This window comes from Pistacia vera, unplaced genomic scaffold, assembly GCF_008641045.1.
Source record: "Pistacia vera cultivar Batoury unplaced genomic scaffold, PisVer_v2 Contig56, whole genome shotgun sequence".
Lineage (NCBI taxonomy): Eukaryota > Viridiplantae > Streptophyta > Magnoliopsida > Sapindales > Anacardiaceae > Pistacia > Pistacia vera.
This window is the reverse complement of record NW_022196401.1, coordinates 267,645-339,733: the sequence shown is the minus strand read 5'-3', so window position 1 is coordinate 339,733 and position 72,089 is coordinate 267,645. Positions and strand designations below refer to the sequence as shown.

The window sequence follows — 72,089 nt, the reverse complement described above, 5'->3', positions numbered from 1 at the left end:
AATTTTAAGCATGAGCCATCCATATGCATATATTTGTACATGTGCAGAATTTTGTTTAAGAATAAAGAATAAAGAATAAAGAATATAGAAGAAAGAATAAAACCCACTCTAAGAATAAAGAAAAGGAAAATAAGCATTAAAGAATTAAAGAGTGTTAAATAAGAAAAAGAATAAGTATTTGTGATGGAACCGTGAGTGTTAAGAAGAAATTCTCACATACACACCACCTTAATTGGTGGCATAAGAAGAAGAAGAATTGTACGACCCGTAAGAGTATGTGTGAGGGTTGTACCAAGAAGAATTCCTACATGCATGCCCCCTTAATGAGTGGCCTAAGAAGAAAGAAGTTTGTACGGTCTACAAGAGTGCATGTAGATGAGGACTGACTCACTCACACGGCCAAGGTTCCAATCCATGTATCAACCGAGTCCGATCGGCAAAGAAAGAAAAGAAAGAATAAGAATGAAAAAAAGAATGAGAAAGGTAAGAATAAGAAGAATGAGAAGGCTTGAACAAGCAAGAAGAAAGAAAAAAAAAGAAACAAACAGAAAGAAAAAGAAAATAGAAAAAGAAATAGAAAAAAAAGAATAGAAAGAAATAGAAAGATGAAAGAAAATCTTTTTGCAATATAACATATGCACTTTATTCATGCATATTACCATAATTCCATCATGGTTAGAAGAGGGGAAAAGAACAGAAAGAAAGAAAGAACAGAGAGAATTAGAAAGAAGAAAAGAACTGTGAGAATTAAAATAGAGAAAGAAAGAGAAGAAGGAAAAGAAGGAAGAGAATTAAGGAAGAACCAAAGAAGAGAAGAGTTAAGGGATTACTTACGAGTATTTTTATGCTCACCCCGTTGTTTTCCCATGTTTTTACAGGAATAGGTGAGCAGCGGTCGGAAGGACGTCGACAAGCGAACAGAATTGCATTACTGCATTACTGTCCACCGTGCTAAGTTTTTGTATTTGTATTTTGATATATGTAAAGAATTATATTTTGTAAGTAAAGAAAAATGTGGGTCCAACTATTTTCATATACAATAAGTATGTTTTTATTGTATATGTTATAAAGTATACTAGTAAAAGAAGTCATCACACCTTTTATATAATACTTACCTTTTTGTATTACTTCCCAATATTGGTGACCTCTCATGTATTTACGTGCAAACACACGACACTTTTTGACGACAAAAAAAAAAAAAAAGAAAATTATATGCTTATAGCACAAGGATAAATAACAACATCAAACTTACCCTACAAAACAAATCCACAAAAAATAAGGTCATAGATTTCTCAAGATGTGAATTGGTGCCTTGGAGTAGGTAACAAGATGATAAAAAAAAATAATATAACAGTTTAAATATAAAAGATTTCAAGAATATCTAAACCTTTTATCTTCACCACTTCAAACCTACACAAAGACATATTTTGTCATAGATTATTCAAGCGTAAACTCGCTATCTCTCCCTTCCAAGTTAGAAAAATAATAACTCAAATAAACAACAAAAGGGGTTATGTCTTCCAAAGTAATAATATCAACATAAGGTTTTCTTATGAGATTACTCATACAAAACTAGTCAAGTATGAATGATATTAATGTAATGATGGCACTGAATTTTGACAGCTGGTATAACAACAACACTAAAGAACAACACCTATTGAAACATGACGAACAACAACTCTAATAATCAAACAAACAACAACATCAATAGAACAATAGGATAAAAACAACGATCAAGAAACAATAACACGAAGAAGAAGAAGAACAACAACAACACAGTACAGAATGAAGAAAGGAACAACACTAACAATCAAAAAATAATAACAACACACCAATAAACAATAGCTAAAACAGAAGAGCAACAACCCAACAATCAAATAAACAACAACAGAAGCAAAAAATAGAAACGAGAAGAACATACAAACAAAAGAGACACAAGACAATACCAACCAAATTAACAACAACAATGCGAGAACAAACATAATAATTAAAGAATAACACTTGACATTTTTGTCTTGACTTCTAGTTGATGACCTCTTCACAAACAAAAACACCACACCGCTAAATACAACAGCTATTGAAACAAGAAGAACAACAACCTAACAATCAAATAAAAAATAACATCTATGAACAATAGGATATAAAACAACGATAAAAAACAATAAACAAGAAAGAGAAGAAGAACAACAACACAGTAGCGAATGAAGAAGAGCCAACCACTAATAATCAACACAATAATACAACAAAACCAAATAAACAACAATAGAAAAGAAGAGCAACAACACCACAATCAATAACAACCAACAACAAGAAGCAAACAATGAAACGAAAGAACATAACAAACAAAAGGAGAAACAAACAATACCAACCCAATTAACAACAATAATGCTAGAAAACAACAATAATAATTACAAGATATAACACTTGACATTTTTGTCTTGACTTCCCAGTTGGTGACCTCTTCTAAACAAGAAAAACACCCACCACTAAATAAACACACTATTGAAACAAGAAGAACAACAACTCTAACAATCAAATAAACAACATCCACAACCAACAGGATAAAAAACAACGATCGAAGAAACAATAATTGCCTTTGTTATATTGTGAATTGTGATAGCTATTTATTTAGAATTTGCTATATATGTATGGTAGTTATTTATTTAAAATTTATAAGTATAAATTAAGGAACAAAATACAAAAAAAAAAACCCCAACGGGGAATTCGGGGAACGGGCTTTTTTCAGGGATTCTCCGAGCGGCTTCGAACCGGGATCGGTTAAATAAATATAATTAATATATATTTAACCTTTTTGTCTTGTCTTGCCAAAAGTGGTGACCTCTTCATGCATTTACTATTGCAAAAAAGAATCCATTTTTTATGACAAAAAAAAAAATTAAATGCTTATAACACTAAGATAAAATATCAACATTAGAATAATATACAGATGTCATGAATATTTTATACTTCAAACATACCCCAAAAAAACAAATAAAAAAATGTATATACTACTCATGTGAATTTGGTGCCTCAGAGCAAGTAATCAAGATAATACCAAAACAAATAATAAAATTTTAAGAATATAATAAACCTTACCATCACCTTTTATATAGAATATAACCTTTTAGTCTTGACTTCCAAAATTAGTGACCTCGCCATGCATGTACGATTGCAAATATGAATCCCTTTGTGATGACCAAAAAAAAAGAAAAAAAAATCCTTATAACACAAGTAAATATCACATTTAAATAATAGATGTAATGACATAACAGACTTTTGACCTCTCTTCAAATGTTACCCTATCCCAAAAAAAAAAAAAAAAAAAAAAAAAAAACACAATGCCATACATTACCCAAGACATGATTTGACATCTTATAGGTCTTTTGTACATTCCTTTTCTCCTCTCTAATGAAAGCTACTTATCAAAAATTTGGTGCCTTAGAGCAAGTAATGAAGATATAAAGAAAACAAATATAAAATAACAATTTAAATAATAAAATATTTAAAAATATAATAACCTTACCTTCACCTTTTACATATTACCTAATGTTTTTGTCTGGATTTCGCAAATTGGCGACCTCTTCATGCATTTACTATTGCAAAAAATGAATCACTTTATGTACAATATATATATATATAACAACAAGATAAAATATAAACTTATAAAAAATACAAATATTTCATGAATATTTGTATCACTAACCTCTTTTTAAATGTTACCCTACAAAAAAATAAAAATAAAAAAAATAAAAAAAATCCAATGTTATAGATTAGTCAAGGTGTGAATTTGTTGCCTTAGAGCAAGTTCTTGATCATACCAAAAACAAATAATAAAATAACAGTTTACAAAATAAAATTTCAGGAATTGCTAAACTTTACGTTCACTATTTACATAGCACTTAATCTTTTTGTCTCGACTTCTCAAATTGTGACTTTTCATGCTTTACTATTGCAAAAAATGAATCCCTTTGTGATTAAAAAAAAATAATTGTTTTATACACCAAGATAAAATATGAACATTATAAAGAGCATAAATGTATATTTAGACCTCTGACCTCTCTTCAAACGTTATCCTACAAAAAGAAAAAAAACAATGTCATAGATTACTTCAGCGTGAATTGTGTGTCTTACAGCAAGTAATCAAAATGATAACAAAAACAAATAATAAAATAACAGTTTAAATAATAAAAATATTTCAAGAATATGCTAAACCTTACCTTCACCTTCACCTTTTTTTATTGTATTAACCTTTTTTCTTGTCTTGCCAAAGTATGACCTCTTCATGCATTTACTATTATAAACAAATCCATTTATGATGACCAAAAAAAAAAAAAAAAACAATTAAATCTTATAATCTAGATAAAAATATCAAGATTAAAAATAATATAGTGTCATTAATTTTATACTTCTAACCTCTCTTCAAACTTCCCTACAAAAACAAATAAAAAAAACAATGAAATAGATTACTCAACGTGCGAATTTGGTGCCTCAGGGCAAGTATCAAGACAATAACAAAAACAATAATAAAATTATTAAAAATTTTAATAATATAATAAACCTTACCTTCACCTTTTTATAGAATATAACCTTTCAGTCTTGACTTCCCAAAATAGTAGACCTCTTCATGCATTACCATTGCAAAATATGAATCCCTTTGTAATGACAAAAAAAAAAAAAAAAATAGATGCTTGTAACACCAAGACAGAAATATCAACATTATAAATAATAGACATAAGGTGGTTCTTATGAATTACTACAAAACTGGTCAGTATATGATGATATTAATGTAATGTAGGCACATGAATTTTGACAGCTGGATAAACAACAACACTAAAGAAACAACAACTATTGAAACAAGAAGAACAACAACTCTAATAATCAAACAACAACAACATCATATAACAATAGGATAAAATACACGATCAAAGAAACAATAAACAACAACAACAACAACGTAGCAGAATGAAGAAGCAACAACCTAATATCAAACAAATAGTAACAACAACAACCGATAAACAACAGCTGAAACAAGAAGAGCAACAACACCAACAATCAAATAAACACAACAGAAGCAAAAAATAGAAACGAGAAGAACATAACAAACAAAAGGAGACAAGACAATACAACCAAATTAACACAACAATAGCGAGAACAACAATAATAATTATAAGATATAACACTTGACTTTTTGTCTTGACTTCCTAGTTGATGACCTCTTCACAAACAAAAACACAACCACCGCTAAATAAACAACAGCTCACTACAACAAAAATGGCTTACAATACATGCAAAAAGTGTTACCATAGGTGATTCGTAGCATTTATAGGATGTTTGACAGCCCATGTTACTAAAAAGCAGACATTGGTAACACTTTTTGTATGTTACTAATCATTTCAGTAACTGCATAAATGTTGTTGTTAAGTATATTGTAGCAGTTATTCGTAGTTACAAATGTTTTTTGGTAACACTGCATAAATGCTATAAATAAGTTTTCTATAACATTCTTAACGTGTTACAATTTAGTTTTCTGTAACATCTCAAATGCTATAAATAAGTTTTCTGTAACATTCTTAACGTGTTACAGTTAAGTTTCCTGTAACATTCTCAAAATGCTATAAATAAGTTTTTGTAACATTCTAACCTGTTACAGTTTAGTTTTCTATAACATCTAAAAATGCTATAAATAAGTTTTTTGTAACTTTCTTAACATGTTACAATTAATTTTCTGTAACATTCTCAAATGCTATAAATAAGTTTTATGTAACTTTCTTAACATGTTACAGTTTAGTTTTCTGTGACATCTCAAATTGCTATAAATAAGTTTTTTGTAACATCTTAACCGGTTACAGTTTAGTTTTTCTGTAACATTGTTAAAATGCTACAGAAGAGTTTTTAATAACATGTTAAAAGTGCTACGAAAGTATCATTCATTGCATTTAGTAAATGTTACAAAATTATTTTCCATAATATTTTGAAAGTGTTATCAATGTGTATGTTATAACATATATAAAATTGTTATAGTTGTAATTTAAATAATACAAATTATAAACATGATACCTAATTTTCCAAAGAACATTTCATTGATAGTGACCCTTCATATACAAAAAAATTGCATATATGCCTATAAATAGGCACCCAACATCCTACATCCATAAAATCTATATGCTTCATATATCATATCACATTTTGTAACTACCTTCATATACAAAAGTTTATATATGCCTAACAAATATGCACCATTCATTTTTACATTATATTCCTAGATGATGGAAATTAACTATGAGCATAGTTAATACCTTCCAATCATTCAAATTCTAACAAGAAAAACCATCATGCAAACCATCTTCCATTCCAAATGTGTCTTTACCAAAAAAGTACTCTGCATTTTCACACCCTACAAAACCATTAATACAAAAAAAATCTTCAAATCCCATGTATATTCTCAAAGATAACAACACTATCTATTGTAAATCAAGAAAAGATCAAGACAAAAAGCACCCAAAATATTTAATGCAAAACAAGAGGAAAAAACATGCTTAAATCTCCAACTTCACAAGCATACTTGATAACAAAACATACTATGTAACAGTTCCAACAGAAAAACCTAAAGCCTTTTAATGAAATATTGTCAACATAGGCACAAAAAGGTCATGAGAATACATACTTTACTGTATTAAACAAGAAACAAACCTAAAGCCTCATTTAGATATAATACATCATTGGCACAAACAATGGTACAATTACAAAGTTAATCACGTTTCTCCACCAGCAAAGTCTCATTTATCAACCCCGATTCAGAGGCTCATCAAATTTAGTTCTAGTGAATAAGTTATTACAAATCATTCCTAGCCAATGAAAGAGTATAAAGCAAAAAACTTTTCCATCTTTAGAAACTTGGGTTACTTCACTACATACTACAAGATGACCAAAGTTAGAACCATACAAGGAAACATAAGGATATTTGTGCAAGAGAATTGCATACTGCAGTTTGTAAACTGCAGAATGCAGTTTTGCAAACTGCAGTTCTGCATACTGCAATATGCAAAATTGCAGACTGCAGTTTGCAAACTATAGTATAAAATTGTATTCCACCTCTAATCTCATTGCAACAATTAAACATGATTATTTGCTCATCCGTTACTTCATATGAAACAGAGTTTTATGAATCATCTTTATGATTAGTTATTGAAATGACAGTCACCTAATCAATATTATTCCACCTCTAATCTTGCTTTTCAATTTTTTAATCAACAACTAAACTGGTATTGAACCCTATATGATTATGTTAATAGAGAAAATGCCAACCCACAGAAAAGAAATGCATAATGTACATCTGTTTCACCATAACTGGTCTTGCCTTAACGAGAGAACTGATGATTTCTTTGCCAAAGTAACCAAACACCAAACGTAGATTCTTAAGTTAGGATAACACACCTTAACTGGAAAACCCCAAAAAGCAGAAAGGGGGTCCCGAATGCTAAAAAGAATACAATTTTGCATACTGCAGTATACAAACTGCAAGACTGCAATTTTGCATCTGCAGTCTGCAAATTGTAGACTCAGTATGCAATTGCAGATTGCAATTTTGCAGACTGCAGTTGCAAACTGCAGTATGCAAAATGTATTCCCTCTAATTTCTTACAACAATTATACATGATTATTGCTCATATGTTCTAATCATATGAAACGAGTTTTATGAATCTCTTTATGACTAGTTATTGAAATGACAGTCACCTAATCAATATTATTCCACCTCTAATCTTGCTTTTCAATTTTTTAATCAACAACTAAACTGGTATCGAACCCTATATGATTATGTTGAATGAGAGAAATGCCAAACCCACAAGAAGAAATGCATAATGTTTTTGGGACTTGGATTTGTGTTTTTGAGACTATGTCGGAAAGGAATGTTGTTAATTACAATACAGTAATTAGGGGCCTTCAAATGTTTGAGGAGATAATAGTTGAAGGATTAAAACCTGATGATCTACTTTTCTACTCTCCTTGTGCTTGCTGTCATTGTGGCCTTGTTAATAATGCTTGCAAAGTTTTGAATCAGGCACAAGACAATAAGCAGATCACAAAGTTCAGCATATTTGGTGACAGTTGAAAGATATCTATTTAGATTTGCTATAGATGGCATGAATATCAGTTGTGTCTAAGATAGCAAGAGAAAGAGAGAGCTTATACCTCTTTTTTGAATTCTACAAGTGATTCACCAGAAATATCTTGGTCTAGGAACCTCTTCACTGCAACTTCCTATGAAATCAAAGAGCCAACAAATTCAAAAAAAATGTACCTTCCAAGAACAAGGATTATCATACATCATTTGAGGAAAAACTCAGCATAGGTTTAAACATGTAATTTCTACCCACACCACCATCTCACGAGTCACGACATGTACCAAAAAAACATTGATCCAAAACTATGCATTGTCTTTTAAGACATTGCTATCATTTCTTGAGCCGCAAAACTTATAACCTATTCCAAGGACAAGAACATTGTCAGTATATTTCTAGGGATGAATTTTCCAAAACCATAGTTTAAAAAAAACTAACACGAAAAAAGTAGGCCCAATTTTAGAACTTGGTGAACTTTAAGAAAAATAGGGTGATTTTTGGTAATGAAATATATAATAATGATAATATACTATAAAAACTGGAAAATCAGGTACTTAAGGTTTATTTGTCAGTTAGACAATCCTTCATACTTAGAATAATTTATATAAATTTTGATCAATTTTTGTATATTTTTATCTTGAGATATTCAATTCATCATCAACCTTATATCCAATTTTTTGCTCCGCATTTTTGAGTAAGAGCAAACTGCATTTTGGAAAGTTAAGTGCTTTGGGAAAGCAAGCTTTTTGCTCTGTGCTTTGGGAATCCTACATGTTCAACACAAAATCTTGATTTCTAAGCTTGTAACTGCAGTGCAAAGTAATGATTATATCCTGGTGGGTCATTATCACTTTGCAAATTACTTTTAATGTAATCTGGTCATTTATCTTTGTTTTGTTGTTTCATATGCTGTAACTGCTCACTTTCTTTTCTTTTGTGGTATTGTGTTACATTTAGAGATACTTAGATCACTTCCCAAAGGACATGGAGCGCCTCTTAAAATGTGGATGATTCCTAGCCTTGTGCTTATGCCTATACCTCGAATTAATGTGGAAAAAAGAAAGAACAAATAACTAATATTGTATAGTGTTATAGATTATTAGACTTCAAGCGACTTGGGCTTTTTACAATTTATTCACTATCTCAATGAACTAAATTCCTATGGCAATAGTATTTGTATGATGTTGCTGACTTTTCTGTAAGGAAGGCTATTAGATTGACAATTATGAACTTGCAAATGATCGGCAGTTTGGCAAGCTTAGAAATCTAAGATTTTGTGTTAAACATGTTGGATTCCCAAAAGCATAGAGCAAAAAGCTTGCTTTCCCAAAGCACTTAACTTTCCAAAACAAAAAGTAGAAAAGAGCACCACAATGGTTCAAGCATTAAGTTTAGTTCAATGTAAGTAAAACACCTTTCAGCACCCAAAAGAATAAATCAATCTTATTAGCACCATAATGATTCATTCAAACAATTCAATCATTATAGAAATCAAATCATTGAATTGCCTGAACCGTAGCTTAGCAAAATTCAGAGCAAAAACGCAGAGAAAAAATGCAAAAATGATTCACACTTGAACCGTAGCTTCACTGATTTGCCCTTAAGGATGAGAGCTTCCATTTAGGATTCAATAGGTTATGGGTATTGGAGATTTTAAGCTAAAATTTTGATGAAACCAATGATTTTCACTAGATTTTTACTGAATGAAGATGATTAAGTGTAGGGTATTTTGTTTGAATGAGTAGGTTGGATGAGTTGAAAATGCTTTAAGTGTAGGGTGGCTTCATGGACATAACGAAAATTGTGTTAGAATGAAGCTTGGAGAGTTGGAGCTGAAATTTTAGTAAAGAAGCAAACTTGAAAAAGTGGCGTGAATTGGAGAAGATGAGTGAATAAAGTCTTTGTATGTTTTTTTTTTTTTTAGGGGGGAAACTTTGTTTGGCGGGTAGAGAAATTTTTTCCCGGTTAAAGTTTGGGAAAATAAAATTTGTTATTATATTTTGATTTAGTAACACTTTTAAGTGTTACAATATTTTAATTTAATGAAATCAATGGGTGCATTTGGTTCAATATTTCTACCCATATTCTTAATCCTATTCCCCAAATATTGTTTGGCACATTATTCCAGAAATATTAGTGTATTTTTTTAATTACTTTTAGACCTCTTTATTAATTTCACTAAATACACCCAGAAAAAAAAGTTTAAAAATTAGCAAAAACACCCCACCCACCCATACTTGCCAAATTCCAACAACCACCATCGGTGGTAGCCGAAATCTATCATGACGGCTTACACCAAGCCCGAAACTTGCCGTTATTCACCGATCTGGCCTTTTCCGGCCAAATCCACAGTGGATCTGGTCAGAAAAGGCCAGATCTAGCCGTCAGCAACGGCCACATAAATGGTCGTTGTTGATGGTCAACGACGGCCATATCTTTGGCCATCGCTAACAGCCAAAGATAGACCTTTGTGGCCGTCGACAGCCACATTTGGCCGTAGATCTGGCCTTTTCCAACCAGATCGACGTGTTACGACACAAATCTGACCAGTCTATGTCGTAACGCAATTTTCCTGCCAGATTTCGGCGGTGGTGGCCGGAATCTGGCACTGCAGGTGGTGGGGGTATTTTTGTCATTTTACATATTGGGGTGTTTAATTAAATTAGAATACCTTGGGGTTTTTTTATAAATTTTTAAATTTTACCTCGTAATACTCCCCTATCCAACAACCCAAAACTATTCCTAAAATCTTATCCAAAATAATGCACCCAATATTATTTCAATACACGCAAATTGCCTATGGGCTGGGTGCAGGCACCATTGACCGGGCAACGAGACTCCCGAATGCGTATGTGTGACCCCTTATTGTTGAAGTGATGGACAACTCCAACACTTNTAGAACTTGGTGAACATTTAAGAAAAATAGGGTGATTTTTGGTAATGAAATATATAATAATGATAATATACTATAAAAATTTGGAAAATCAGGTACCTAAGGTTTATTTGTCAGTTAGACAATCCTTCATATCTTAGAATAATTTATATAAATTTTGATCCAATTTATTGTATATTGTTTATCTTGAGATATTCCACTCATCATCAACCTTTATATCCAATAAATGCAGTCTGTGGTTTGTAAGCTGCAGTTTGCAAACTACAACTTCCAAAACTGCAGACTGCATTTTTGCTCTGCATTTTTTAGTAAGAGCAAATTGCATTTTGGAAAGTTAAGTGCTTTTGGGAAAGCAAGCTTTTTGCTCTGTGCTTTTGGGAAATCCTACATGTTTAACACAAAATCTTAGATTTCTAAGCTTGTAAAACTGCAGACTGCAAAGTTAATGATTATATCCTGGTGGGTCATTCATCACTTTGCAAATTACTTTTAATGTAATCTGGTCAATTTATCTTTGTTATTGTTGTTTCATATGCTGTAACTGCTCACTTTCTTTTCTTTTGATGGTATGTGTTACATTTATAAGGATACATAGATCAACTTCCAAAGGACATGGAGCGCCTCTTAAAATCTGGATGATTCCTTAGCCTTATGCTTTATACCTATACCTCAAATTAATGTGGAAAAAGAGAAAGAACAGATAACTAATATTGTATAGTGTTCTTATATTATTAGACTTCAAGCGACTTGGGCTTTTTACAATTTATTCACTGGCTCAATGAACTAAATTCCTATGGTGATAGTATTTGTATGATGTTGCTGATCTTTTCTCATAAGGAAGGCTGTTAGATTGACAATTATGAACTTGCAAATGAGTCTGCAGTTTTGCAAGCTTAGAAATCTAAGATTTTGTATTAAACATGTTGGATTTCCCAAAAGCACAAAGCAAAAAGCTTGCTTTCCTAAAAGCACTTAACTTTCCAAAACAGAAAGTAGAAAAGAGCCCCACAATGATTCATAGCACTAAGTTTAGTTCAATGTTAAGTAAAACAACTTTCAGCACCCAAAAAGAATAAATCAATCTTATTAAGCACCACAATGATTCATTCAAACAGTTCAATCATTATAGAAATCAAATCATTGNTAGTTGCTGAGAAAATGAAATCTGGAGCAGCCTGGAATTCATATGTGGTTTGCAGTTGAATTCAGTGTTGTTGCTGTGGGAATAATGTGTAGTTGCTGAGAAAATGAAATTTGGAGCAATCTGGAATTCATGTGTGGTTTATAGTTGAATTCAGTGGGCTGTTGTGAGTGTTGCAGCTGCTGAAGGTTCTGCTAAATGTAATGAATGTTCTGATGAAATTTCTGGGAATGCAATCTGGCTGTTGTGAGTGTTGCAGCTGCTGAAGGTTCTACTAAATGTAGAAATTTCTGGGAATATAATCTGGCTGTTTTTTTTTTTTTTTTTGAAGACTGTTTTTGAGGAAAAATATTGATGAGCTGAATGCAGAACTGATGAGGTTACTAATGAAGATAAGCAGCAAATACAAGTTTATTATTTGTTTTACTCCAGATCAGTTTAAAGAGGAGAGTTAGAATGAAAAGTCAGAGAAATGTAAGCTGATAAGAATCAGCAGAAGATTGAAAGCAGGATACCCAGAACATTACTCCAGATCAGTTTAAGAGGGAATGATAGAATGTAGTACAAACTGGGTGTTGTTTGATAATTGTCAAACGTGTGAGGGCCTGTGTGAAATTGTACAGAAACGGTGTAGTTTTATCTACACCTGCTTCAGTTTAAACGTAATTGTAACCTCAACTCACTCTTTCTCTTTCACTTATAAAAGAGTAAAGTGAGCTGAGAAACAGTAGCTTTTACACTATTATTGAATCAACAAATCTTCTCTTCAATTTACCTAAATTTTCTTCGATTTTTATCAAAACTCACAGGGGGTCCCGAATGCTAAAAAGAATACAATTTTGCATACTGCAGTATGCAAACTGCAGTATGCAAAATTGTATTCCACCTCTAATCTCATTGCAACAATTACAACATGATTATTTGCTCATCCGTTACTAATCATATGAAACAGAGTTTTATGAATCATCTTTATGATTAAGTTATTGAAATGATAGTCACCTAATCAATATTATTCCACCTCTAATCTTGCTTTTCAATTTTTTAATCAACAACTAAACTGGTATCGAACCCTATATGATTATGTTGAATAGGAGAAAATGCCAAACCCACAAGAAAAGAAATGCATAATGTTTTTGTGGACTTGGGGATTTGTGTTTTTGAGACTATGCCAGAAAGGAATGTTGTTAATTACAATACAGTAATTAGGGGCCTTCAAAATGTTTGAGGAGATAATAGATGAAGGATTAAAACCTGATGAATCTACTTTTCTGCTCTCCTTTGTGCTTGCTACCATTGTGGCCTTGTTAATAATGGCTTGCAAAGTTTTGAATCAGGCATAAGACAATAAGCTGATCACAAAGTTCAGGCATATTTTGTGACATGTGTGAAAGAAGTATCTATTCAGATTTTGCTATAGATGGCATGAGATCAGTTGATGTCTAAGATAGCAAGAGAAAGAGAGAGCTTATACCTCTTTTTTGAATTCTACAAGTGATTCACCAGAAATATCTTGGTCTAGGAACCTCTTCACCGCAACTTCCTATGAAATCAAAGAGCAGCAACAAGTTCAAAAAAATGTACCTTCCAAGAACAAGGATTATCATACGTCAATTTGGAGGAAAAAACTCAGCATAGGTTTAAACATTTAATTTATACGCACCAAACCTCTTACGAGTCACGACATGTACCAAAAAACCATTGATCCAAAACTATGCATTGTCTTATTAAGACTTGCTGATCTTCTTGAGCCACAAAATACTTATACCTATTCCAAGGGACAAGAACATTGTGCAGTGTATTTCCAGGGATGAATTTCCAGAACCATAGTTTAAAAAACAACACGAAAAAAGTAGAGGCCCTAATTTTAGAACTTGGTGAACATTTAAGAAAAATAGGGGGATTTTGGTAATGAAATATATATAATGTAATATACTATAAAATTGGAAAATCAGGTACCTAAGGTTTATTTGCAGTTAGACAATCCTCATACTTAGAATAATTTATATAAATTTTGATCCAATTTATTGTATTGTTTATCTTGAATATTCCACTCACATCTCAACTTTATATCCAATAAATGCAGTTCTGGGTTTTAAGCTGCAGTTGCAAACTACAACTTCCAAAACTGCAGACTGATTTTTGCTCTGCAATTTTTTAGTAGGCAAATTGCATTTTGGAAAGTTAAGTGCTTTTTGGGAAAGCAAGCTTTTGCTCTGTGCTTTGGGAATACTACATGTTTAACACAAAATTCTAGATTTCTAAGCTGGCAAAACAGCAGACTGCAAAGTTAATGATATATCCTGGTGGGTCATTCATCACTTTGCAATTATTTTAAGTAATCTGGCAATTTATCTTTGTTATTGTTGTTCATATGCTTGTAACTGCTCACTTTCTTTTCTTTTGATGGTATGTGACATTTATAAGGACATAGATCAACTTCCAAAGGAATGGAGCGCCTCTTATAATCTGGATGATTCCTTAGCCTTAGCTTTAACCTATACCTCAATTATGTGGAAAAAGAGAAAGAAAGCATAATACTAATATTGTATAGTGTTCTTATATTATTAGACTTCAGCGACTTGGGCTTACAATTTATTCACTGGCTCAATGAACTAAATTCCATGGGTATAGTATTGTTGATGTTGCTGATCTTTTCTCATAAGAAGTGCTGTTGATTGACAATTATGAATTGCAATGATAGTCTGCAGTTTTGCAAGCTTAGAAATCTAAGATTTTGTATTAAACATGTTGGATTTCCAACAAAAGCACAAAGCAAAAGCGCTGCTTTCCTAAAGCACTTAACTTTCCAAAACAGAAAAGTGAGAAAAGAGCCCACCAAAGATTATAGCACTAAGTTTAGTTCAATGTTAAGTTAAACAAACTTTCAGCACCCAAAAGAATAAATCAACTATATTAAGCACCACATGATTCATTCAAAAGTTCAATCATTATAAAAATAATCATTGGATTGCCTGACCGTAGCTTAGAAAAAAACACGAGCAAAAACACAGAGAAAAAATGCAAGAAAATGATTCACCGAACGTAGCTTCACTGATTTGCCTCTTAAAGGTATGAGCTTCCATTAGGGTTCAATAGGGTATGGGTATGGAGATTTTAAGCTAAAATTTTGATGAAACCAATGATTTCACTAGATTTTTACTAAATGAAGATGATAAGTTAGGGATTTGTTTTAATGAGTAGTTTGGTGAGTTGAAAATGCTTTAAGTGTTAGGGTGGCTTCATGGACATAACGAAAATTGTGTTAGAATGAAGAACTTGGAGCTGAATTTTAGTAAAGAAGCAAACTTGAAAAAGTGGTGTGAGTTGAGAGAAGATGGTGAATAAGGTCTTGGTGTGTTTTTTTTTGGAGGGGGGAAAATTTTGGTTGGGCAGTAGAGAAAATTTTTTCCGGTTAAAGTTTGGAAAATAAAATTTGTTATTACATTTTAATTTAGTAACACTTTAAGTGTTACATATTTTAATTAATGAAATCCAATGGGTGCGTTTGGTTCAATATTTCTACCCCTATTATCCAATCCTATTCCCCAAATAGTTGTTTGACACATTATTCCAAAATATTAGTGTATTTTTAAATACTTTTAGAACCCCTTAAGTTTATTAATTTCACTAATACACCCCAAAAAAAGTTTAAAAAATAGTTTAAAAACACTCACACCCACCCAACTTTCCAGATTCCAGCAACCACCCATCGGAATTTGTCAAACAGCTCACCAAGCCCGAAACTTGCGTTATTCACCGATTTGGACTTTTTACGGCCAAATCCACAGTGGTACTGTCGGAAAAGGCCAGATCTGGCCGTTAGCGACGGCCAAAGATAGAACTTTGCGGCCGTCGATGCCACATTAGCCGTAGATCTACCTTTTTCTGACTAATCGTGGTGGATTTGGCCGGATCGAGCGTTATGACACAGATCGATCAGTCTGTGTGTAAAGTAATTTTCGGCCAGATTCCGATGGTGGTGGCCGGAAGGCATTGTGGGTGGTGGGGGTGTTTTTGTCATTTTACATAGGGGTGTTTAATAAATTAGCAAAGCGTGGTTTTTTTATAAATTCTAAATTTTACCTTGTAATACTCCCTATCCAACAACCCAACATATATCCCAAAATCTTACCTAAAATAAGAACCAAATGCACCCAATTTATTTCAATACACGCAAATTGCCTATGGGCCGGGATGCACTGCCCCTGCAACCCCTACCCATTGACCGAGCAACAAGGACTCCCGAATGCGTCATGTGTGACCCTTATTGTTGAAGTGATGGACAACTCAACATGGGAGATGAAACGCCACCAAAAGTGATGAAATCACATGAGAATTAAGGTGAAGAGTCAGAGCAGTGAAATGGCTTTTCAAGTGAGATTCGAGTCAACCAAGCTACGAAGGTGGATCGACTTTAGGACCAGAGTATGGACCAGCCCCTAGGATGTCTAGAAGTTGCCAAAAAACGAAGAAATAAAGTCATTGAGAGATGAATGGTCACAGATGGAGAGGAAACTTAATGGTTTTGGAATCCAGGAAGGTCTTACGTGATGATGGCCAGCCACTGGAGAAGGAAAAGTGCTCATCAAAGTGTGAAGTTGGATGGTCTCTAAAAATGGATGAGATGGGAGACGTTTTTGGCTTTGCATTTAACCTTCATCTTCCTTTTAATTATTTGTAAAAACATTTGTTTGGTCCTACATGAATGAGATGTAACAAAGTAAAGCCCAAATAGTAAATTTACCCCTAAACAATAAAAAGAGACAAAATCAACCTCATTTCATATTAGCGGGTAATATTTTTTTCTGATAAAAAATATTGGGTTTATGGAACACTGTAAAATGTTACTGATTTTTGAATTATATTGTAACTTATAAAAAAGTTACTATATTATTAGGTTTATTGTAACACTTTAAAAATGCCACGTAGGATAGATTGTTTTAATAACATTTAAGAAGAAAAGTTACCATTGATATAAAATGTGTTACAAAAGTTAAAGTGTTACATATAAAAATTGTTATCGTAACATTTTAACATCAAGTGTTACTATAGATAGTCTACGGTAACACTTTAAGGAATAGTGCTACTGTCCAGTGTTACCGTAGGCCATTTTTGTTGTAGTGAGCTTATTGGACATTTCCAACTATTTTCGAAATAACGTCCAAGCTCAGAGTCAAATGGTAGAGAGATGAGAAAGGTTCAATACACAATGGTAGTAGGGTCAATTATGTGTGCTATGATTTGTACGAGACCTAACCTTTCTTTTGCAATAAGCGTGCTAAGCAAGTTTATGTCTAACCCGAGGAAAGAGCATTAGACAATTGTGAAATGGCTCAAGGTACATTGGTGGCACAACTGATCTTGGTTTTATTTATAAGGGGAGACCAAGATAGTGAAGCTAGAATAGATTTTGATTATCCAAGTGATAAAGATAAGAGAAAGTCAACCTTAGCATATTGCTTCATCAATTGTGGGAGCTAGAAATCATAGTTGCAACCTCTAGTAGCCTTATAAAGCATGGAGGCAGAGTTCATGACAACAAGAAACCTATGAAGGAGGCCATATGGATCCAAGGTCTCTTGAAGGAAATAAGTTAGATAGAAGGAAAAAAGAAGTGCTAAATAGTTAGAGCTAGAGTGCATTGCAACTTTACAAGGATTTGGTGTTTCATGAGAGGACAAAACACATTGACATGAAGTACCATTTAATTAGGGAGAAGGTTTCCCAAGGCGTGATCAGCATGGAAAATGTGGATAATGAGGATATATAATCCATTAGACATGGATACTAAGGTTGTCACAACAAAGAAACGCAGTTGTTGCTTGGAACTTCTTCACATTGGCAGGAGCTAATATAAGGAGTGGACCTACGAAGCTCAGGTTTCTCACAACAGACATGAGTTCAGAAGTACTGTCCAGCTGAAGTCAAAAGAGTAGTGCTTAGGTGGAAAACTTACCAAGGTAGAGAATTATGAGGAATTTAACTCGTTTTCCTCTTGTATAGAGCTTTTCAATATCTCTTTAGGATTGTATTTCCTATTAATTCTAGACTCGATAGGAACATCTTAAAAGGGTATTGGATAAGATATGTATTCCAATCGGAAATTATATCTCCATAACCCTATATAAAGTGCTAGTAATCAAGGGAATAGTGGAATGGTGGTGAAGAATATTACAAAGACTTAGGTTTAGAGAGAGGTTGTGTAATAACTGCTTCATACTAGGTTACTCATAGAAATACATAAAGTAAAATGCATTTATATTAGCAAAAGTAAATGGGCGCAAAATTTTCTTTTAATACATATAATCATTCTTTATACAAAGTAAGGTATCATTTAGAAAAGTTATCAAAAACAGTGTACAGTGTAGCTATTGCTCCTCGCTTGCCGATGCCCATTCAACCACGTCCTCACCTAGATCCTGCAAACACAAAGATAAACAACGGGGTGAGCACAAAATAATGCTCAGTAAGTAAATCCTCTACTTGTCTATCCCCGTAACTCTTTCTCTTAATTCTTTCCTTACACTCTTCTCATCTCATTTATTTTCTTTTTCTGTTTCTCTTTCACACAACTCTCTTTGCTATTAACTTTCTGTTGTATGTCACGGCCTCATCTTACTGGAGGCACGGCTGAGTGGAGATCACAAAGCACCCACCTACTCTTCGTGACTTCTACTCATTCTGTTCCTCTCTTCTTTCTCATATTTTCTCATTCTTTCTCACTTGAATGTCACGGCCTCATCTTACTGGAGGCACGGCCGGGTGGAGTTCACAAAGCACTAACCCACTCTTCGTGACTTCCGGGTGGAGTTCACAAAGCACCAACCCATTCTTCATNTTAATTTAGTAACACTTTTAAGTGTTACAATATTTTAATTTAATGAAATCAATGGGTGCGTTTGGTTCAATATTTCTACCCATATTCCCAATCCTATTCCCCAAATATTGTTTGACACATTATTCCAGAAATATTAGTGTATTTTTAAATTACTTTTAGACCCCTTAAGTTTATTAATTTCACTAAATACACCCAAAAAAAAGTTTAAAAATTAGTAAAAACACTCCCACCCACCCATACTTTCCAGATTCCAGCAACCACCATCGGAATTTGTCACAACAGCTTCCACCAAGCCCGAAACTTGCCGTTATTCACCGATTTGGACTTTTCCGGCCAAATCCACAGTGGATCTGGTCGGAAAAGGCCAGATCTGGCCGTTAGCGACGGCCAAAGATAGACCTTTGCGGCCGTCGATGGCCACATTTAGCCGTAGATCTAGCCTTTTCTGACTAGATCCGTGGTGGATTTGGCCGGATCGACGCGTTATGACACAGATCCGATCAGTCTGTGTCGTAACGTAATTTTTCGGCCAGATTCCGATGGTGGTGGCCGGAATCTGGCATTGTGGGTGGTGGGGGTGTTTTTGTCATTTTACATATTGGGGTGTTTAATTAAATTAGCAAAGCTTGGGGTTTTTTTATAAATTCTTAAATTTTACCTTGTAATACTCCCCTATCCAACAACCCAAAACTATTCCCAAAATCTTACCTAAAATAATGAACCAAATGCACCCAATATTATTTCAATACACGCAAATTGCCTATGGGCCGGGATGCACTGCCCCCTGCACCCCTACCCATTGACCGAGCAACAAGACTCCCGAATGCGTATGTGTGACCCCTTATTGTTGAAGTGATGGACAACTCCAACACTTGGGAGATGAAACGACACCAAAAAGTGATGAAATCACACTGAGAATTAAGGTGAAGAGTCAAGACAGTGAAATGGCTTTTTCAAGTGAGATTTCGAGTCAACCAAGCTTACGGAAGGTGGATCTGACTTTAGGACCAGAGTATGGACCAGCCCCTAGGATGTCTAGAAGTTGCCAAAAAACGAAGAAATTAAAGTCATTGAGAAGATGAATGGTCACAGATGGAGGAAGCTTAATGGTTGTTGGAATCCAGGAAGGTCTTACGTGATGATGGCCAGCCACTGGAGAAGGAAAATGCTCATCAAAGGTGGAAGTTGGATGGTCTCTAAAAAATGGATGAAGATGGGAGCACGTTTTTGGCTTTGCATTTAACCTTCCATCTTCCTTTTATATTATTTGTAAAAACATTTGTTTGGTCCCTACATGAATGAGATGTAACAAAGTAAAGCCCAAATAGTAAATTTGACCCCTAAACAATAAAAATGAGACAAAATCAACCTCATTTCATATTAGGCGGATAATATTTTTTTTTGATAAAATTAATGGGTTTATGGAACACTTGTAATGTTACTGTATTTTGATTAATATGGTAACATTATAAAAAAGTTACTATATTATTAGGTTTATGTAACACTTTAAAAATGCCACGTAGATATATTTTTTTACATACATTTAGAAGAAAAGTTACCATTGATATAAAATGTGTTACAAAAGTTAAGTGTTACATATAAAATTGGTTATCGTAACATTTAACATCAAGTGTTAATATAGATAGTTACGGTAACACTTTAAGAATAGTTGCTACTGTCCAGTGTTACGTAGGCCATTTTTGTTGTAGGAGCTTATTGGACATTTCCAACTATTTTTCGAAATAACGTCCAAGCTCCGAGTCAAATGGGTAGAGAGATGAGAAAGGTTCAAAACAATGGTAGTAGGGTCAATTATGTGTGCTATGATTTGTCGAGACCTAACCTTTCTTTGCAATAAGCGTGCTAAGCAAGTTTATGTTAACCCGAGGAAAGAGCATTAGACAATTGTGAAATGGCTCAAGGTACATTGGTGGCACAACTGATCTTGGTTTTATTATAAGGGAGACCAAGATAGTGAAGCATAGAATAGATTTTGATTATCCAAGTGATAATAAAGATAAGAGAAAGTCAACCTTAGATATTGCGTCATCAATTGTGGGAGCTAGAAATCATAGTTGCAAACCTCTAGTCCTTATAAAGCAGGAGGCAGAGTTCATGACAACAAGAAACCTATGAGGAGGCCTATTGGATCCAAGGTCTCTTGAAGGAAATAAGTTAGATAGAAGGAAAAAAGAAGTGCTAAATAGTTAGAGCTAGAGTGCATTGCAACTTTACAAGGATTTGGTGTTTCATGAGAGGACAAAACATTGACATGAAGTACCATTTAATTAGGGAGAAGGTTTCCCAGCGTGATCAGCATGGAAAATGTGGATAATGAGGATATAATCCATTAGACATGGATATAAGGTTGTTCACAACAAAGAAAAGCAGTTGTTGCTTGGAACTTCTTCACTTGGCAGGAGCTAAATAAGGAGTGGACCTACGAAGCTCAGGTCTCACAACAGACATGAGTTCAGAAGTATGTCCAGCTGAAGTCAAAAGAGTAGTGCTAGTGGAAAACTACCAAGGTAGAGAATTATGAGGAATTTAACTCGTTTCCTTTGTATAGAGCTTTTCAATATCTCTTAGGATTGTATTTCCTATTAATTCTAGACCGATAGGAACATCTTAAAAGGGTATTGGAATAAGATATGTATTCCAATCGGAAATTATATCTCATAACCCTATATAAAGTGCTAGTAATCAAGGGAATAGTGGAATGGTGGGTGAAGAATATTACAAAGACTTAGGTTTAGAGAGAGGTTGTGTAATAACTGCTTCATACTAGGTTACTCATAGAAATACAAAAGTAAAGTAAAAGCATTTATATTAGCAAAAGTAAATGGGGCGCAAAATTTTCTTTTAATACATATAATCATTCTTTATACAAAGTAAGGTATCATTTAGAAAAGTTATCAAAAAACAGTGTACAGTGTAGCTATTGCTCCTCGCTTGCCGATGCCCATTCAACCACGTCCTCACCTAGATCCTGCAAACACAAAGATAAACAACGGGGTGAGCACAAAATAATGCTCAGTAGTAAATCCTCTACTTGTCTATGTAACTCTTCCCTTAATTCTTCTTACACTCTCTATCTCATTATTTTCTTTTTCTGTTTCTCTTTCACACAACTTCTTTGCTATTAAATTCTGTTGTATGTCACGGCTCATCTTACTGGAGGCACGGTGAGTGGAGATCCAAAGCCCCACCTACTCTTCGTGATTTACTCATTCTGCCTTCTTCTTTCTCATATTTCTCATTCTTTCTCACTTGAATGTCACGGCCTCATCTTACTGGGGCACGGCCGGGTGGAGTCACAAAGCACTAACCCACTCTCGTGACTTCCGGGTGGAGGTCACAAAGCACCAACCCATTCTTCATAACTTCTGGTGGAGTTCACAAAGCACAAACCCATCTTAGATTTTTCCATTCTCTTTACTTTTAGAGTAGCTCATTCATAAAGTTCTCTACTCTTTCTAAAACTACTCTTAATGCACACATTAATGCATAAGGATGGTTCATGCTTAAAGTTTCTTATAGCACTTATGAAATGCACAAATGCAATATTGCATCAAGATAGTCATTCTACACAGGTCACACTCAAGAAGACAATAACTTGAGTATAACACATTATATTGATACGGTTTGGTTTAATTTTAAGCTTAGGACAGGGCTACAAATCCTTAGTTTTGGTCTAAACCCAGTTCAATGCGTAAGATGCCCAAAAATCACTAGAAAGTCACGGCTATGATAGGGCAGTTTGGTAACATGTTTCACTTAGGCATTTCACAAACATTAGTTGTGCATAAATAAACCCTAAATCAATTATCATTCTATTTATTTCTCAAACCATCCAAATGAGAGAAAAACTCTCTTGTAGCATCACATACCTACATGGCAAACACCTCCCAAAATTTTCTCCAATTCTTCCAATTTCGACCCATCATCAAATCATCACATATACTTCTCAATATCAATATATCTACAATAAGCATAATAATCATACATCCATCTCAATTTCTCAATAACACAAACATATGCATATTTAAAAGAAATCTCTACTCACTTGAATCTTAAATTTATAGCTTGAGTTGGATTTGAAGTGGAATTTAATTACCTTGTGCTTGAGTAGTCTCTCCTAAACTCTCTACTTTATTGGATTCCAATCTTCTCTTACCCTAAGCATAAACTTCATAAGAACTCAACCTTTACACAAATAAATCATGATAAAGAGCATGAATCCTTACCTTTTAATGCCTAGAATCAAAACCCATGAAAAACCACTAAAAGCCCCAAAATCCTGGATGATTGAATGATAATTTGAAAGAAAAAGGGGAGGGTGTGTGGCGGTGGAATGAAGAAAATAAGGGTTTCAAACCCTTAACACTTTAGTTTATAACCACACTTTCCCATTATGCCCTTATTCTTTCTTAGAAATTCCATCTATGTCTCTTAGTCAATGACCATAATGCCTTCATTTTTAATGCATTCTCTATGAAATTCTATCTCTTTTCACTCCCCACAATTTCAACTACTTTTGAGTGAAAAGACCATTTCACTCCTAATGAAAGTTTAAGGGATTTTCTTCACATCTCTCTCAAAATAACTTTAACAAAAATTCAACTAAGGGCCAACCAACCAATATTAACAATATATCAACCCAAATAAAAGCAAAACAATAAACATTCAAACAATACACCATAACTTAGCTACGTACCTCAAGTGGGGCGTTACAGGTTAACCATGCATGCAAGCCTCAAAAGACTCAAGCAAGAAACAACAACTCCCTGTGTTGTTTTACTTCTTTTCAACGCAGCCTAAATTGGTGCCAATCCATAGTCCATGTGATCTTCTTCTTCAACCCAGGAAGTGTTGGTTGTAATAGAAAAACATTCCTGCTGAATCAAACGGTTGAAATAAAAAGTTTTGTGTTTGTTTGTTATTCTGATAAATGGTAGAGATCCAAGTTGACAAGGATCGTAACAAACTTTCCTATAAATTGTAAAGAACTGTTCCACTTGTAATTTTTGAGAAAAAATAAAATAAAAGTTACTCATATTTTTCTAGAAAAATCTTCAGCTATCACTCTCTATTTTTTTCTTGAGTTTTTCTTTACTCCTTTCTTTGAGTACTTTATATGGTATCAAAGCACATTTTGACAAACGTCAATGGTGGATCCAAAAACTCCTCAATTTTAAGCCTTCAACATAGAAGGAAAAGTGATGAATTCACTCTCATCCTCAGCGCTTACCAATACATTACCTACTGTCATGGTGAAACTAAACGAGAAAAACTATGGCTATTGGAAGTCACAAGTGTTTCCAGCCTTGAAAGCATACGAATTAGAAGGTTTTGTGTCTTCTCCTTTTATTCTTTCTGAAACTGATGAACCAAAGAAGATAGTAAATCCAAAATATACCTTATGGAAAAAGATTGATCAATTTGTGTTCAGTTGGTTAATGTCCTCAATTTCGGAAACAATGTTTTAGGCATGTAGCTAACTTTGAAACTACACATGAAATCTGGAACACTTTAGAGATGTATTTTCTAACTGATTCTAAGGCTAGATTTTGCATCTAAGGAATCAATTACAAACCACAAGAAAAGAAAATTCCAATATTAACGATTATGTGCTAAAAATGAAAGAGATTGCTAGATCCTTAACCATAAGCGGTGTGACCGTAACTGACGAAAAATTGTTGGTACATTTGCTTGATGGACTTAGACCATAGTATGATGCCATGGTAGCAACCTTAACCGCTAGAAGTAATGAAGTAACACTACAAGAAGCATAATTTCTATTGCATAAGCATGAAATGAGGTTGGAGAAACAACACTCGGCCTATATAGGGTTCCATGAAGTTGATGCGTTCATTGCAAACAAACAATCTGTTAACTCATAACCTCAACCAGTCATGCTAGTTGCAAACACCTTAGAGCAGCAAAAAAATCAATTTACATAGACCTTCTCACAGAATCAAAATGAGCCGAAAAATTCCTATCAATTTGCCCCAAATTTTCAAACCTATACTCCAAATTTTGGTCAAAGTAGAGGAAGAGGAATGAACTTTTACAAACCACGATTATTTTGCCAATTGTGTGGGAAAAGTGGCCATATGGCTCTCTGATGCTACCATCATTTTGATACCTCCTTCAAGGTAATCAAAATCACAGGCCCTCCTTTGGTTTTGAGTATAATTCATCACCACAATCTACTCAGGCTTTAGGTTCTGCCCAAGCTTACTTTGCTAATACCCAACCTGGTTACTTCAACTATTACTCCAACCAACCTTTCACTAACTCACCACTAGTTATGTATCCTCAAATGACTCCTCAGAATGTTGTACCAAACAACCACTCACCATCTCAAATCAACATGCCACAACAACACCCTGGTAGTTTAGGGGAGAATCAACTGAAGCAATTTTCTAGAGCAAAACAGTAAAACCCAATAGCAACACCTCTCACAATAGCAAATCCTAACTGGTTTGATCTCTGAAATCTTTCTCTCAAAAATCAGTACACTGGATCAGAATCCTTGCAAGTCGGCAGTGGCCAATGCTTGGATATCTCTCATACAGGTTCAACTGCTCTCCCTTCTTTTTGTGTTGGCAAACCCTTAATTACACCTCAAAAATATTCTTTGTGTTCCACATGTGACAAAAAATCTGGTTAGTATACCTAAAATAACAAGGGACAACAACGTTTTGGTTGAATTCTCTACCGATGAAAGTGTTATTAAGGACAAGGCTTCACAAGTGGTTCTTCTTAAGGGCTTTGAATATAATGGCTTATACCAACTTGATGTTCCCACTGGAAATGGTGTAAGTGAAAGATCATCATGCATGCATGAAGAGTGGTGGAAATGGAGAAGAAAGCATAAAAAAAATTGGATTCAAAAAACCGGTTTTCAAACAAAGCTTGGAAAAGAGATTATACCTAGTCCTTTGCTTTGGATTGATGAAGATCAGCCTCAAAGTAATGAGACCTTCACACTTTAACACCACCTTGAGAGGTTTAGAGAGTGGTCGTGGCTTTTAGAGAGAGTTTTGGTTTTGCTTTGAGTGAACAATGTGTGTTATGAACAAAAATGCAACCTTTTGCATTTATATATACTTGGGCAATTTTGCAATTATTTATTTTTCACTTCCAAGCCCAATAAAATCTTATTTTATAAAGGGACCCCACGAATTTAATATGCTACCCTTTGAATAATCAATATTATTCAAGGGCCCATGTAAACTAAACTAGTTTACATTAACAACCCATAAATTTACCCTTTTTACCCTTTAACTATTAAAAGGTTATTTTTGTTCATCTCATTAATCTTAACACTTTAAGATATAATAATTAAATATAATTAATTATTGCTTGACCATTTTAACCCTTAAAATGTCACAAATTGTTTTCTATGTAACTATTACTATAGAAATCCCGTTATTACCCTCGGAAGGTGCTAGCCCTCTTCGGATAATCATTTCTCTCTCTCATCATTCTCTAACTTCTCAAGGCTATTGGTGTGACCATGTAGGTCCACCGTGGATTAGCCGTGAGCCGGTTCTGGATGAATCCGGAAACCCGTCCGGAGGCCCAACGACTATGGTAAACATCTAGCAATGTGCCATAGTCCCTAAACCACGATGAAGAAATACTTCATCGAACCCATTTCAGATCATACGTACCATGCAGGTAAAGTCCCTCCATTGAGATATCCTAATCGAGTATGGATTCATGGAACGTCAAAATCCTAAACTCGATCTTCTACCGAATTGTCGATCAATATGTCCGGAACTTGTCATCACAAACTTACTTTTGTATGACTAATAATAGACTCTGGCCAGAGATTCAGTTTTCCGACATTTATCGATGTTCGTCTAGGAACTCGAATCCGGATGGAGTCAGCGGTACTCCCGATCCTATATTTCCGAGTCAATGGATCCCCTCTTGACCATCGTTCGTTTCCGCATATGAACAACGCATGACCAAATAGGCTTTATTGTACGAAACATGATTAGTCTCGTACTTATACACCGTATGAACCATACGCATCCATATCGGATCCGACTACAATGTCTCAGGTCAAAGGACTACATCGTGCACTGATATAACCAAACGATAAATCATTGACTACATGCTTTTCCAAGTGATTTGTCGTTATTCGGTCACGTTCGAAAAACAGTTCACCAACCGTTAATCCATACCAATGCCCCAGTGACATGACTATCATCGTCATCCGTACTTATATCAACTCATGATATCTTTCGGAAGCATCCGGTATGCCTACTGTACAATATAGTTGCCCAAATTTATATTGCTTCCGTAGGGAACCCTTTTCGATAATTCATTTACCTATTAAATGAATCATCTGGACAATTCATATACATACTTTATTTTAAATGCATGACTGAATAGAGGAAGCAATTTACATATATGAATTGAAGAACTCTTTCTTCTATTATTTATGATATATATAGATACAAGACAAAATGCTCTGAAACCGACAACACGAATGGTTTCTAGGGCATACACTAATATACACTAACAATAAGTTGGCAAGATGTGTCTTTGTCACCCAATCACTCTCAATGCTATCTGTCATAAGTCTCAACCACTTCTCCGGCATCTTCCTACAATCTGGCGACTACTTCTGGTTATTTGACATAGTCAGCAAGTGATTTAGTTTCTCTCAATAAATCTAATGTAGTTAAAAATAAAAGTCAGTCTTTATCACTTGATAGTGACATTGATCTCTAGTATAGGAGGCAAGGTCATCCTTATTTTTCTGTTTTAAAATGTCTTGTACCAACATTGAATGCATAGAATAATGCAATAAATAAAGCAGGGTTTTGTGAAGCTTGTCAATATGGCAAACTTCACCAAAATTCCTTTCCACCTTCTGTTACTTGGTCATCTAATATGTTTGAGCTGATTTTTACTGATGTTTGGGGACTTACGCCTATAGTTTCTGCTACATGTTTCTGATATTATCTTTTATTTGTTGATGATCATACAAGATACTCATGGATATATCCTCTTAAAGTGAAATTTGAAGTTACCACTGTTGTTCAACAATTCACTCAACTTGTGTCTCAAAAATTTAATAGTAAAATAAAATTGTTTCAATCTGATTGGGGAGGCGAGTTTAGACCCTTGGCTCATTTTTTTGTTCAACAAGGTATTCATTTTAGCCATCCTTGCCCTCAGACGCACCAGCAAAACGATAAGATTGAATGTAAGCATCACATGTGATAGAAATAGGGCTGACCTTGCTGGCACAAGCTTTTCTTCCACTTCGCTTCTGGTGGTTTGCTTTCCATATAGCAGTATATTTGATTAATAGTCTACCTTCCTCTATGTTATCAAATCAGGTTTCCTATTACCTTTTATTTCAAAAGACACTAGATTATAGCACTCTTATAATCTTCGGTTGCCAGTGTTTCCCCTTTATTAGACCATATCAGAAACACAAATTTGCATTTCACACTGAACAGTGTGTTTTCCTGGGCTACAGTCCATATCATAAGGGGTATTTGTGTCTCAATTCAAGTGGCAGGGTGTATACTGTACAAAGTGTTGAATTCAACGAGGTAGTGTTTCCTTTTTCTACCAACTTTACTATTGATCATACCTCAGGATCTGATACAACCAGTGTACCTTTTTTGTCATAGCCTTGGCGGCTTCCTATCACCTTATCTTCTCCTGTTGATTCTTCCAATACATGTCAATATCAGGACTTTTCTTCGGGGCTTTCTACCAACTCTTTATGTAGGTCTTCTCCACAACAAGATCCTCTAAGCAGTTCCACTTCATGTAGTACTTCTATTGGTCATCCTACTCACTTCTCTGTGCATCCTTTCTCTGACTCTAGCCTCTTCTACTACTTTCATGGCTCCACTGTTGTCTACATTCTAGTGTATGTTGATGATATATTGCTTACTGGAAATGACAACTCTCTCATTCACCAAGATGTAGCTGACTTGGACGCCGCTTGTGGTCTTAAAATTCTCGGATCTGTTTCCTAGGCATTTCAGTGAATCACAATGCTCATGGATTACAACTAAACCATAGCAAGTATGCTCAGGAGATTCTCCTCAAGTTTGGTATGCATAACTATAATCCTTGTGCCACTCCTATGGTTCTTGGATCCAAATTACGTTTTGATGACAATCCTCTATTTGATCAACCCACCGCCTATAGAAGCCTCATTGCTGCACTACAATATCTCACTATGACTCGGCCTGATCTCTCCTTTGCCATGAATAAACTGAGCCAATTTCTTAAGGCCCCAATCGTCAACCATTGGCATGCCTGCAAACATGTCTTGCATTATATCCAAGGCACTCTACACCATGGTCTCACTTTTCGACAAGGTTCTACCCTCCAGCTCAAAGGTTATGTCGATGTTGACTGGGCCAGTAGCCTCTCTCATCGCAAATCCACAAGTAGTTATTGTATTTTCCTTGGCTCTAATCTGGGTCAATGGAGTTCCAAGAAACACCAGGTTGTTGCCTTATCATCTACCAAAGCTGAATACCGTGCCTTGCCTCAAGCCTCCATCGAGATCATATGGCTTCAAAATTTATTTCAGGAACTTCACGTGTCTATCCCAGGTATTCCAGTTCTCTGGTGTGATAACACCAGTGCTGGTGCCCTTGCTTTCGATCCTATTTTCCATGCCCGCACAAAACACATTGAAATTGATGTGCATTTTGTTCAAGAAATGGTTTAGTCCAAGCGCCTAGTTGTCCAATATGTTGCCTCTTCCTTTCAAGTTGCCGATATCCTCACCAAACCATTGTCCAACTCTTGCTTTCAACTTCTGTGTGATCAACTTTGGATTTTTGCTTCTCTTTCTGAATTTGTGCTTGAGGGACAATTAGTGTCGCAAAAATAAGCATCAAATTTCATATTCAAATAAAAATTACAAGAAGCATTGAAGATGAAATGAATAGTGGAAGAAATGAGACTGAAATTGAAACTGTTGATTGAAAATTGAAACCTTAAAATTCAAATGGTCTTTGATCTGAGGGATGAAATCTTGTTGATGAGCTTGAGTCGACTTAAGAAGTTCTGTAATTTTTTTTTTTTCAAAGTATCATGAGCTTACTTGGAAAATTTAAGCTTACTTGAAAGGTTTACTTGAGTCCTTTTTTGGCTTGAGGGACAATGTTAACCATGCATGCAAGCCTCAAAAGACTCAAGTAAGAAACGACAACTCGCTGTGTCATTTTACTTCTTTTCAACTCAGCCTAAATTGGTGCCAATCCACAGTCCACGTGAGCTTCTTCTTCAACCCAGGAAGCGTTGGTTGTAACAGAAAAACATTCCTGCTGAATCGAATGGTTGAAATAGAAAGTTTTGTGTTTGTTTATTATTCTGATAAACGGTAGAGATCCAAGTTGACAAGGATCGTAACAAACTTTCCTATAAATTGTAAAGAAATGTTCCACTTTTCATTTTTGAGAAAAAAAATAAGAGTTACTCATATTTTTCCAGAAAAATCTTCAACTATCACTCTCTATTTTTTTCTTCAGTTTTTCTTTACTCTGTTCTTTGAGTACTTTATAGCGCATGAGGCAAATCATTGTAAACCATGCCGAGTACTCTTGAGGTTAGATTTCTAGGACTTTCTCTTATTCTATAATTGAGTGAGCGACCTGTGTAATCTTTAGTGATTTTTGTCTTTAAATAGTGAAGCAAGAGTTTGTATAGAAGTCAACATGGTCATAGGTTTGTTAACACCTCAACTATGGTGTTGTGCTTGGAAAAGTAGGGCTGATGCAGAACCTTATCAGCGCAAGTGGTCAGAGCTTAGGTAAGTCCAGGTGTCGCTTAGGTGCAGCCACGTCGCTCGCTAACGCAAGAGGCTTGCTCATGCCAGTGCAGTAGGCGTGCGTCAGGCTAACGAAAGGTTGGACGTGATCCACGTGTCCAATCCTAGCAAAACTCGAGTGAATTACTCAAGCAGGTGAAATAACGGGGCGTAAGGAAGGATTTGCACAGCAATCTGACCCATTCACGGATTTAGTAATCATTACATGATTTCATCCCACTATAAATAGAGAGCTCCTCTCTCGTTTCTAGGATTGGTTCATTTCACTCTGTATTAGCTAATCTTTCTTTGTAATAGCTTACATATTCTCTCTTTGTAATCACTTGCAAGTCAGCTCACTAAACACGACCTGACCTCAGTATATTAATACAATATCAGTGGACATAGGAGTCGCTTGTTGGAGTATCTGAACCACTTTAAACACCGTCCCCCATCTTTTATCCATTATCAGACCCCCAATCACGTGTGTTCTCTAAGTCAGCTCAGCATTTCACACGTGTGTTTCGTTGGTGTCAAAATCACGCATCAACAGTTTGGCGCTAAAAGGAGGGCCTGATTTAGTATTCGTCCTTCATCAGGAGAATCTCTAACTAACTGGTCCTACAACAGCAAATGGCTCGCAGACTCAAATCTGAGCGAACCAATCATGGTAATGAGGGAGTCCCCCAAGTGCAAGAGGGCACTTCTCCCGAAGTCCCCCCAATTCTGCAAAACCTCATAGGAGATATTCCTTCAAGTTCACAACTTGACCCAACCGTCATAAGCTACCTGGAGAGGTTCAACAATACTCTCCAAACGATTAACCAAAGGTTGGATCGTTTGGATCGGGCTGCACCACCCGAATCAAATGAGGCAGTGCCACCGCCTAAGACGCCTACAGGTCACATAAAAGCACGAAAAAGGGCAAAAGCCCATGCTGCACGCACTACAGCGCATCAAAGGAAGGGCAAGCAAGTGGCGAACAGTGGGCCTAAGGGCTTTAAATGGCTGGCAAATACCGACCACGTCCCGGGCAGAACACCCTTGGCGTTAAGGCTCGGTGACAGGTCACATCCCGAGCTGTCCCATGCCACGTCACATGAGTACTCCCACAAAAGTGTTGGGTGGAATGATTCTTATCACCACCAGAATGACGATCCCGATTGTCATTGCGCGGGAGGTTTTGATACTCTGCGGAGCGGTTTGTACCACCGCGGAGGTCGCGAAAGTTCCCCACACCATTCATTGCCATCACATGGCTCTAGCAAGCGTGTTTCGAGAGCGACCGGAACTGTCAATCAAGGCGAGAAGGAATCTGACCTCCAGACTTTCCTCAATCGCAATCTCGAGGGTCGAACCCATATGGGGGAAAGCAATCCCCAAATGGCTCTGCTGCCTCAGATTAAGGAATTACAGCGAGCTTTGGATCAGCTAAAAGCTCAAAAAAATGAGCAAGGGTAGGTCGCAGAAGCGTCTCCCTTTTCTTTGGCTATGTTAGCCGCCCCTCTCCAATCCAGATTCGGAATGCTCGATATGCAAGCGTTCGATGGAAATTCTGATCCGCAGGATCACTTATACGAATTCAACAACCTGATGGAACTTCATCAAGTTTATGGTTTGGCAAAATGTCGATGCTTGGCAGTAACTCTTACATCTCATGCCAAGTGGTGGTTTAGGTTGCTCCTAGCGGGATCAATAAGCTCATGGAACCAGATGAGCTCAACATTCTTAAGACACTTCTAAGTGAACAGGAAGTTCTCAATGCCTTTAAGCTACCTTAACAACATAAGGCAAGAGAGGAATTAATCCCTCCAATCTTACATCGACAGGTTCCACAAAGAGCTCCATAAAGTAGCTCACACTCCCGAAGAGTCCGTTTGGACTTTCATCATAGCTGGAGTTCGTCCACAGACAGATTTGTTGAGGGAACTACCATCAGAGGATGATGTTTCTCTGACTCATTTTTACAACCTTACGGAGAAATACCTCTGTATTGAGAGCTCCATGGCAGCGCTCCACCGCCACAACCCCGATACTTCTGGCAATGCACTAGGTCAGAGGGAAAATAAGAGAGTTGATCGCAGATGGGCTAATGACGATCAACAAAAAAGAAAGAAACCTCGGTTTGAGCCCAAGAAGTCTTATGCTGCAATTCCTCGTCGCATTCGCGACAGGACTGAGTATACCCCTTTGAATACATCTGTTTTAGCCATTCTTGATAAATCAGAGGAGGCCAGTTTGCTCGGGGAGCCTGAGCCCATGAAAGGTCTCTCCTCATCCCGAAATAATAAAAAATACTATCGTTATTATAGGGACAATGGGCATCACACCAATGAGTGTCGAACCCTCAAGTAGGCAATTGAAAATCTTATCAAGTAGGGGCATTTCAAAGAGTATGTTGATGACTTTGCTCCCGCAAGGGAGAAAAATCAAGAGGAACCGAGTAAGAAACGTCGTGATCGCAAGGGTGTCTGTAGCATGGGGATAATCTTTGGAGGACCGCATCTAGGAGGAAACTCGTGAGTTGCCCAAGAAAGATATGCTCGCGTAGCCTATCACGACCCCATCAGTGTGATGAACACGACGCAGCGACCACCGAAGGTTCACAGGGAGGAGGAAATCACCTTCTCTGAAAAGGATGGAGTCTGATTGCATCATCCCTATGATGATGCTCTCGTCATCATGCCCCTAATAGGGCGCTCTGACGTCCACAGAATGTTGGTGGACAATGGAAGCACTGTGAAAATCCTGTTCCAGTCAGCTTTCGAAAGAATGAAGTTGGATGAGGCCGACCTGAAGCCCGCCTCAAACCCCCTATATGGTTTTAGATGATCCCCAAAGGAATGATCTCGCTTCCAGTCACGCTGGGTGACTCTGCCAAGGTGACCAAAACAACTGAATTCTTAGTAGTGGATTGCCCATCCGCATTCAATGGCATTCTAGGGCGACCTATACTGAGGAACTTCAAAGCAGTCACTTTGATTTACCATCTCAAGATGAAGTTCCCCACCCCGACTGGGATAGGGGAAGTAAGCGGATCTCAGTGCACATCTCGTGACTGTTATGTGAAGGCAGTGCAGATGGTATGCAAAGGGAAAGGCATCTCGCGTGGCATTCCCAAACAGGCAATGGCGATCAGTCGGATCGAACCATAGCCTGGCCCAGCCAAGGATAATATGGATCCTTGTATCCAGGAATGCCGTGCTAGTGGGCCAGTTGAGGATCTAACGGAAGTATCAGTCAACCAGAGCGAGCCAAGCAGAGTGTTGAGGATTGGAAGCAATCTCAACCCCCAACTCGCTAATGACCTAATCAGCTTTCTTAGAGAAAGTATTGATGTGTTCACATGGACACATGCCGATATGGTCGGGATCAGCCTGGACATCATTTTCCATGCCTTAAACATTGATAGTGAAGCCAAACCGGTCTGCCAAAAAAGAAAGGCGATGGATCCAGAGCGGTATACTGCCCTAAAATCGAGGTAGATAACCTCTTTTAGAATGGATCTATCAGAGAAGTGCTTTACCCGAGCTGGCTTGGCAACCTAGTTCTAGTAAAAAAGCCCAATGGCAAGTGGCGGACCTGTGTTAACTTCACTGACCTCAACAAAGCCTACCCAAAAGATAGATTTCCCCTGCCCAGGATCGACTAGCTTATTGATGCCACCTCCAGGCATGACTGTTGAGTTTTATGGATGCATAGTCGGGATACAATCAAATTCCAATGTATGCGCTGGACGAAGAGCATACCTCCTTTGTAACAGATCGAGGGCTATATTGCTATAGAGTTATGCCCTTTGGCCTAAAGAATGCTGGTGCAACTTACCAGCGGTTAGTTAACTGAATGTTTTTGGAGCAGATCGAGAAGTTGATGGAAGTCTATGTTGATGACATGCTAGTCAACCCGCATGTGGCTTCAGATCACATAGCACATCTCGCTGAGATGTTTGACATCCTTTAGGAATACAGAATGAAGCTTAATCCTTTCAAATGCTCATTCGAAGTATCCTTAGGAAAATTCCTAGGGTACATGGTTAACCAATGGGGAATAAAGATAAACCCCAAGAAAATCCAAGTTCTCCTCGACATGAAGAGCCCGACCAACAAAAAACAGGTTCAAAGTCGTAATGGGTGAATAGCGACGCTTAGTCGCTTCATATTGAGGGCAACAGATCACTGCTTGCCGTTCTATAACATTCTCAAGCCAATAAAAAATTTGAGTGGACTCCCGAGTGCGAACAGGCATTTTAGAGCATTAAAGAGCACCTCGGAAGGCCACCTCTTCTGTCCAAGCCTCTCCCGCAAGACATTCTACTCCTATATTTGTCTGTCTCTCAGTACGCGGTTAGTGCAGCATTAGATCAAGAGGAGAGGAAGGTTCAATGGCCAATGTATTATGTGAGCAAGCGCCTATTGGATGCCGAGATGCGGTATGCAGAAATGGAGTAGTTAGCTTATGCCCTGCTGATCGCTTCTAGAAAGTTACGACCTTACTTCCATGCCCATACAATCTATGTAATGACATGTTACCTGCTCAGGCAGGTCCTCCAGAAACCCGAGGCATCGGGTAAATTACTCAAATGGGCCATGGAACTAAGTCAGTTCAATCTACAATATATACCGAAAGCAACCATCAAAGGGCAGGTTGTTGTTGATTTCATTTCAGAATTCTCATATCATCCGACCAACGGATCCGAGCAACAGGCTAGCAAAGTCAACCAGGATACTATTCAGAATCTGTCGACCTGGAGTTTATACATCGATGGATCATCAAATAGAAAAAGGGTCGGGGTAGGTCTTCTCCTCTTAAGTCACGAGGGGACCCGTATTGATGGCATTCTCCGGTTTGGGTTCAAAGCGACCAATAATGAGGCTGAGTATGAAACTCTGCTTAGTAGGTTACGGTTGGCTAGAGAAATTGGATCAATCGCGATCAGCATCCACAATGACTCCATGTTGGTTGTCAACTAGATTTTGGGGGAATACCAGGCCAAGGAAGAAAATATGATCAGCTATCTGAAGAAAGCTAAGGCCGCACTCGAGCCGTTCAGGCACTTCACGATCATATAGATTCCTAGAGATAGCAAATTCTATGGCAGATACCTTGGCAAAGATAGCCTCATTGCTAGACTCAGACGCACCGAAAAGTATTCCTATTCAATTCATAGGGGCTCCTAGTCTTAGCTCAACCGAACAGGTCGTGAATATGGAAGAATCAGTTTCCTAGATGACCCCTATCATTCAGTATCTCTGGGATGGGGTCTTGCCAAACGACAAGGTCGAAGTAAGGACCCTGTGAACAAGAGCTGCTAGTTACACGCTAATAGGAGACTAGTTATACAGGCGGGGGTTTAGCGCTCCCCTTCTCTGATGTGTAACCGACGAAGAAGCAGACTACATCATGCGAGAGATACATGAAGGGATCTGCGGTAATCACATGGCCGCACGATCTCTCACCAACAAAGTTGTTCGTCAAGGGTATTACTGGCCCTTAATCCAAGAGGACACTTACAACTTTGTCAAGAAATGTGACAAGTGCTAGTGGTTCGCGAACATACCGCGAGCTCCTTCCCACCAGCTGATAACCATGACCAGCCCCTGGCCATTCTCCATGTGGGGAATCGATCTCATTGGTCCCATGCCAGTTGGTAAAAGGGGAATCAAGTATGCGGTGGTCGCGATGGACTACTTCACCAAATAGGTCAAAGCAGAGCCATTAGCCATGATCACCACCAAGAAGCTCAAGGACTTCATCTTCAAAAATATTATGTGCCGCTATGGGATTCCTCATACCCTCATATCTAATAATGGGAAGCAGTTCGATAACGAGGAATTCAAATAGTTTTACGACGAGCTAGGCATCCACAAAAAGTTCGCCTCAGTCATAAGACCGCAAGCAAATGGTCAAGTTGAAGCTGTCAACAAAACCATCAAGCACACTTTAAAGGCCAAACTTGGCACAGCCAAGGGAAATTGGGCCGACGACCTTCTTGAAGTCCAGTGGGCCTACAGGACGACTCTGAGAACCTCTACCTCAGAAACCCCTTTTTCGCTAGCATATGGCTGCAAAGTAATGATCCCTGTGGAGGTAGGGACTGGTTCACTTCAGAGGGACCTGTTTAGCGAAGCCGATAATGAAGCGCTCATATGCACAAGTCTGGACCTAAATGAAGAACATCGCAGCAAGGCTCAACTAAGAATAGCAGCCTATCAGAAACGCGCGAAAAGGTTCTTCGACTCTAAAGTCAGAAGGAGAGACTTCCAAGTCGGCAACCTTGTTTTAAAGGAAGTCCTTCTCGGTACTAAAGAACCAAGTGCGGGAGTTTTGGGACCGAACTAGGAGGGCCCATACCGCATTGCCAAAGTGATAAGACCAGAGACTTATTATCTCAAAAGGCTGAATGGTTCCGAAGTATCCTGAGCTTGGAATGCTGAGCATCTCTGGCCATATTATCAGTAATTCCAAACTGAATTATTTCCTTGTAAGGTTTTATTTAATTTTTACAATCTTTGTAATAACGAGTGCACAATTCTGTTCATTTGTAATCATTTTCCTTGTATACAATTCTGTTCGTATAAACTTGTACCAATATTATTGTAAACAGTTAGAATGTGATCTCGTATGTAAGAATGTGGAAATTGTAAATACTCATGAAAGATTGTAAAAAGCAATATCTTTATTTATAAAAAGGGAAAGTACATAGGCATAAAGGGAGAAAACAAGAGAAGCAGATCACTGATCCTCATCCCCAGGCTGGTCACCGGCCATCGACCGCCTACTCGGGTGCGAGCTTCCCTAGAACGAACTCAAGATGTTCTTCTTCTAGGTCAGGTCCCCAAGCCGCTTCCTCAGCTTCGGCCTGCGCCATGGAAGCAAGTTTGTTACGGTACTCCTTAAGGAGGTCGGACAGATCCATCTCAGGATTCCTCGATAGAAGGGCAAAGATGGACTGAATCGTCCATTTTGTAGCCCTATTCTTAATCTCCGCCTCTTGTTGCTACATCTCTGTAGTTAGCGAAATGACACAGCCTCGAGTAAAATGGAGCTCGACCTCAAGCGATGACTGCTACTTCTCAGTATTCTCCCACAGCTCTCTCATTTCCCTCTCTGCTCGTATGGCCTGCTCAAAGGTCGTTTGCAGTGCCTGGTCTTTCTCGCCAGCCTCCTTGGTGAGTCTGGCCATGGTCCTCTAGAGGTCCTTCACCTCCTTGCTGCGCTGCTCGGACTTCTAAAAGTCCACCACGTGAAGTGCAGCATCCCTTTCGGACAAATGCTACTCCACCTGAACGATGGACGAGTCCCTGTCTGCTCGTACAGCCTCTAGCTCCTGCTTAAGTCGCTCATTCTCTTCCCTCATCTCCACTAATCCCTCAGCAGCCCCCAGCTAGACCTTCTGCAAGGACAGGTGTATGGACAGTAAGGCTTGCATAACAAAGAGAATGAAGTTATTTATATCGCATAAGCCAATGTCCACATCAAGGGCAGCTCGTTTACCTGGCTCAGGTGGTGGAAGGATGTGGTCATCAAGTCCATGGTACCAGAGGCCACGAACTGCTCAAAAGCCTCTGCAAGTCTGCATTTGAGCAAGGCAAAGACTACCAGCTGCAGATGGTGCGATAACTGACCCATTGACACTAGTACGGGGTGTCAGTGCCCGTAGCAGGTAGAGTCCCCTCTGTTGGCTCCTTTCCTGACCTTCTCCTAGGGACTACGATCGCTTGTTGTCCCCCCGGGAGCAATGGAGATACCAATCGCAGCCCTAGCTGGCCCTACCAAGTGGAATGCTTGGTAAGGCTGCGACCTCTCTGGCTGGATGCCCAAACCCTCCGATTCGGACTTCGACTCTTTGGTCTAAATTTGCCTCCCCTTTTTAGGCCTCTGGGACGTGGTTTTCTGCTTTGGGTGAGCAGCGCCCGCAGGTGGGGCCAAATCGACTGCTGATGTGCCTCTGCCAAAAGGACCACTGGGAGCCACTCCAGCTAGTCCGGTGGCACCCCTTCGGGGGAAGAAAATTGCCTTGGTCATGGTGACTTAGGCACTTTGGGAGGCATGGTCGCTGCACGTGAACATTGTTAGTAAAACAGTTTGCTGTACGCGAAGTCAAAAAGCTAAGGTCAAGAGGCTTACTCGGTGTGGTCTCTTAGGTCGCTTCTAAATTGAAGAAATAGTATTTCCGCAAATTTGCTGTTGTCACGAGTAATCTTACGTCGCGACTCTCTTCAGGCAAAAAGCCGAAGGTAGCAATCCTATCTGGATCCTCGAGGAGCTCTAACCTGGTCGTCTTGTTAGCTGCGAAGAAATAGAGAGTTCATTAACAAAAAGCAAAAGAAAATTCGCGAACTCAAAAGAAATGAGGACCTACTTGACTCCTGAAAACGACAAATGTTGTTATGACGAAAGAAAAAGAATTTTGTCTCGTATGGTCCTACATTGCTTGGGTAACTGTATATCCCTGCTTCAATGGTAGTTTGCCTGGACAGGTAGTAGGAATCCTTGTCCTTGCTCTTTTTCAGGATGTACGAGCAACCAAGCTCTAGTGCGGTTAGCTCGCCCAATCCGTTTTCACGACACGCAATGTACATGGCAACAACACTCATGTACACGCTCGGTGTAAGCTGTAAGGGTGCGATTCCAAAGTGGTCGAGGACCGACCTGACAAAGGGGTGGAAAGGGATCAACCCCCACCCTTGAAAATGTCCTCGGAGATCGTGGCCAACCCCCGTGGCGGATCTCGAGCTGTGTGTGTCCTGTCTCGGAAGACCTCCACGCTGATAGCGTATTGGTCTACTACCCTTTGAAGCTCTTTGTCTATAAGTATCGACAAGATCTCTCAAAAGGGACCCGTAGGAGCATCCTACGCAAGCAAGCTGGTCCCTTCCTCAGCTCTGGTCGTTGGGGGGTCCATTCTACTGCAGTCTGCAAAAGCGACATGCAGGTAATACTCAGTCTTCGTACACAGTTTCGTATGATGACGTGGAGGAAAAAGAAAAGACTTCCTCCCTTAAACCCTAGAAAAACCCTAACATAATACTACTAGAGCCACCATCAATGGCTCAATCTCAAAGAGAATATTTCATCTCCGATCAACTTCCGACAGACTGTCATCGTATGGCTACTATTGAAAACAAGAAAAAATAGTAAAAGTGGTAGAAGGATCATCCTTACCTCTTGAGATGAGAAGATTAGTCCTCCTGCTCTGGATATCAAGCGTGCACCAATCTGATAGGCAAAGGATCAAAGCTCACAAAAATTTCTTGTTCTCTATGAGAAGATGAATACTATGGCATTGCCTGAAGTGAACTTGGGGTTTTATAGTGGAGGAAATGACGCTTTAGTTTCTCGAAATCAAACGACGTTTGGGCGGAAAACACATCTCACCGTTGATCACGACTACATGTCACAGATCAGCGAAGAAGAATGACCGTCATGCTTTAAAAAACCAGATCGTCGTGCTTTTCTGTTGAAAACGCTCAAGCGACGACATGTTTTCCCTTCTCCACATTAAATGTGATCACGTCCGCATTTAATGCGATGATAGGGAATGTCGTTTTAGCATGACTCACATTTAATGCGCATGGCTGGCACTTATTGCGCACAAGACACGTCTGTCAGAGCAAAAGATACTTCATTAAATGTATCTGCTGCAAAAATGTAACAGATAACATCTGAAGGGGTCGTTATGTGCAACACTCTTTAGCTCATGTCTCATCGCGAAGCGACATGACTCTTTGACTTGCATGAGCATCGGTCGCAAAGTAACACGATCTCTTGCTTTACGCAAAAAATTCCAAAGTGCAATCAGGTCGTGAGACGCGTACGAAGATCAAGGTCGTTGTTGTGGCACTAGACATGGTCTATTCAGGTCGCTGACCCTTAAAGTAAAGGCCATTTTAGGTCACCTACATGAAAATGTTTCTTCGACCTTTGTGTATTCAGGTCGGTCAGCCAGTGTTCAAACGCATCAAATCGAGGCATGACATGTAGTTTCCAAGGTTCGATTCTCAAACCTTAAAAACTAGGGGACTTCTGTTATGCCTAGAAAAGTAGGGCTGACGCAGAACCCTGTCAGCGCAAGTAGTCAGAGCTTAGGTAAGTCCAAGTGCCGCTCAAGTGCAGCCACGTCGCGCACTGACGCAAGAGGCATGCTCCTGCCCTTGCCGTAGGTGCGCGTCAGGCTAATGAAAGGCTGGAGGTGATCCACGTGTCCAATCCCTACAAAACTCGAGTGAATTACTTGAGCAAGTGAAATAACGGGGCACAAGGAAGGATTTGCACAGCAATCTGACCCATTCACGGATTTAGTAATCATTATATGATTTCATCCCACTATAAATAGGGAGCTTCTCTCCCATTTGTGGGATTGGTTCATTTTACTCTGTATTACCTAATCTTTCTCTATAATAGCTTACATATTCTCTCTTTGTAATCACTTGCAAGTCAACTCGCTGAATGCAACCTGACCTCAGTATATTAATACAATATCAGTGGACGTAGGAGTCGCTTATTAAAGCACCCGAACCACTTTAAACACAGTCCCCCATCTTTTATCCATTATCATACCCCCAATCGCGTGTGCTCTCTGAGTCAGCTCAGCATTTCACACGTATGTTTAGTTGGTGTCAAAATCACGCATCAACATATGGTAAAATCTCTTGTCTTCTTTGAGTTGGTAGAGAGGGTATTCTCCCAATAATAAGTAATCGCTAGATCCATTTTATTAATTATACACATTATTAACAATTTTAGAATAATTTTTTTCTTCAATTCTAAGTACAACTTTTAGTTTTTGCACGGTAATTATGACATGTAAAGTCAAATAGTTATGTTTTATCCTATCAGGTGTACTTTTTTTAATTTTTGTTTACTTTCTTAACTTCTAATAATTTTCCGTGTATCCTCAATGTCAATTTACCAAAAGAAAAATTGTTATTGTTATTATTATTATTTGAATTACAGGGAATCAAGGATCCACGGAGTAAAATCAAACTTTTTGAAATTTTTAGGTGTGTAGTAGATATGTGTGTAAAACATATTTTATTTGGTGGAAACAAGTAACCTGATTCTAATTAAATAAAGGGAAAACGACTTACACTAACCAAGGTTTGGCGAAACGACGATTGGTACCCAAAAGGTTTCAAAATGACAAACAGGTACCTTCTGTTAGTGAAAAGACTAGAATGCCCTTTGAGAAATATTAGTCTATTTTCTTAATTACTTTTAGACCCCTTAAGTTTATTAATTCCATCAAATACCCCCCAAAAAAGTTTAAAACTTAACAAAAATACCCCCACCCACCCATACTTGCCAGATTCCGGCAGCCACCACCGGTGGTAGCCAGAATTTGTCACAATGGTCTATGCCACCACTGGAAATGGCTGATAATTCACCGATCTGGCCTTTGCTAGATCTGACGTGAAAAGGCCAGATCTGGCCGGAAACTGACGGCCAAAGAAATGGCCGTCGTTGACTATCAACGATGGCCAAATCTTGGCCATCGTTGACAGACAACGACGGCCACATCTTTGGCCATCGCTGACGGCCAAAGATGGAGTGTTGCGGCCGTCGACGGCTAGATCTGGCCGTAGATCTGGTCGGAAAAGGCTAGATCGATGAATTATCGGCCATTTTCAGTGGTGGCATAGACCGTTATGACAGATTCTGGCTACCACTAGCGGTGGCCGCTGGAATCTGGCAAGTATGGGTGGGTGGGGGTGTTTTTGTTAAGTTTTAAACTTTTTTCGGGGGGTATTTGATAGAATTAATAAACTTAAGGGGTCTAAAAATAATTAAAAAAATAGACTAATATTTCTCAAAGGGCATTCTAGTCTTTTCACTAACGAAAGGTACCTATTTTTGTTTTGAAACCTTTTGGATACCAATCTGTTGTTTCGCCAAACCTTGGGTAGGTAAAAATCGTTGGGCCTTAAATAAAGCATAGGTAATTATCAGACAGTGCATGGATAAACATCACATTGTCAAAATCAACTATCACTTATTTAATCCTCTCGCAATTAGTAAATTATAATGAAAAACACAAGTGGATTATATTTAATATTTTTTTTATTTAAAACTATTTGAGTAATAATTAAAGATAAACATTGATAGCTATCAACCGATGACATAATACCTTATTTAACATGTCCAATTTTATCTTAGTGATCAAAACTACCACTTGTTTTTGATAATCCTGTCTTGATTATTGTATCATTGTGGAATACACTGCTATACAGATAATTGATATGAGGGATTCTGGTCATGTATGGTGAAACGTTCAAATTTTTGAAATAAATTACTTTTTAGGCTATGGAATTAGTATATATTTTACTCCAATATTATATGCGTACTATTTATTATAAGAATATGTAGCTATCACATGATATCGTTAAATAATTTAATTCTGATCTAATTGTCATATATCACTAATTGTTTTCTTTTTATACGATTGTAGCTATCGCATGATATGGTTAATCTAATCTATTTGTAAATTCGTAATATCACTAATTATTATTATTATTTTTTATATTATGGTTAGCGTATCCTTTAAGTAAACTTAAAACTTGAACATTACAAGGAAAAGTACTTTTGCAATCAATTTTTTTTGCAACTAGCCAAACATAGTTACAGATACCCCACATTTAGTAACTAAATTCCAATCGATCGATCAAAGGGAAATAAAATTTTGGGGCCCATTTATTCTCGCATTTGGCATCTAAAATTAATATTCTATGACTAATTTGATTTGTTGCCGAAAATATCACACTAGCGACTAATTTATTTGGTTGCCAATTCTTACACAGTAAATGTATAAATTGATTTATGCACCGTATAAATTGATTTATCGGTGTGATTGGCTAAAATATTTAAGTTATTTCTCATATGCTTTTAGAAGAATCATAGGAAACAAAACCCCCAACAATTCAAACACTAATAAACCTACAAACCATTAAAAAATTCTACAGTAGTGATGGTTATGCTTTCCATGCATATATATGATCCCTATTTGTAGGAAAATAAAAAATATAAAACATGATATGCTTTTAAGGATAATTATTTTAAACCCCCAAAGTTTGGTCCAAACCTGAAAACCCCCTCAGGTATCAATATTAACTACGAACCTCATACCGTTAGTAGTTTCTGATTAGTTTTAGTATAGCATGGTTAAATGACATTAATACCCTTTATCCAACCCAACAGGTCCCAACTTTTCCAACAATCTCCAAGTTTGACAACCGCATGCCCACAAGATAACCAGCACCATGACTACCATTGATATTACTATCAATCACCCACCCAATGTAACATCAGCATCACAGTTTAATTTTAAACAAAATTCACCAGTGATCAAACCCATAAAAATTAAAATCAAGAAATACAAATGCATATCATGACCCATATCAAATTATCACCAACAGTCACATCAAAAAATCCAAATGCATAGCATCAAGAAACCAAAATGCACAAAAAAAAAAAAAAAAATGAAAAAGAAAGAAAGAAACTCAAATAAGGTTTTTGTAGTTAAACAATTTGCAACAGGGAGATTGAAATTCAAGAAGTTTAATGTCATGCCCCCCTCCCGAGTATTCCCTATCCCGTCGAATCCGGGTGCTTCGAGAGACTTAGAATCCTAAGAGAAGGGTGAATTTTTTTCAAAAACAATTTATAAAATTCCATTCATAAAAACTTCAATGACAGTAGTACAACACAAAACGTGATTATGAAAAAAAGTAAATCTTAGAAAATGGTTACATAAAACATTGTATCAAAGTGCGCTAAGATGTACAAGCATCATGTCAATGAACATGCGTTTGTGGCCAACTGAAAGCATGCAGTATGCACCTCACGTACCCTTTATGCAACCTGAGGGGAAAACCATAAAATAGTGAGCTAGGAGGCCCAATGAGTGGATAACATAGTTTATAAATGAAAATAACTTTCAACCTTAAACTTGTAAGAGAACAGCTGCATTTCACGCAACTCGTAACCGTTTCCTTATAAAATTTCTAGACACGATAAATCCTTAATTATACCCACTTACGCCCAACAAGGTAATCCGCATCCTTGTACAAACCTTCGAAACACATTGGATCATCATGTTATAACTCACATGAAATGATACACCAATCATCGAAGCTGAGTAGGCATTGCCCGACACGAAACCCACTCTTACTCACACCAATTCTCATAGAGTGTCCACAATTTCCAACCCAACCTATACCCCCTAGATATACACAAATTCCACCCCAGTCTATGCCTGCTAGGTATTCAAAAATTCTACCCCAGCCTATACCCGTTGAGTATTCACAAATTACACTCCAGCCTATGCCCGTTGGGTATTCACAAATTCCACCCCAGCCTATAACTGCTAGGTATTCACAAATTCCTCCCCAGCCTATACCCGTTGGGTGTCAACCAACTCTTTTCACACTGTTACTACAACCACCACCACCTCATTAGTACCTTGGGACCTACATCGAACTTCTCGATTCTCAGCCCCTAATACAGACTAGAGAGCCATCTTGGGCCAATACCTGCCCAAATGATCTCGAACCCACCTAGGCCAATACTTGCTTGATAATCTGTCAAATCCCTCCCAAGGTCTATCCTCGGGGTATCATAATTCACTCAGGCAAATACTCGCCTAGTGTAATCCGTCAAAACCCTTCCAAAGTCTATCCTCAAGGTATCCTAATCCACTCAGGCCAATACCTGCTTGGTGTAATTCGTCAAATCCCTCCTAAGGTCTATCCTCGAGGTATCATAATCCACTCAGGCCAATACCCGCCTAGTATAACAATGGGCCAATACCCACCCAGTAATATGAATCCCACCTAGGCCAATACCTGCCTGGTGTTATCATCATCTCACCCAAGCCAATACCCATTGGGTGTAATCCTGCCTGGAGCTCATCAAGCGTTTGCCCTATCCTAGTAACATAAACACAAATTACTCAAGTTGAGATCTCCATGATCTCACAATTCAATCCAAAAACCCATCTCTCTCTCAACGACTCTCAACTCTTCCACAACCCACAAACAAACCAACCTTAAAAAATGGTTGGATTTCCATTCAACATCAAATCAATATCCACACACACATATACATATATAATGCAACATATAATCACACACTTAAAGCTAAAACAAATGCAATAACAACCCATGATTTTTCTTAATATAAAAGTATTCCACTCACCTTTTTGCTCAAAAAGCCTTCTTCTTCTTCTTCGTTTGGCTCACTCTCCTCTCAACTCTCCAAAAATCTTCTTCTTCTTTCCTTTTCTCTCTTCTTCTTCTCTCTCTCTCTCTCTCTCTCTCTCTCTCTCTCTCTCTTTCTTCTCTTTTTTCTTTCTCTCTTTTCTCTCCTCCCTTCTTCTTTCTTTCTTCACCGCCAATTATTTTGGGCGAACATTGTTCACCCAAAAAATATCATGGCAAATGTCTATGGTCCTCTATTGTCTCGGCTGTAACACTTTACTCCGTCAAAATTTTTGAATTCTTGCACTTTACCCCCCAAATCACGAAATAAAATTTAACAAAATTCCATAACAACACAGGGTATTACATTTAATCCACCTTATTTTTCAAAAAAAAAAAAAAAAAAAAAAAATCATATCAAATTTTTATCTGTCAAAATTTTAACTAGTACCATGAATAACTTGTGCAAAACTTAAAAGCCCCATCTCCAACTCTTCAAGCCGTTGTAATTGGATGATAAAAAACCACATATTTCCCAATAAGCTTTTTGTATCTCTAAAAAATGTCTCCGGCTTATACTCGATGCTGTTCCTCTCCTTAGGATCCCATAAAACTCGATGATTTTGGAGCTATTAAGATGGTATTTGACAAGTTTCTTAACAATCTCGATTGGATAGCTACAACTTCAAGATTGACATCATCATGGAAAGCTGCGAGTATGTGAGAGCCAGGTTGTTGAACAGAGGGAGTTAATCAAGGTAGTTGACGATGGAATTTGTTGTCGGGGTGGGGGAGGGGCAGCTGTTGAAAGATCGAGGTAGGCGGCCATGGGACTGGGGGAGGAGACAGCCAGATTTGTGGAGGGGGAAAGTGGCCATGGGACTGAGGTAGGCCGCTGGCTGTGCGCTGATACACACGGACCAGGCTCTGGTCGTGCGCTGTTGTGTGCGGCCCAACCTTTGGCTGTGCGGTACGGCACACGACCATTTTAGCGCTTGCACGCTGCCAGGCCTAGGATGCGCGCAGCCGCTATGCTGCCCAGGCAATGCGCAATTGCGCACAACTACTACAATCAAGCCGTGCGTAATTGTGCATAGCCATTGCCATTGCACAAAGCTACTATTGTGGCTGCACGTTGACGCATGCAACCTTGATCGAGCAGCTCAGTTTTCTGGGCTGCTGGTTTCCTGCATGCAACAGCGGGCAGCAACTCGTTTTTATTTTCCTGCGTGTTTTTATGCGGGAATTTGAGCGGAAGAAGTTCATGCGTTGTTGCGAGTGGAGGGTGATTAAAGTGGGAGTTTCTTGCATGATTTATCATGTTGACAGCGATAGAATAATTAACGCGTTGTTGCGCGTAAATGAACCAAAAATTTATAATTTGGAATTTTTTTTTCAATTTAGGATAACGATGATGGTTTTGAATGTTTCCATCATGCCGCAATGGTTCTGGAACAGTAGTATCTATTCTGGACTGCCCACTTCGTGTTTTCACATAATAAAAACTAAACTGCAAGGTTAGGGGCCAAATAGATTATGTAAAATTAGAAGAGGTAATCGTAATTTTATTTGATTAATTCAAAATTGATGTTTTTAATTGTATGCTATGTCTCATTATTGATTGATTATGCATGGTGCCCGGTACATGAGCCTAAACTATGGTGAATGTTTTAATTTCATGTTGGGAATGTATGATTGTAATTTAATTTAATTAAATAGGGCCTACGTGCTCTGCCTTTCTCCTTCTTTCCTTATATACATTCTTTTTTCATCTATCTCCCTCAAATGTAACTCGAGTTTTCTGAATTTATTTATGCAAAATTAGCAAGGTTTGTTTTATTGTGAATTTCAATAATGATGTAAAATTTATTGTAACTGAAAATGGAGCAAATATGAAGCGATCATACTTGAAGACCTATATATGTTTTACTACAGGACCCTAGGTGACTTGTTGGTTCCTCTAGGCTCAAGGAAACTGACTTTTAGTTTGGCCATGTACCAACACGTAATGTATTTTAGTAGTATGCATGCTAGGTTGTTCTTCAATTTAAAAGCATGTCAAAACAACAATGTCTGGTGAGACGCTTGATATAAAAATCCTCATTAAGATATTAAGTAAAAAATAAGAACCAGCCTTCCATCACTATGAGCTTAGTCAAACCACTATTCGTCGTGGCCTTGTTTGCCTCCATAAAGGGTACACTTTTACCAGTGGGAGGCTAAGTTAACATAGGAGTTTTCCTTAATAGTGATGGGTTTGACTTAACTAGTGTATTTTGCTTGTTCGCCTCCACGAAGGTTGATAAATACACTAGAGGCATAGTAGAGATGCATTTATTTGATGTACGTGGCGACATGTAGTGTCCACTCTACTTATCCGAGAATTACACTTAAGGACAATGGTTGGTGCCATTGAATTGTGTAATTGGTTTGTTGGTCTAATTTACATTGGAGATTAATGGTTGGTGCTATTAATTGGTGTAAATTAAGTTTGTTGACCTACCTAATCAACCCATTTTGACTTGTTTGCCTCCACGAAGGTTTAAAATGGAAATGATGGGATCTCGGCCCACTAGGAAGACTAACAAAACTTTTCAGAGTTTAATAGTGGGGCTATTAGCTTGAGGAAAATATTGAGAGTAATTATTTGATTGATGACCTAATTAAATAATTTATAACATGATATTAACTATGTTTTCTTTGCATATTATAGATTCTAAAATGAACAACGGTAACCTATCACTACGATCAATCATCAAACAAGGAAACAAATTTGATGGTGATACTTTTTTAGACTAGTATAGATATCTTCAAATTGCACTTGAGTCTGAAAAAAAATTATATACTATCGAGTAGACTCAGTCTCCAGAGCCTATTGAAGATTCCACCTAGCAACAAGGAAACGTTTATAAAAAAAAGTCTACATGATGCTAACATAAATCTTATAAAGTATGTCATGTTAACATCAATGACACTTGAACTACAAAGACAGTAAGAGGACATGGATTTATCTACCATAGTTTATACCCTTTAACAAAAAAAAAAAGGTATAAGGTGTCATAGAAACTATTCAGATGCAAGATGGATAAGGGTATCAAAATTGGCCCTCATATTCTCAAGTCGATGGAATATATTGAGATGCTTGAGATTTTGGGATATGGACTTGACGAAGGCTTAGCAATAAACTTAGTTTTACACTTTTTACTAGATACAATTTCTCAATTTGTTTCTAACTTTGTCAAGAATAATGAGAAAAGAACTCTTCTTGAGCTTCTAAATATGTTAGAGACTATAAAGCTAGACATGATTATGTCTGACACAATGACGTTGGTTGACACTAACTCAAGTAGTGATAAAGGCAAAGCCAAGGCTGAGCCTGAACCTAAACAAGCTCAAGAGTCAGTGGGAGGGAACATTGAGGATAGGAAGGAGGTTTGCCTCTATTGTGGCAAGTATGGCCATTGGAGGAAACTATAGGGATTTTCATTGAATAAGGTGAAATAATTTAAAATTTTTGTTCACTTAATCCCAATCCCAAGATCAGGATTGATGCTATGCAATCCACTATTAAAACATTCAAGGTTAGAATTATTATATCTTTTGTTGGTGGCTCCTTCAATTGGATTGAATCCCAAACATTGCTAACGGTTCAAGAGTAGAATCGGGCCACAAAATTTTGAGAAAAAGAATTTCTCAAAATTTTGACAATATCCACACAAAAGAAAGATTGACTGACAATTGAACCAATTGCTAGATTGGATTCAATTACTCTAAGGGAGGCCACAAAATTTTGAGAAAAAGAATTTCTCTCTCAAGGGTGATGGTGGCTATGTTTTTTTTGTTAGAAGAAAAATATGAGTCAACTTAATTCTCCTATTCCTTTCTTTGAATAGGAATATCTCTATTCCTATTTTGGAATAGGATCCATCCCAATTAAATATAATCCAAATAAATTAAATATAAATATTTATTTATTCATATATTTAATTCATGGGATTTAAAAAATATTTAAATTAATTAAATATATATATATTCCATATATAATTACGATTTTGCTAAATTAACTTCAATATAAATATTGAATGTTGGCAATGGCCTTGAGTGAATTTAATCACACCAAAAAATTACCAAAATACCCTTTTCATCCAAAAGGCGAAATTACCCTTCATTTCGTTTTCTCTTCTTAAACTGCTTTTAAAGTGTGTGACCTAAAGGCTCTTTATTTCGTTGGCAATGACCAGATTTATAATTAAGCATCAACTAATTAGTGTTCCGTACAACGATCAAGATTGTCCTCGAACAAGGCATCATGATTACCTAACAAATAAAGATTCAGAGAAGTTGATACCTTTTCAACAGTATGATTACCATGCAATTCAATTCCTTTCATCATCATTTATCTCATCAAGGTTTGAAGTGCAGAAATAGTGTCAACTTAAATCAATATACCTTGATATGTTTATGTTCGGTTGTCAAATCTATGACAATGTTAAATTGGATTCAAGCACCAACTCGATTCCACTATGGCCATAGATTTGCGGTCGTAGTTACTAAGCGAATATCTCATCGAGATAATTTCTCCTGTAACCAAGAGTGATGAATCCTTTGTTGATTCACCATAGTCATAATGTACTTCTTGATGTAACCAACGACCACTGTTCTGGTAATCCCTGAATAGGACTATGTTATGCTAGTGTCAAATTACATCAATAATTACACATGGCGCTTTGGTAATCTCAAGTCAAAGAATCACATGCACCACCAACTGTTAGAGGATATATTCCACAGACATTAGGTTTACCATCTTGTATAGAATCCTCTAGTGGATCAGTCTGGTGAACTTGTCATAAACAAGCACCCATGCGTCGCATCAGGTTACCACCTCACAACCTTGATATGCGAGACATGTCACTACCTTTCAGTAGGGTTGTTCAATGCGATGATAGTCTTATCATATAATCTGCGCCCTAGGTTGGATTAATACTGGGACTACAGACAATTCTATAATGGTCACCTTATGTGCTTATAGGGTTCTCACTACTAAGATTTGTAACACTTAATTCCCTTGTCACGATTCAATCTTTCTATGGACATATATCATTTCATTAGACAAATATAAATAGATGCTATGATATAGAAATAATGTTTTTTATTGATGTTTAATATAATATTACAAGAGTTAATTATTGACTCTAGTTCACCTATCCTAAAAGAAACACTACAAGGCCTTCCTAGCAAACAAGAAAAAGAATGCTTCTTCTTCTAAAGATATGTATATGATTGAAATAAACTTATCTCCTATTACATCTTAGGTTATAGACACTAGATGTGGTTCTCATATTTGCAATTCTGTGTAGGGACTACGGCAGAGTAGAACGTTCAACCGAGGAGAGCTGGACCTATGTGTTAGAAATAGAGCGAGAGTTATTGCATTAGTCATAGGCGTTTATTATTTATCTTTGCCTTCGGGCCTTGTTTTAGAACTTAAGAAATTTTATTATGTTCCTATAGTTTCTAAGAATACTATTTCTATGTCCACTTTGGATGATTATGGATATCATTTTGTGATTGCTAATGGATTGATCTCTTTTAGTTTAAATGGTGTTCATTATGGAACTGCTAAATTACGTAATGGTCTCTATGTTCTTGATTTAACTAATAAGGAAATACTCAATCTTGAAAAATAAGAAAGCCAAACATGACGATTTTAATTAAACATATCTTTGGCATTGTAGGTTGGGTTATGTTAATCAAACTCGCATTTCAAAGTTCCACAAGGATTGAACTTTGGAGCCATTTGACTTTCAGTCTTATAAGGTATGCAAGTCATGCCTATTAGGCAAAATTACTAAGTTTCCTTTCTTTGGACATAGTGAAAGGCTACAGAACTATTAGGCATCATCCATGGTGATGTATGTGGACCACTAAAGTTTAGAGTTTGATGCATAGCTGAAGGAATGTGGGATAGTATCTCTACTCATACCTCCTTATACACCTCAAAACTATGGTGTATCTGAAAGAAGGAATCGAACCTTGTTGGATATGGTTCTGTCTATGATGAGTTTTACATAATTAGCCACATCATTCTGGGGCTATGTCCTAGAGGCAGTGACTTATACACTGAATCGTGTACTGTCAAAGTCTGTGGAGAAGACACCATATGAATTATGGAATGGCCGAAAACCTGTTTTGTCTTATCTAAGAGTTTAGGGTTGCAAATCTTATGTCAAGAAATTGACTTCGAATAAGCTTGCCTCAAAATCTGAAAAATGAATCTTTGTGGGGTATCCTAAGGAAACTAGAGGATACTACTTCTACCATCCAGTCGAGCATAAAGTATTTGTTACTCATACTAGAGTCTTCCTGGAGAAGGAATTCCTTCTGAGAGGAGATAATGGGAGGAATATAGAACTTGATGAAGTTCTAAATCTATAAGATACATTAGATGAAGGACAAGATGATGTGCCACTTGAAGTGGTTGAACATCATGAGGAGGTCACTCCACGTATAGTGGAACAAAGTGAACCACTTCAGGCAATAGGAGAGTTGTGTAGATTGATAAGTGCTTTAAAATACCATTTTTACTTAGTGGTTTATTGGTATTATTTGTGGGAAATTAGGTTCAAGTTGTGTGATTTGGCTTAATTATTTCATATCTTTTATGGGATCACAGGTATGTTTTGTGTGTTTTCAGGTTATAAATGCTTAAAAATAATATTTGGATGAAGAATTATGTTGGAGATGGAATTTTTGACAACTGGAAACAATCGGTTCTAGAATTGGAGTTAAAACGAGGAAGATATGATGTTTTGAAGATTTATTGTAAAATTTGGAAAACTGTTTAAGTATTGAGCATTCCTAGGTATTTTGATGATTTATGGAGCTACAGACCTTGGTTTTGTATGATTTTTATACCGTTGGAAAGCTGACGAAGAGGCTACAATTCATATGTGATGACTTCATCAAATTCTAGAAGATCATAGAGGAAAATAGGCGTCATTGTATGTTGTGGCACAAGTGCATCCATGCCACGACACAATGATAGATGAAATTGAAGATTGTACGCATGCCGCGGCATGGTTAACTCATGCCACGGCACAATAACAGATGAAATTAAAGATTGTGTGCATGCCACGACACAGTTTACTGATACCGCAGCACGCGTCTTAGAGTCCAAATTTTGCACGAATTCTACTAAGTTTTAGCCTAGTTTTCTCATCCTAATTTGAATAGGATTATACCAAAACATAATCCTAAACTATAAAAAGAAGGCTTTAGCTATTATTTAAGGGGGGAGAAGAGGATAGAGTGGAGATTAGCCGCTATTTGTAAATCAGAACAACAACTCTTGGGGTTCTGGTTCATCATCTAGGGAAGTTTTCTTCTATCTTTTTCTTGAACTTATGTTTACAATGGTTGTTTATTTTATTTGATTATGAACTAAATAAAGTTTCTAGGGCTAAGAAGTAGCCCAAGTTTATGAATATGTGTTGATTGATTATTGTTAATATTTGTTCAGCATTCTTTTCTAAGTTTTATTATGGTTCTTAATGCTTCAATTCTTTTGGTACCGAGAGTTGATTGTTCTAGTGAACGAGGTTGAGATTGAGAGATGATATCTAGTTGGTCTAATGTAATAAAACCATAGGTTGAGCGAACACTAGAGACAAGTTATCATGATCTATGAGGCTTTGGTAAATTCCATAGAGCATAATGATCTCTTAAGACTTAAATCCAATTTAGAGACATCTTGAGTTAGTAATAAAGGGTTAATCCGGTAATTGTTCAAGAGAAAGTTATTAGAATTCTAGGGAGTTTGGCCTGTAGAAAAGCTTAATGATTTTAGCAATAATTATCAATGCATAAGAGTAGAATTGGTGTGAAGTCTATGCCCTAGGTTTAGTCATATTGTTTAACAAGCAACCTTTTAATTGATTTGCAATTTGATTTTTTAGTTCTTAGTTTTGTTTTAATTTGTTATTTTTAGTTATTTCATATCTCCAATTTTCTATTAATCAAATAGCAATTAAATAGTTTATTTTGGTAATTGGGACTAGTAATTCTCTAGGGTTTGATATTCGTTCACTTGAACTATATTACTTGCACGATTTCGTAAGCTTGCGGAACCCCTATCATAGATCTGGGAGAGAATGTCGCAAGCCTGAGAGATATGGTTTTATCATGACTTAGCATAGCAATGTACTGGTCTATCAAGAAGATGAGTCTAGAACCTACGATGATGTTGTATCGGATCCAGATTCTGCTAAATGGCTTGATGACATGAAATCTAAGATGGACTCCATGTAACCAAGCATGGACTTTGGTAGACCCATCTAAATGGGTAAAACCCATAGGTGTAAATGGGTCTTCAAGAAGAAGACTGATGGATGATAATGCGCAAACCTATAAAACATGGCTGGCTGCTAAAGGTTTTAGACAAAAACATGGCATTAACTATGATGAAACCTTTTTTCCGATTGCAATGCTAAAGTCCTTCTGAATTATGTTTGAGATTACCTCATACCATGACTATGAAATTTGGCAGATGGATGTCAAAACTGTTTTCCTGAATGAAAACCTTGTAAAGGATGTCTACATGATGCAACCCAATGGTTTCATTCTTGATGGATAAGCAAACAAGGTATGTAAGTTCCAGAGATCCATTTATGGACTCAAGCAAGCTTTAAGAAACTGAAATATTCACTTTGATGAAGCCGTTAAACAATCTGAATTCATAAAAAATGAAGACGAGCCTTGTGTACACAAGAAATTTAGTGGGAGCATAGTTGCATTCCTTGTATTGTATGTCGATGACATGCTACTCATTGGGAATGATATATCAAACTTGCAATCAATAAAGACTTGGTTATCCAAGTGCTTTTGCATGAAGGACTTAGGAGAAGCAGCCTACATGCTCGATATTAAGATCTATCATGATAGATCACGTAGGTTGCTTGGCCTAATTCAGAATACATATATAGACAAAGTCTAAAGAGATTCAGTATGGAAGAATCCAAGAAAGGATTTCTTCCAATTGTTAGAGTATGTGCCCCTGAGCCAATCATATTGTTCTATGTTGACTCTGTGGATCATGAATATTCAATATATAAAAGGCATTGATTATATTATGTAAAGCATATTTCGTATGTATATATTAATATTAATATATGCCCCTAGAGTGGTTGAACTATGACGAGGGAATCAAGCAGTGATAAGTCTTGATTGTGAGATCTCTATAATCAGTTTAGGTGGCCATTCTAGAAACGTCCGTAGCCAGAGTAATATTCTGACCTAAGACACAGATAATACAGTAAGACTATCATAGTGTTAAACGACTCTACCAAAAGGTAGTGACTGATCTCACATGTCAAGGTTGTTTGGTTATTTATTTAAATATGTATATTGTCGTATATATATTGTAAATAAACAAATTGTCAATATTAAATATATATATATATATTGGTGTATATATGTTTTAAATATTGAAAGAACGTTATTAATGGATAAACATAATAATGGGGAAATACCCAAGATATGATTTTGTTTTGGAATCATGGACACTAATGAAGTATTTAGTGGAAGGGTATTTTTGTCAATAAACCTTCAAGGGATTTTTAGGGCAACCCTATAAAAGGGCAATTTTCCCTAAAAATCAAGATATTCACTCATTCTTTCTCTCTTGATTGTGGAGTGTAAGGTTCATTGAGAGAGTTTTTCTTTTCAACCATAATCTCACATCTTCTTTAGTCCTCAAATCAAGATCTAGTAAATCGCTAGTGTTGATCCTTGCCTTTGTATGGATACCAATGGTTCGATCCTACACTTGGATCATGAGTGTTTTTCATCAAGATCCTAAAAAGGAGATGAGCCTCTAGACTTGGGTAAGGTTCTGGTTCTTTCATAGGCCTTGTTTATTTTATAGCATAAGAACATCGTCATACTCATATTTGGATTTTGGGGCTTAAAAGTGTTTAATCGATAAATTTTTGTTTTTCCACAGCGTCGTTCTCTCGATTAAAACACTAATACCAATTTCACATGGTGTGTACCTCTATATGTGTCCTAGGACATAAGAAAAGAGAGGTAAAATGAGCAAGATTCCATATGCTTCGGCAATTGGATCCATCATGTACACCATGTTACGTACTCAGATTGATGTCTCGTGTGCTTTGAGCATCTAGAGCAGATATCAATCAGATCTAGGTGAACAACATTAGATAGCTTTCAAGAATATCCTTAGTACCTAAAAAGGACTAAGGATACATTCTTGGTTTATGGAGGGTAAGATGAGCTCACTGTAAGAGGATATAGTTATGCTAATTTCCAGACTAATAAGGGTGATTTTTTATCGAGGTCAGGTTATGTGTTTTGTCTTAATGGAGTTGCAGTGAGCTAGAAAAGTTCAAAACAAAGCACTATAGCTGATTCTACAACTAAAGTTGAGTACATTGCATTATCTAATGTGATCAAAGAGGCAGTTTGGATCAAGAAGTTCATTACTAAACTTGGTATGGTTCCAAGTATTGTTGATCCAATAGAGCTTAGAGATGGCAATAGGTCGAGCCGGGACCAGGTACCCCTTGGCCCAAGCCCAAGCCCGAAACCCTTGACAAAGGCCCAATCCCGGCTCGGGCATGTCACAGGGATGACAGGTAAAGCCCAAGCCCGACCCGACGGGTTTTTTGTAATCTCATTCCCAACCCAAGCCCGCCCATTTTCACAATGTGAATTTTTAAATAATAATAAATTTCAATTTTTTTATATTCTTAATTCTAGAAACAGTTTTTAAATATTAATTTATTTTGAATACTCACCAAATATTAATAAATGTTAACTATATATATATATATATTAGGGTAATTCTGTAATTAGATATATAGTAAAGGGTAATTTAATAAAATTAATAGTAAAATTGTCAGCCCAAGCTGGGCTGGGACTGAAGACATACCCATGCCCAGCCCGTACCCGAGGGCGGGCCTTAAAATCAGTCCCAGGCCCAAGCCCAAGTTCGCTAACACTGGATAAAGCCTGGCTTTTTTAAGACGAGCCAGGTCGGGTACCTGGAAATACCGAGCCCATTATCATCTCTAATAGAGCTATACTATGACAACAACATTGTCGTGCTCAAGCTATGGAACCATGATCTCACCAGCAATCCAAACACATACTCAAAAGATTCCATCTAATCAGAGAGATAGTTTAGAGGGATGGTGTACAAATTTGCAGAGTGCCTATCAATGACAATATTGTAGACCCACTTACGAAAGCTCTTTCGCAGTAGAAGCATGACAAACACCTAGCATTATTTGTTATTAAACACATGAATGATTGGCTATAGTACAAGTGGAAGATTGTTAGTGTAAGTGCACTAGAGCCAATATAATTTGTAATTATGACTTTGTATTAAATCATGTTATATGTAATAAAAGGCAGATTTTATATATCATATGTTTCATATTATTATATGTTTTGATATATGCCCTTAGAATGGTAGAACTGTGATGACGGAATCAAGTGCTTTAAATCTTGATTGTGAGGACCCTATGATCACGTAAAGTGACCATTCTAGAAATGTATGTAGCCATAGTATTATTCTGACCAAGAGAACAGATAATACAGTAAGGCTATCATAGCGTTGAACGACCCTACTGAAAGGTAGTGAGAGCTTTCACATATCAAGGTTATTTGGTGATAACCTAGTGCAACGCGTGTGTGCTTGTTGTTTGTAAGTTCACTAGACTAATCCATCAGAGGACTCCATATAGATGGTAACCCCAATGTCTATACAATATATAGACTTGGCAAAACGGGTCTAGACCCGCAGGTCGGCCCTAAACCCGAATAAAAAATATAGGGTGTGGGTCTTTAATATTGGACTCATTTTTCTTCTACCTGTACTCGGCCCAACCCGTTTTGCCAACGGGTCAAGCAGGTACACCCACAGGTACTCATTTGGCTTTTTTTTTTTTTTTAAAAAAAACCTTTCCCCTTTTCATTTTGCAGGGATACCCTGAATTCTAAATTGGGGTTTGGCTGTATATTTATTATTGTTTTCTATTTGCAGACACAAATTTATCATACATGTTTCATTATATTAATTTTGCTCTGTTAATGTGAACTTCTACGAAGAATTTGATACAACCTTCTAATTTTTTTTCCTTATGTTTCAGTTGCAGGATTCAGCCCTCGGGATTTTGATTGTAGGAACATGATGGATCCATAACTAGGGAGATGCAAAAGAACTGATAGGAAGCAATGGAGGTGTGGTAAGAATGTAATTCCTGGTCAGAAGTACTGTGAGCAACACATTCACTGAGGCCGCCAGCATTCAAGAAAGCTTGTGAAAGTGATCCCCATCCCCAAAGCCAAAGATTCAGAGAATTTTAAGACCATGTCAATTCATTCTCAAAGTGATCCCCATCCCCATGTTTTTGCCCCAAATCGCAAAATCCCTAACTCAAACTCACTCTCTCTGTCTCTCATTAACCTTCTCTCAAACTCATAGTCACCGAAATCCCTAACTCTATCGTTGTCGCTTCTCCTGTCTTCGTTTCTCATCAGCCACGTTTGTACTCTCCACTATCGGTGCATCAAGGTATGTGTATCACCATCGCTGATTTGATCTCATCTCCTTCGTCTTTACTCTTGACTCTTCAGCAGCTCCAATTCTTGGAGTCAATTCTCCGGCGTCTTTAGCTTCTCCTCGGCTATAATCTAGTAACATTGAAGGTTGCTCTTCTTCCTCTATTCTTATTGTTCTGTAGATAAAAAATGTCAATTATTTGTATTCTTTTGGAAACCACTGTAGCACAATTCTTCAGCGACCCGCTGTTGCTTTTCTTCTGCAATTTTTTTCTTTTTTCAGATTTTTTTACGTGGGTTTATTTGGTTGATAAGGAATGAAAGGACAATCCATAAAGTTTTTCTATCTTTTTCTTTGTTAGGTTCTGGGTTTCTATTTGGTTGGTGAGAAAACGTGGGTTTCTTTTTTCTATTTGGTTTTTGACAAATTTTGCTGAAGAATCAAGATTTTAGGAAGATTTGGGGGTGTAACTGTTAGTGAACGACCTAGTTACGCAGTGGAAAACAAAAACATAAACTACATGGATCGTTCCTTAGAACCAAGATCCGGGTACAAAAATCACAGTTTATACATTATAAGAATCTGCAGAAAAATCAGTTTGAAGTTTAGAAACCATACCCACGTTTGGAGGCTCCTCCAAGTAGTCTCTGAACATATTTTGCTACCGACCTGAGTGTAGGATCGAACTGATGAAGTCCACACGAAGATAATCGCAAGGAACTAAGGAGGGATTTGCTAGATCCTCCTTAGCCTTAAGAAACAGTAAGAAAAATGAAATGTATTTGATTTTAGGCAAAACCAAAACTGGCATGGGAGAGAGATTTGGGGGCTGTGTTTTTCTTTCTTTTCAATGAAAATGAACTAATGAAAAATCTCTACCATTTTACAAAGAAACATTTTCTTTTATAGTGTTATTTTAATACCCTATTCCCATATGGAATAGGCTTGGGCTCCAACCCAAACACCCCATGTTACCAAACACTCCCAATTAGATATTTATTTTATTTCATGATTATCTTCAATTAAAATCAATTAATAAATAGTTAATATATATATTAACATTTAACAATAATGATAATTTATTTAAATAGATGCGAACACATATTTAAATGTAATTTCACTTATTTAATTTTTTAAACAAATTAAATAAAAGGCTATGACCTCAGCAAATTTAATTGCACTGTGAAATTACCAAAATACCTTTTCGCCTAAAAAGATGAAAACGCCCTTCTTTCTTCCTGAGTCTTAAATTATCTTCGATGTGTGTGACTCAAGGCTCCTTATCATACCAGCAGTGTATAGTATCACGATTAACATCAATTAATCGTCTCACTAATACATAGACCAAGATTGGCCCCTAGCAAGGCATCATGGCCACCCGATAGATTCGGATTCAGCAAAGTAGCTACCTGTCAATGATATGGTTACTGTACAATTCGATCATTTCATCATACGTTATCTCGACGAGACAAAGGCATAGAAATAGTGTCAACCTTCAGTTACTCTCGATATTATGTATTCAGTTTCTAGACCAATGACCTGTATTATAAACTGGATAGAGCAACAACTTAATCCCACTGTGGCCACAGTTTTAGTGTCATTGCCATATACTGAATTGCGCCGTGAGATAACTTCTCCCATACCCGAGAGTGATGAATCCTCTGTCTATCCACCATAGTCTTGATACACTCCTTGATGTAGCCAATCACTACCGTATTGATAGCTCTAAAAAGAACTGCGTTAGGCTAGTGTCAAATTACACCAATCAGTGCACAAGGCGCTCCAGTGATCTCAAGTCTAAGGATCACATGCACCACCATTTGTTAGAGGATTTGTTCTATAGACATTGGGGTTACCATCCATATGGAATCCTCTGGTGGGTCAGTCCAGTGAACTTGCTGTGGTATATCCGCCTACAACAAGCACCCATGTGTTGCACCAAGTTGTCACCAAACAACCTTGATAAGTGAGATCAGTCACTGCCTTTTGACAAGGTCATTTAACACTATGATAGCCTTACCGTACTATCTGTGCCCTTACTTCAGAATAATACTAAGGCTACGGACGTTTCTAAAATGGCCACCATATGTGCTCATAGGGTTCTCACTATCAAGATTTGAAACACTTGATACCCTCGTCACGGTTCTACCATTCTAAGGACATATATCAATACATATTGCAATAATAATGATTTACGCGATATAGAATAAAATGCCTTTTATTATTGATTAATGAATATTATTACAAAGAGTCAATTCTATAATAATTGATTGGCTCAGGGCATCTACTCTAACATTCTCCCACTTGCACTATAGCCAATCATTCATGTATTTAATACCAAATGATCTCAAGTGCCTTTCATGGTTCTGCTGCGACAGAGGCTTTGTCAGTGGATCTGTGAGATTGTCGTCAGTATGCACTTTACTAATCTACACGTCTTTCCTCTCAACTATCTCTCTGATGAGTTGGAATCGTCTGATTATGTGTCTGGACTTCTGATGAGACCGTGGTTCTCTGGGTTGAGCAATTGCTCCATTGTTGTCACAATAGATGTCTATAGGATCAACAATCGTAGGAACCATACCAAGTTTAGCAATGAACTTCTTAATCCAGACTGCCTCCTTGGCCACATCTGACAATGCAATATACTCAGCCTCTATTGTAGAGTCCACTACAGTACTTTGCTTAGAGCTCTTCCAGCTCACTGTACCGCCATTGAGACAAAATACAAACCTTGATTGCGATCGATAATCATATTTATCCGTTTGGAAACTAGCATCATTGTATCCTTTTATAGTGAGCTCATCTTCCCCTCTATAAACCAAGAACATATCCTTAGTCCTCTTCAAGTACTTAAGAATATTCTTGACAGCCATCCAGTGACGCTCACCTGGATCTGATTGATATCTACTACAAGTGCTTAAATCACATGAGACATCAATCCGAGTACATAGCATGGCATACATGATGGATCCAATTGCTGATGCATATGGGATCCTCTTCATCTTTTCTCTCTTATCTTGTGTTCTAGGACACAATTCCTTAGAGAGATAAACACCATATGACATCGGAAGAAATCCCTTCTTGGATTCTTCCATACTAAATCTCTTCAGTACTTTGTCAATATAAGTACTCTGACTTAGGCCAAGCAACCTACGTGATCTATCACGATAGATCTTTATACCAAGGATGTAGGCTGTTTCCCCTAAGTCTTTCATGGAGAAGCACTTGGATAACCAAGTCTTTACCAACTGCAAGTTCGGTGTATCATTCCCGATCAAAAGTATGTCATCGACATACAATACTAGGAATGCTACTACACTCCCACTCACTTTCTTGTAAACACAAGGCTCATCTTTGTTCTTGATAAAACCAAATTCTTTTACGGCTTCATCAAAACGAATATTCCAGCTCCTTGAAGCTTGCTTGAGTCCATAAATGGATCTCTGCAACTTGCATACCTTATTAGCTTGACTATCAAGAACAAAACCATCAAGTTGTGTCACATACACATCCTCCTCAAGGTTTCCGTTCAGGAAAGCAGTTTTGACATCTATTTGCCAAATCTCATAGTCATGATATGCAACAATTGCAAGGATTTAATCATGGCAACTGGCGAAAAGGTTTCTTTATAGTCAATGCCATGAATTTGTTTGAAACCTTTGGCAACCAACCGTGCTTTATAAGTATGCACATTGCCATCCATGTCAGTCTTCTTCTTGAAGACCCATTTACACCCTATGGGTTTTACCCCCTCAGGTGGTTCCACCAGAGACTACACTTGGTTCTGGTACATGGAGTCTATCTCAGATTTCATGGCTTCAAGCCATTTAATGGAATCTGGATCCGATATAGCGTCTTCGTAGGTTCTGGGTTCATCGTCTTGGTAGACCAGTACGTCACCATATTGAATCACGAGATAACCGTATCTCTCGGGCTCATGGCGTACTCTCCCAGATCTACGTAGCTCCTGTGCTACCTGAGGTGGTTCACTTTGATCCACAAGTTGTGGAGTAACCTCCTCATGATGTTCAACCACTTTCTGTGGCACATCATTCCATCCTTCGTCTAATATATCTTGTGGTTCTAGAACTTCATGGAGCTCTACTTTTCTCCCACTAGTACTTCTTAGACAATATTCCTTTTCAAGGAAGACACCAGATCGAGCAACAAAAATTTTGCGCTCTTTTGGGTGGTAGAAATAATATCCTTTAGTCTCCTTTGGATACCCCACAAATATACATTTACAGGATTTTGGGCCCAGCTTGTTCAAAGTCAATTTCTTAACACAAGCTTGGCAACCCCAAATCTTTAGATAAGACAAGTTGGGCTTTCGCCCACTCCATAGCTCATATGGAGTCCTATCTACAGACTTTGACGGCAGACGGTTCAAAACATGAGTCATAATCTCTAGGGCATAACCCCAGAATGATGCAGGTAAATCACTAAAACTCATCATGGACCTAACCATGTCAAGTAAGGTCATGTTCCTCCTTTCTGACACTCCATTGTGTTGGGGTGTATGAGGAGGGGTGAGTTGTGATACTATCCCACATTCCTTCAGGTACTCTGAAAACCCTTAGCTTAAGTATTCACCTCCTCGATCTGACCGAAGAGCTTTAATATTTTTGCTCAACATATTCTGTACTTCATTCCTGAATTCCTTGAATTTATCAAAGGCTTCAGATTTATGTCTCATAAGGTAGACATAACTATATCTACTGAAATCATCAGTAAATGTGATGAAGTATGAATATCCACCTCTGGCATCAACTGTTAGTGGACCACATACATCACTATGGATGATGCCTAATAGCTCAGTAGCCCTTTCACCTTGTCCTGTGAAAGGAGACTTGGTCATCTTGCCTAACAGGGGCGAATAGTCGATTCATTTGGAACGATATGAATCAATTATCCATAGAAAGGCATTAGGGGTGAAATGGTCATTTTGCCTATGGATAAGCATTGAAAAAGTCAAGGATGAGTAGGCTTCATTGCATTTAATGGCATTAATTAAGTAATAATTATGTCTAGTGTGAAATGACCAAAATGCCCTTATATGAAAAATTAAAGACTTATGAGTTATACAATTAAAATAATTGGGCCAATAGCATAATTTTGGAAAATAAATGAAATATTTTCCTATAAATGAGATGAAATTCGTTCAAGCCAAGGGAGAGAGCATTTCTTCAACATTTCTTTCATTTTCTCTCAAATCTTCCATGAAACGAGCTTTCTTTCTCTAAGTTTTAAAGGAGTTTTGATTATTTTTTCAAGGAGAGCAAGATGGGAGCCTTGGATCTTCAATTTGAAGGGTTTAAGGTAAGGATTAAAAACTTTAGTTTTGATGTGATTTGAAGATTTGAAGTAGATGTTGAGGTATAATGTTATATATGTAGGATTAAGGTGTAAAAGAAGACAAAGGCAAATGATTTGTTGGAGGAATTCTTTAAAAAGGTAAGGAAGAACTTCCCATGACTTTAGGGTTTGTAGGTTTTTATGAAACCTTAAATTAAGGCTTTAAGGCATAGAATTAGTTGATGGCAAGTGTAGTTGAACTCATTTATTTTACTTATTGCCTTGAATTCATTATACATGAAGTTATTGCTATTTATGTTTTATGAGTTGTTATGTTTGATTGAAGAAAATGAAGTGTGGATGTTGATTGTGGCAAAACTTGTAGTATTGGAGGCCACATGGTGTTGAATGGTTGCTATTAGAAGTGTTGATGTGTTGTTTGCATTGCTTACAATGTTATAACAATAATGGATGATTATGGGAATGAGATTTTACACTTCCTTTAAGATGTTAAAGACTATTAAGGGGATGTTTATTTGATCCATAAGTTGACCTATTGGTTAATTATCAATAGGAATTGATGTGGCACAGTTAATATGAAAATTTGGATTTAGTAAGCTTAGGGGTTTTGCTAAACCTACTTCAATATTTAGACCATAACTTGAGTTATAAAAATCTAAATGAGATGATTCTTGAAGAATTAGAAAGCTAAGACACAGACCTATAACTTTTATGTTTATGCCAAGAGCCAGTTCATTTGAGAAATGGATGGAAAATGGCCTGAAGTATGAACTAATTATTAAAGTTTAAGATTTAACATGATCAATTCTTATGATTATGAATTGATTATTAATGTATTATTGTAATTATGCCATGTACTAAGGTTTACCCATTAGTTAGATGATCTTTGAAAGATACACATGGTCAAGATGTCAATGCATGATTAATGTTAAGAAATGGCATGAAGATGCAATGTAATACATATTTTAAGATGATGTATGTGAGCAAGAGGTAATGTAAATGGATTGATAATCAATAACTCATCATGGGTGAGCATGCTGCATGAGGAAAATGCCAACCCCTGTTTCAGACGCATCAGTCTCTGCTTCAAATAACTCATCAAAATCAAGAAGAGCCAACATTGGAGTCTAAGTCATAACCTGTTTCAAGTTTGTGAAAGCCTCTTAAGCAACATCAGACCATGTAAACTTGTCCTTTTGGAGCAGAGAAGTGAGTGGGGCTGCAATGGAAGCATAATCATGCACAAGCCTCCTATAATAACCAGTCAAACCCAAGAAACCCCGTAGTTGTCAAACTGTAGACGGAACTGGCCAATCGATCATAGCTTTAATTTTGGAAGGATCAGGAGATACACCAGCGCCCGAAACAATATGGCCAAGGTAGTCTAAACTTTGAGCACCAAACAAACATTTCTCATGCTTAGCAAAGAATTGGTGGTCACGAAGGCACTGAAGGACAGCAGAGAAGTGATGCACATGTTCTACAACGCCATGGCTATACACCAAAATGTCATCAAAGGAGATTATGACAAACCAGCAAAGGAATGGTCGGAACACCTCATTCATGGTACTTTGGAAAGTTGTTGGGGCATTGTTTAGGCCGAATGGCATGACCACAAATTCATAATGGCCATCATAAGTGCAAAAAGTTGTCTTTTCGATATCCTCTTCCGCCATTCTAATCTGATAGTAACTGGACCTGAGATCAATTTTGGAAAAAATTGTAGCTCCAAATAACTCATCCAATAACTCATCTACTATCGAAATAGGAAACTTATCTAGAACGGTGATTCTGTTTAGAGCTCGGTAGCCAACACAAAACCTCCACGAACCATCTCGTTTTTTAACTAGCAAGATCGACGATGAAAAAGGACTACGGCTAAGGTGAATTAATCCATTCTCAAGCATCTTAGAAACCTCCCTTTTTGGAAAATGCGGGTAGCGATAAGGTCGCACTTGTACTGGTGCAGCATGTGGCTATAAAAAAAAGTGGTTGTCATTGTTACGCGACGGAGGAAAACTCTTGAGAGGCTCAAACACATCAGGAAACTAAGCCAAAATAGCCTAGATAGGTGGAGGCATATCCGTCATTGTGAACATCTACGACAAAGGAAAAATCCCCTACTGGAACAGTATAACAGTGAAAAGAAACATCAATGGAATCCACACACATCAACCTTTCCAATTGATGCAATTGAATCGGCTCCACTCATTGTGGAGGGCAGTCCTTTAATGTCAATGATGCACCATCCCAATTAAAAGAAAGTGTCAATTCCTTGTAACCATTATAATAACAGGACCCAAAGTGCCAAATGTTAGAGTAAATGCCTTAGAGCCAATCAATTATTGTAGAATTGACTCTTTGTAATAATATTCATTGATCAATAAAAGGCATTTTATTCTGTATCGCATTAATCATCATTATATGTATTGATATATGTCCTTAGAATAGTAGAACCATAACAAGGGTATCAAGTGTTTCAAATCTTGATAGTGAGAACCCTATGCGCACATATGGTGGCCATTCTAGAAGCGTCTGTAGCCCTAGTATTATTCTAAAGTAAAGGCACAGATAATACGGTAAGCCTATCATAGTGTTAAACGACCTTGTCGAAAGGCAGTGACTGATCTCACTTGTCAAGGTTGTTTGGTGACAACCTGGTGCAACACATGGGTGTTTGCTGTAGGCAAGTTCACTAAACTGAATTTCATATGGATGGTAACCCCAATGTCTATGGAACAAATCCTCTAACGAATGGTGGCGCATGTGATCCTTATACTTGAGATCACCAGAGTGCCTTGTGCACCGATTGGTGTAGTTTGACACTAGCCCAACGCAGTTCTATTCAAAGTTGTCAATACGGTAATGATTGGCTGCATCAAGGAGTGTATCAAGACTATGGTGGATAGACAGAGGATTCATTACTCCAAGGTATTGGGGGAGTTATCTCACGGTACAATTCAATAAATGGCAATGACACTAAAACTATGGCCATAATGGGATTGAATTGTTGCTCTATCCAGTTTATAATTCAAGTCATTGGTCTAGTAACTGAATACATAATATCAAGAGTAACTAAGGTTGACACTATTTCTATGCCTCGGTCTCATCGAGATAACGAATGATGAAAGGATTGGATTGTACAGTATCCTTATCATTGACAGGTAGTTGCTTCGTTGAATCTGAATCTATTGGGTGGCCATGATGCCTTGCTAGGGGCCAATCTTGGTCTGTGTGTAGTGAGACGATTAATTAGTGTTAATTGCGATACTACACACTACCGATATGATGAGGAGCCTATGGGTCACACTCATAGAAGGTAATTTAAGAACCTGTTTATAAGAAGGGCATTTTCATCATTTTAGGCGAAAAGGTATTTTGGTAATTTCACAGTGCAATTAAATTTGCTGAGGTCGTAGCCTTTATTCAATTTGTTAATATAAAATTAAATAAGTGAAATCATATTTAAATATGGGTTTTACCCCTTCAGGCGGCAACGTTCTTATTGGAATTTTCAGGGTTGCCTGTTTCACCGCAGCAACAAAGTTGCTGTCCCAATTCTGTATTTTTCGTGAAGGGACCAAACTGTAGTTTTTAATAACCTATAAAGCCAATAATTATTCTGCACATATAAGAAGGTAATTAATAATAAACCTACCCAATTCAAAAATTGATTGTTTTTAAAATATATGTCGTGTACTTGTTGGTAGATTGTTTGGTGCCCGGTACATGAGCCCTATGACCTATGGTGAATGTTTTAAATTATTTTTAGGTATGTATGATTGTAAGTTTTAAAAATAGGGCCTGCGTGTCTTGCCTTCCTTCCCCTTCTCAATGTACATTCTCATCTCATTTCATTCCCCTCAAATGTAAATCGAGGTTTCTAAATTTATTGATGTAAAATTACTTTAAGATTAATTTTATTGTAAATTTAGTATGTTGTTTTTGTAATGTACTTGAGGCGGAGCAAAGAAAGAGGCAATCGTACTTGATGACTCAAGATATTCATTATAGGACCCCTAGGTGACCTACCGATTCCTCTAGGCTTGAGGAAATCGGTTTTAGTTAAGCCATATACCGGCACATTTTAATATTTTGTTTAGAATGCATGCTAAGGTTGAATGTTCAATAACACGCCAAACAATGTCATTCTAACAAAGATAATGATCTCGTGAGACATTAAATAATAAACCCCCAATTAAAGTATATTAAATCACTTATGCCTTCCATCACCATGGTTTTAATCAAACCACTGTTCGTTGGAACCTTGTTCGCCAAAGCGAAGGGTACACTTCTACGAGTGGGAGGTTAAGATTCATTGGAGTTTTCCTTAATGGTGATGGGTCGACTTAAAATGATGGTTTTGCTTGTTCGCCAAAGCGAAGGTTGATAAACGCGTCATAGGCATAGTAGAGAAGTACACATATTATGTGTACGTGGTGGCATGTAGTGTCCATTCTACTGATACTAAGAATCACACTTGAGGACGGTGGTTGGGGCCATTGGATTGTGTGATTGGCTTGTTGGCTTCACATTTGAGGTTGATAGTAGGAGCTATCAACTGGTGTGGATTAAGTTTGTTGGCCTACCTAATCAATGCATTTTGGCTTGTTCGCCAAAGCGAAGGTTTGAAATGGGCCAGATGGGATCTTAGTCCACTAGGAAAGCCAACGGGCTTTCTCGAGTTAATAGTGAGGGCTATTGACTTGAGGAAAATAGTTGGAGCATCGTTTAATAAAAAGACCATATTAAATAATAATGAACTTTATAATGACTTTATCTTTTCTGCAATTGTAGATTCACAAAAAATGAGCATTATGAACCTGCGATTGATAATCGAGAAAGAAAACAGGTTGGATGGATCCAATTTCTCATACTGGTATCGTAATCTTCGGATTATACTCAAGTCGGAAAAGAAATTGTATATCCTTGAAAAGCCATACATGGCTGAGCCTGATCCTGATGCCAATCTGGAAGTAAAGGATACTTAGCAAAAGTTCATTGATGATGTTGATGGCGTTCAATGCTTGATGTTAGCATCGATAACACCAGTGCTACAAAAACAGCATGAGAATATGGACACTGCTGCCATTATTCTACACCTCAAGGAGCTTTTCGAAGGGAATGCTCGCCATGAGAGGTACAAGGTGTCAAAAGCATTGTTTGGAAGTCGTCTGACTGACGGAGCCCAAGTTGGTCCTCATGTGCTCAAGATGATCGAACACATAGAGACGCTTGAGACTTTGGGATTTGAGTTGGATGCAGAATTACAAATGAATTTAATTCTGCAATCCTTACCTGACTCTTATGCGCCGTTCATAATGAATTTCAATATGAACACAATGGTGAAAACCCTGTCGGAGCTTTTGAACATGCTAAGGACTGTAGAGCAAGACTTGAAAAAGTCCAAGCCTATTTTACTAGTTGCTATCAGTAAAGGAAAGGGTAATGGCAAGGGTAAGGCCAAGGCCAAACCCAAGCCCAAGCCCAAGCCCAAGCCCAAGCCCAAAGGACAGGTTACTATTGGGCCTAAGAGTGGCATAGGGAAGGGCAAAGTAGTCTGCTTCTATTGTGGCAAGCCTGGCCACCGGAGGAAACAATGCAAGGCTTTCCTCGTAAGTAAGAAGAAGTCAGATGCTACGACTTTAGGTATATTTATGATTGAAATTAACTTCGCTCCCTCAACATCTTGGGTCATTGACACTGGATGCGGTATTCACATTTATACTGATGTACAGGGACTAAGGCAGAGTAGAGTGCTCGCTAAGGGAGAGGTGGACCTACGAGTTACAAATGGAGTGCATGTGGTTGCATTGGCCGTAGGGACTTATTGTTTATCTTTACCTACAGGCTTGTTGTTGGAACTACATAACTGTTATCACGTACCTTCTATTTCTAGAAATATTATTTCAGTAGATAATATAGGGTATCATTTTGAGATATCTAATGGATTGTTATTCTTTAGTTTGAATGGTATTCTATTTGGAATTGCAAGGTTATATAATGGGTTATATGTTCTTGATTTAAACAATAAAGATATTCTCAATGTTGAAACCAAGAAAGCTAAACATAGTGATCAAAACCAGACATATCTCTGGCACTGTAGATTGAGTCATGTTAATAAGACCCGCATTGCAAAACTTCAAAGGGATGGAGTTTTGAACCCTTTTGACTTTCAGTCATTTGAGGTATGTGAGTCATGCCTGTTAGGCAAGATGACCAAGTCTCCTTTCATAGGACAAGGTGAAAGGGCTACTGAACTGTTAAGCCTCATTCATAGTGATGTATGTGGTCCACTAACAGTTGAAGCCAGATGTGGATATTCATACTTCATCACATTTACTGATGATTTCAGTAGATACAGTTATGTCTACCTTTTGAGACATAAATCTGAAGTCTTTGATAAATTAAAAGAATTCAGGAATGAAGTATAGAATATGTTGGGCAAAAGCATTAAAGCTCTTCGGTCAGATTGAGGAGGTGAATACTTAAGCTCAGGCTTTTCTGAATACCTAAAGGAATGTGGGATAGTATCACAACTCACCCCTCCGTATACACCCCAACACAATAGAGTATTTGAAAGGAGGAATAGGACCTTACTTGACATAGTTAGGTCCATGATGAGTTTTAGTGATCTACATACATCATTCTGGGGTTATGCCCTAGAGACTGCGACTCACGTTTTGAACCGTGTGCTATCAAAGTCTATAGATAAGACTCCATATGAATTATGGAGTGGGCGAAAGCCCAACTTGTCTTATCTAAGGATTTGGGCTTGTGAAGCTGATGTTAAGAAATTAACTTCGAACAAGTTGGGCCCAAAATCCTGTAAATGTATATTTGTGGGGTATCCAAAGGATACTATTTCTACCACCTAGAAGAGCGCAAAATTCTTGTTGCTCGTTCTGGTGTCTTCCTAGAAAATGATTTTTTTTTAAGAAGTACTAATGCGAGAAAAGTAGAACTCGATGAAGTTCTAGAACCACTAATTATACTAGACGAAGGACGAGATGATGTGCCACAAGAAGTGGTTGAACATCATGAGGAAGGTTACCCCACAAACTATGGATCAAAGTGAACCACCTCAGGTAGCACAGGAGCTACTAGATCTGGAAGAGTATGCCATGAGCCTGAGAGATACGGTTATCTCATGACCCAACATGGTGACATACTAGTCTACCAAGACGATGAACCCAAAACCTATGAAGACGCTATATTGTATCCAGATTCCGTTAAATGGCTTGAAGCCATGAAATCTGAGATGGACTCCATGTACCAAAACAAAGGATGGTCTCTGGTGGAACCACCTGAAGGGGTAAAACCCATAGGGTGTAAGTGGGTTTTCAAGAAGAAGACTGACATGGAAGGCAAGATGCATACTTATAAGGCAAGACTGGCTACCAAAGGTTTCAAAATAATTCATGGTATTGACTATGAAGAAACCTTTTCGTCGGTTGCCATGATTAAATCCATCCGGATTATGCTTGCGATTGTTGTATATCATGACTATGAGATTTGGCAAATGGATGTCAAAACAGCTTTCCTACACGGAAACCTTGAAGAGGATGTGTATATGACACAACCTAATGGTTTCGTTCTTAATAGGCAAGCGGATTGGGTATGCAAGTTACAGAGATCCATTTATGGACTTAAGCAAGCTTCAAGGAGCTGGAACATTCATTTCGATGAAGCCGTAAAAGAATTTGGTTTTATCAAGAATGAAGATGAGCCCTGTGTTTACAAGAAAGTGAGTGGGAGCGTAGTGGCATTCCTAGTGCTGTATGTCGATGACATACTTCTGATCTGGAATGATATACCGAACTTGCAGTCAGTAAAGACCTAGTTATCCAAGTGCTTCTCCATAAAGGACTTAGGGAAAGTAGCCTACATCCTTGGAATAAAGATCTATCGTGATAGATCGCGTAGGTTGCTTGGCCTAAGTTAGGGTGCATATATTGACAAAGTCCTGAAAAGATTCAGTATGGAAGAATCTAAGAAATGATTTCTTCCAATGTCACATGGTGTTTATCCCTCTAAGGAAATGTGTCCTAGAACATAAGATGAGAAAGATAAGATGAAGAGGATTCCATATGCATCAGCAATTGGATCCATCATGTATGCCATGCTATGTACTCGAATTGATATCTCATGTACTTTGAGCACTTGTAGTAAATATCAATTGAATCTAG

The 72,089-nt window shown here is 37.3% G+C and overlaps 1 protein-coding gene across 1 annotated transcript; it reads left to right on the top strand.

Moving 5' to 3' along the window:
* Positions 1-29,124: 29,124 nt before the first annotated feature.
* LOC116108253 (secreted RxLR effector protein 161-like) lies at positions 29,125-29,721 on the top strand. The gene has a single exon (XM_031394510.1). The coding sequence runs from the start codon at positions 29,125-29,127 to the stop codon at positions 29,719-29,721; it is 597 nt and encodes a 198-aa protein (XP_031250370.1).
* Positions 29,722-72,089: the final 42,368 nt, after the last annotated feature.

What these genes read in the sequence shown, in the direction of transcription:
- LOC116108253 (XM_031394510.1), top strand. Translation starts at nt 29,125, where the DNA reads ATGGTTCTTGGATCCAAATTACGTTTTGATGACAATCCTCTATTTGAT.